The sequence below is a fragment of the Haliaeetus leucocephalus genome, unplaced genomic scaffold (genome assembly GCF_000737465.1).
Source record: "Haliaeetus leucocephalus isolate CR32 unplaced genomic scaffold, Haliaeetus_leucocephalus-4.0 Scaffold702, whole genome shotgun sequence".
Classification (NCBI taxonomy): Eukaryota; Metazoa; Chordata; class Aves; order Accipitriformes; family Accipitridae; genus Haliaeetus; species Haliaeetus leucocephalus.
Window position 1 is genome coordinate 1,687,058 of NW_010973138.1, and position 58,586 is coordinate 1,745,643.

The 58,586-nt window shown below is 44.5% G+C and overlaps 2 protein-coding genes across 2 annotated transcripts; one reads left to right on the plus strand and one right to left on the minus strand.

The window, feature by feature from the left end:
* Nucleotides 1-10,920: 10,920 nt before the first annotated feature.
* Nucleotides 10,921-31,740, minus strand: UBASH3A (ubiquitin associated and SH3 domain containing A). The gene is made up of 14 exons (XM_010580287.1): nucleotides 31,628-31,740; nucleotides 28,139-28,192; nucleotides 26,473-26,659; nucleotides 23,972-24,170; nucleotides 23,096-23,265; nucleotides 21,994-22,202; nucleotides 21,016-21,142; nucleotides 18,934-19,033; nucleotides 17,403-17,525; nucleotides 16,505-16,597; nucleotides 15,316-15,460; nucleotides 12,767-12,873; nucleotides 12,139-12,245; nucleotides 10,921-11,260 (listed from the first exon to the last, which is right to left on the minus strand). Exons 1-14 carry the CDS (start codon nucleotides 31,738-31,740, stop codon nucleotides 11,123-11,125), a joined length of 1,872 nt encoding a protein of 623 aa, XP_010578589.1. The 3' UTR covers nucleotides 10,921-11,122.
* Nucleotides 31,741-33,843: 2,103 nt separating this feature from the next.
* TMPRSS3 (transmembrane protease, serine 3) lies at nucleotides 33,844-51,585 on the plus strand. The gene is made up of 13 exons (XM_010580288.1): nucleotides 33,844-33,861; nucleotides 35,283-35,427; nucleotides 37,436-37,546; nucleotides 38,560-38,676; nucleotides 40,505-40,628; nucleotides 41,680-41,805; nucleotides 42,537-42,580; nucleotides 43,346-43,511; nucleotides 43,760-43,929; nucleotides 45,565-45,660; nucleotides 46,828-46,970; nucleotides 48,463-48,615; nucleotides 51,565-51,585. Exons 1-13 carry the CDS (start codon nucleotides 33,844-33,846, stop codon nucleotides 51,583-51,585), a joined length of 1,434 nt encoding a protein of 477 aa, XP_010578590.1.
* Nucleotides 51,586-58,586: the final 7,001 nt, after the last annotated feature.

The window sequence follows — 58,586 nt, forward strand, 5'->3', positions numbered from 1 at the left end:
TGGAATATATATCTCTGAAACTTTTATGATCTCAGAGTACGCTCTGAGATGTTGTGTGTTGTCTCACAACAACTAACTTTATTGCATGTAGCAGGTAGTCAGTTGTTGAATTCAGTGCAGGATTATTCTGGATGCAGTTGTATACATGTACTTAAGGTAGGGTCCCTTTAAACTTCTTTTATCTTTCCCAAGGGGTATCTTGCTCCCATCACCCTGCCCCATTTACTTACCACCCCTGCAGCGACTGAATCAAGCGCTCAAGCTCTCTGTGCAAGATTCCCTTTATTTCACAAAAGAATCCAACTTATATATGTTTCAACAAAGATGCAGAAAGTACTAGCGGCATACAGCCAATACTACTAACACAGGAGCGCATATCTGGCTCAGCTGGGATGTTTGCCAGTCCTCAGAACAGTTAAAGATAAAAACATTCCATACACATACTCATGACTGTCTTCAGCCACATCTTCCCAGGCCTACACAAGGCCATCCTCCAACCTGACCTTGTAAAACTAGTTCTTCAAAGGCTTGGCAAACATGCAGCACAACAAATTCTAACGGTCACTCTGGAAAACAAATGCCAGGTGTTCTGAGCTGCTCCCACAACCCCTGAACTCCATTTCTTAGTGTAAGCAGTTATCAGCATGCTCTAAGGTATCAGGTTTAAGTCTCTCCTCACCAGATTTGCAAACCTGTTGGCAAAGATACTCTCACCCCACTTTGTTAGCCCTCCTTGGTCCTCCGAGAGAGACCCATGGTGAGGAAAGCCAAAGCACTAACTATGGCAACAGCCACGTGGCCAGTTTTTACTTCTCAGGATTGTCCCCTCTCCTACCTGACCTCTTCCCATAGAGGATCAAGGGGACATCCTGTGGGTTTCCATGTCCTTTGCCACCCAGAATCCTGCAGTTACTCTTGTTTTGCTCCAGATGTCCCTCAGCAGTATCACTGATGGTCGCACTGATGAGCAATGAGGGATCACAGTCAGGGGACGAGATGAGCCTTGACCATCTCTCTACAACACCCAGTATCTGGGCATCTGCCAAACAGGAGACATCCCATGACAGCACGTCTGGTCAGCAGACAGGTTCCTTTATTCCCTACAGAAGGGGATCTGCAACTGCTACCACTTGCTGCAGGTGCTCAAGCTGGGCACAGCTGGCTCTGAAGCTTTCCTTAGCAGCATCTGTTCCCTTCCCGTGGCTCAATATTATTCGGGCTCAGTACCAACTCTCTGCATTCAGGTCTGAGCAAGGAGGAGGAACATTTCTCCTACTGCCAGAAGTCATGAACTTCAGCAACTTCCCTCAAGGGAGTCCCCATCCACCACTCCATGCAGCACAGCTCCTAGACATCCCTCCACCTCAGGCTCAGGCTCTCACCTCTGTGGAGACTCTGCCGATAGCCCATTTACTCTCCTTAATAGTGAACAGTCTGCACACCACCTTCTGCAAGTCTTTGGACACGCAGCACCTGGACCACTACACACCTCCCACAGGGGAGGAACCCATCACCCACAGCCCCGTGAGACATTCAGACACAACATCCCTCCGCCCAAGCCCTGTCTAGGCTGTCACCACTGATGTGCCAAGGGTACTTTCTTCGCTGGTGCTGGAGATCAGGCCCAGTAGCTCATCAACATTGGTGTTGCACAGTCCCACACTTTGGAGGAGAGTTTCTGCCTTTCCCCAGCACCGGCACAAATTACCAAAAGCTCTGCTTGCTGTATTCCCATCTCCCAGGTGAATAAGCATCCCTACACAGCAGACAAAAACCAGTCCAGCACCCCCTAATCAGCAGGCAGTTAACTACTGAACATGCAGCTCCTTTTAACTCAAGAACTTGTCAATCAGGAAGCAGCCAGCCCGAGAGAGCAGCTGCAGAAGCCCCCTAGAAGCTACCGGAATCAAATGGCATTATATAAATAGTAAGTTAAAAGTACAGAGCAAGGCAGAGCTGCACAAAGTATTGTACAAGCACTAAATGCCACAGACAGATCTTTTCTCCTCTTCTGCAAGGGAATAAAGCTGCTCTGAAACATTTTTTCCTGATAATATGTAAGCAATACCTTAATTATTAACATATGTATCTGTCTGACTGTAATTGACAGTGTCATACTGTAGGAATATTGGTATGAACATTGATGGGCCTGGAGCCTGAGGTAGAGAGTTGCCAGCCAGTAGCAGTTGCTTTTGAAGTAAAATAACTGGGTTTGGCCCAGTTGGGATAAGAGATGTTTTACTGGTATTGCTGAAACAGGATTTAGATTTTCTTATTCTTCATCGCAGAGCAGGAAATCTATACTAAAATTTTAGTATAGGGGAAAGAGGGAAAACATTTTAACAAGTTCCTTTTCTCTACAACTCACAATTTCAGCAAAGATATGTCCAGAATTTTGAAAGTTAGTGATAAAAATGGATTAAAAAAAGTGGAGATAAGGAAACGAGTCATATGAAATAAATAGAGTTTATTACTTCTCCCTTGCAATTTTTTCCTATCAGATATCTCATAGAAAATTCCCGTGCAATCTTTCCCGTCCTATCTTACATGTCATTTTGTTTGCAATTTCTTGTCACACTGACGTGACTTCAGTGAGCATTTTTAGAGGCGGTTATCTTTTCTTCCCTTTGCTTTCTTTGGCAAAGAGAAATGCTGCATTTCCGTCATTAGTGTAGCGAGATCAAAGCAAACTTGGCTTACTAATGTTGGGTTTTTTTTATCTTTTTATAAAAAACTAAAAATCATTAGTTTACTTAGTAAATTTGAGAAATATCTGTACAACATATTTCCCAACTCACTTCCATTCTAAGGTAATCTTCAGGTCAAGCCGAGTTCATTCTTGGATAATTTGTATTACCTTTTCCCCTGCAGCCCTGTACTGTTCATTAGTACATGAGTGACCTCCAGTGGTATACCTGCAAAAAAAATGCATCTTGTCTGGAATACAATCAAGGAAAATTAAGAACAACTGGATTTCTCTAATGTGTTACAAAGTGCTCCTGAGAAGATGGCTTGCTCCTTTTGGAGACCACCAATGCTTTTTTTGGAGGAGACATTTCATTTCACTGTATTTTCCAGAAACACCTTAAGGATAATTTGGAAACTAGTTAATAGTAGTTCTTTCATTCCTATCTTGCAGAGGCAGGAACCCCTGCTGAAACTTGTTGCATGAAGGTGTGTTAAGCCTCTGTCATCCTTCTGCCCCCTAACTTTTCAGTAATGAAGAAAGACCATTTTAGAGAGTACTAGAGCAGACATTTTTCAGACATCTTCCTGAACAGATTAAAAAAAAAAGATGTGCTGAATGCAAGGATATGATGCTGAACTTAAGGCTTTGGAGCTGTCCCTCCAGCTTTTCATTCTTAGATTATCACTCTGGTGTTCAGATTACTTACTCCAAAGGTAGTAAAGTGTTCTTTAAAAATATTAGACCATTTTAACCTATGCATCTAATTTTGGTTTAGGTGCCCAGCTTTTTGCCTTTAAATGATAGAATGATTTGCGTTGGAAGGGAGTTTTAAAGATCATCTCATCCAACCCGCCTGTCATAGGCAGGGACGTCTTTCACTAGATCAGGTTGCTCAAAGTCCTGTCCAACATTACCTTGGTATATCAATGACATGTAAGACATTATGAGTTTGAGGTTAAAAGTCAGTAATTTTCTCCCACATATAAAGCTGTGTATAAAAAAATGGTGCTGAGAGTATCTATGCTCCACATGTCTTAGAAAAACATCAGGAAACCGTATCATGTGTGACCTGCAGAGCTGCTTCTTCCCCAGAGATGGCACTTTTTCCACAGTTGACATGGAAGCTGGTCACAACAGTTCATTGCAGCTAAATGAGGCACTTGGGGTTCTCAAGTTCTTCTCACACCAAGAAGGTCTTGGAGTGCACCTGAACATGTAAATGTTTTAAACCCCTTCAGAGAGAGGTCCATTTTACATTCACAGATGATAAGGGAACAAAGACCTGATTGAGCTGTTGCGTAAAGCAGGCTTTCTCCTCTTTCATCAACTTCATGCTAAGGAGATTTAAGCCGTTTTCTAAGCACTTATGCATGCAAGATGTAGGAAACATCCCTTCTGTCAAATTTTATGAGTCCTTACTTTCTGCAAGTTTCAGGGGCTGCAGGAAGGAAACCTTGCAGTATTGGGGCCTTTTCTCTCCTAAAAAGACTTCACATAGAGTAAAACATGAGTGAACATCATTCCTCTTCTCTAGGAGGATCGTGCTGGAAGGGTTCCAGCAGGCTGTCTTCCCCCCCCTTTCAAAGGCCAATAAATTTGTTACATAGTGTAAGGTAGGTTTTTTTAAACGGGCCATGTACTTTTCAAACATGTTCAGCTTGGGGACTTTTACCGAGTTAGAAATAATATCAGAAATCAAATGTTAGGGGAAGAAAACAGGTTAAGGAGACATGAAATTGTTTTTATAATTGATTCAACAACTTCCCCACATGTGTACCTGTTGTGGTTTAACCCCAGTAGGTGGCTAAGCCCCACACAGTGGGATGGGAAAGAGAATTGGAGAGATCCTCCTTCTTCCTTCAGCTTTTATTGCTGAGCACAACGTCGTATAGTCTGGGCTATCCCTTTGGTCAGTTGGGGTCAGCTGTCCCAGCTGTGTCCCCTCCCAACTTCTCCCCCCCCCCCCCGCCCCGACTACTCACTGGCAGGGCAGCGTGAAAAGCAGAAAAGGCCTTGACACTGTGTGATCACTGTTCAGCAACAGCTAAAACATCCCTGTGTTAAGAACACTGTTTTGGTCACAGATCCAAAACATAGCACCATACAAGACACTATGAAGAAAGTTAACTCCATCCCAGCCAAAACCAGTACAGTATCCCAAAAGGGGTCTTTGGTAACCTGCCTTGTTCAGCCTATAGGCCCAGCAAGGAGGTTATCTATAATCTGCTCCTCTAAGAGACATAAGAAGACATGACTAGATTCTGTAAAGATATGCAGCGCTCACGTCCCTGTGCTAACTCTTACATTCACCCAGCACAGCGCAGTGCTTTACAGGCTTAGGGTCCCAAAGTTGTAGCCACACTGGCACAATGCTGTGCCTGAGCTAATAGACACCATTAATAATTAAGGTAAAAAACATCAGCGTTGCTCTGTGCTGAGAGCATCTCTCCAGGTGTGGCACTGACTCAAAGATCTGTGCACGAAGCGCTGCTGAGCCGTGTGGGCAAGCGAAGCAAGAAGCTACAGCGCAGATGCAGGTGTCTGTGCATTTCAGCCCTGCAGAAGAGCTCAGAGGACTGCAGAGTCTGAAGTTTTATTTTGTATGTAAAGTGGGAAACAAAGTTGTAAAAGAGATTTACATGTGTGTTCCTTATTCTTCTGCTGGGAATACACAGCTTGGCTCCATTCTTGAAGGCGAGAGATTGTTTGTGATTCATTTGCCAACCCACACAATCACAGAGGTTTTCACTGGCAGAGGTATCTCCACAAATGACTCTTGAGAGTTTTTTAAATAGCACAGTTACTCTCATGTGCTAGAGCAGTTTCTGAACCATCCTCAAGTACAGTGATGTACCAGATGATTTTAAACTGAACACCACAGCGTGGAGTAAATTAACAATTTCCTGATGCAAGTTCTGTGGGACCACAAACCCCCATTTCTTAAATACATCTAGCTTGCTGGTTTTTGTAAAGACTGATGCTTGGGCAAGATTCCTTTGAATAAGTTGGAACTAGATAGTAGGTTATATTGCACGTAGGGTTTTTCCATTCTGTGTATTATTTATTCAGATTTCTAGCCCACAGGTGGGAAGAGAAACCTGGCAGAACACCTGAGAAATAATATCTTAGTATCAGACGAATTTGGGGACAACTGAGCTTTAAAAGACAGAAATAAGGTCATTGTGTTTTAAATATATTCTGTCAAAACTGGATCAATGAATTTCCATAAACAGATTTGCAACAGAAATTCCTGCTGTGAATTAGAAAGCATATGTATATTAGTAGCATCTCTCTATTTTCTCCCCACCCCTGCCCCCAGCAGTATCTGAACACCAAAATGCTACAAATTTAGACCCTGGTTTTCAAAACACTTAATTACACAAGTAGTTCCATTAAGGAGGCACTTTCAGGTGAATCAGGTTAAATGCTTTTAACAATATGGTTTTGTTTTTATTCTTGCATCTGTAGAGGTAGGAGATGCTGCCTCCTGGGTATCCTCACCAAGAGCCCAGGAAGCTTGGGGAGATCCCATTTGGTGGTTTTGCACAGATTTTCTCCAAGTTTTTCTTCTAACTGTGTTAGAATCAAGACCCCCAAAGTGCTCTCCAGACTCTTTGTGATCTCTACAAAAAACTGGACTATAAAATTCAGTGATTCACTAACTCCTTCCTATTCCCCGTACATTCTTCTGAACTCACAATAAATAGCTGCATACAGTCTTCCAAAAAATTTTCCTTTTGTTTCAGAGCATTTGTATAACAAAGCTCTCAGGAGACAGTAAAAAATCTACTCAACTGCTTTACTCCCTGCCTGATGATTTAAAATTGTGCAAAGTGAATAGAAATAACTACTGTTTTGAGTCAGCAGAATTGCACATTAGCCTTGCACCAGTATCAATGCTGGCACAAGAAAAAAGCTTTGGAAAAATCAGGAAAAAAACATTCGTAGCATTTTTTTACCTTGCTTTTCAGAAGAACAGGACTCAAGTGTCTCTCCAAACAGTTCTGCCTAAAAGTAGTCCCAAACATTATTATAAATTTCTGTGTTACTATCCTTTCAAAGTGTATGGAAGGAGCATTCTTGTTTGAAAAATTGCTGCTCCTCCTCCCCATCCCTCAATTGCACCAGATCTTATTTAGTCATGTAAATCTGACGTGATGTTTTCCCACAAGGTGTCACCATAGATTAACTTCACTGTAGGTCTTTATCAAAAGAATTTATATTTTCAGTTTTTAAGATACAAGCAAAACATTCAGATTCTCTAGGTAGTACTAAAAGCACCTATTAAAGTACATAACTCTGTAATGAAATGGATCCAATTAAAGAAAATTGCAATGGAGTAAAGCAACACCTATTTTTTGAAGTTGCATAAAAAATCAAGAAACTAGAAAAGAATTTCCTGTTTCTTTTGCTTACTACAAAAACAACTTCAAAGCTTCCAAGGACATTTTCTTCATTTCACCTGTGTTCAGCAATTAGTTTCATATTATTAACACACCACATTAGGAATTCTTTTTCTCTCCTAAGCACTAGATTTTACAGCTAAGAACCCTCATGCATTAAAGATATAATTTCAGCTCTGATCCTAAAAAGTGTTCTTTCGCGGTGAACCTGTGCTCACATGGGGTCCCAGGAAAGGCAAAAGTGGGGTCATTGTAAGTAGAAGAGCTTGTCCTTGCCCTTTCGTTATTAAGGCTGAGACGCGGTTTCAATGGCTTGCTATTTCTGCTGCCTGTTCTTTCTGTTCAAGTGATTTGGATGGTGGAAATAGAGACGTCTTTATAAGTTAAAGACAGTATTTTGCACCTAAGAATTTGTCCTCACTTGCTTAGCACTGCAGTGTCTGGATTAGAAACCACCACAAGAGAAATATTTAAGTCCCCAAACCCTCTTTCCCATGTGCTCTGAAGTTTATTTCATTGCATTCACTGAAGTAAAATTAATTGGAGTGCATCTGTATTGAAAAAAAAAGCACAGTGGGATTTTTGATTCAAGTGTCTTAGCAATCTGCCTGTTAAGTATACTTAGTTTGCAAATGCTGTTCTTCATGCCTTGAGGGCATTTGATTAGATGCCAAGATTGGGTGAACTGGTTGAATCCCCCATGCCCCCACCTGTAAGAAAGGTCCTACCAGTCAGAGGGGCACTTCCCCCAGCCGTGTCCTTCTCCCCTCTCGACACCTGCATGCACTCGTTTCAGGCAGGAACTTGATGGACAATGACTGGATTAGAGTGCTGTAAACTGGCTTTTAGTAACATTATTTCTGGAGTGAAAAGCAAAGAGAAGTATCTCATTGCTAAGTTGTACACAGCGGCAGCAGCGTAGGAAAGCTGTTCAAAGAAAGGAGGTGATGCTGTTCTTACAGGTTACTTTTCACAACCGACTCACACTGACAATGCTTCTTATGCCATTTGGTGAAGGGAGAGATGCCATTTGGTATCTTATTTTGGTGTTTGAAAAGAAGACCCAGATTCTTAACCCAAATTGGTATTTGCAGAACACTCTAGGATTAATATATAAGATCATTCCGGAAAAAAGCCCCACATTATTTCTAAAAAGAGAGGAAAGCGTCTCATGAAAGCACTTGAAATTTTATGTCACTAATTCTTCAAAAATGGCCAGTCTTTTAAGTGGCTTTGAAGACTCCTGTTCCTGAAGGAAGTTTTCTTTTTCTCTTTCCCATCAGTTAGTGCCAACTCCATACCCCACAGGCAGATGAGTCGCGTAAGGAAGAGAGCACAGGTCTTACCCGTCTCTGGCTCCATCCCCAGGTGGACAGTGAGCCATCATGTCCCGCTATCACCGGGTGTCGTTTGAGCAGCAGGTGTTTTCCTTTCCCACATGAACCTGGAGCACCACTGTCACTCCCATCCATGCTTAGCCTCACCTGGGCTTTTTTTTTTTCCATTCCAGGCAGCCTCCATAGAGAAGAGGGATCAGTCCCAAGGCCAGAGCAACTCAAAAGACTGAAAGACGATAGGCTGAAACCTGGGACACAGACTCCAAAATCTGTCTCAAAAGGCAGCTTTTCAGAGGCTAGGGACAACAGTAGCATGGACCGTAACAAGCACAGCCGCCACTACCATGTGTTAAAACAGAGCCAGGTCCCTATATCCAGGGTAGGACCTGGATAGGGATAGCCTAGCACAACCTCGACCCAGAAACACACGCCAACGCCCACACATCCTGGTACCATGTGCCCCCAAGTCCTGGTCAGAGCTGGGGCCATCTCTCACATGGGGGGTTCAGTCTGGGGTGACAGCTTCTCAGCTGACACCTGTCCTATGGCTTGAAATCACTTGATGAAATCAGAGCAAATCACACCAAAAGCAACAGTTTTCATACAAAGGAAAGCCCCACGGGAGCACTGTGAGGTGGGAGCTGACTCCTCTGTGGGCAATGAACTTGAACTTCCCGGGACCGACCGGAGATGTGCCATGCCCAGCACCAGTTCCTTGCCCCACACCACCCCCATTGCCCCGCTGTCCCCATTTGCCCCTCCCTTCCCACTTGGACAGGTTCCTTGGTGAGGAAACAGGGTGCCCAAAGGGGCTGCTTTTCACCAACAGATGGTTGGGCTCGCACCCGTGGCCGGGGCTGAGCCCAGCCGGAGGGAGCAGGTGCTGTGGTGGGTGGGAGACCCTGGCTGGTTGCTGTTGGCATGGCTGAGCGCAAGGCGGAGGTGTTGCTCCCTCCCTCATCACCCTGCTCTTCCCCTACGTGCTGGTTTTCTTGGCCCTTTCTCAGCAAGACCTCTGACTCACAGCCCTCCCTGAAGACGGCAGAGGAGCCTCGCCGCTGCCTTCGGGGCTCAGTGCAAAATCGTCCCTCACCACGCCTGCCCCTCTCAGCTGACAGCGAGCGCGTGGCGGGGCGAGATGTGGAGAAGTAACCAAGCCATGGTCTTCTCGGCGCTGCAGTGGCATCCTGCTCCCCCGGAGCAAGAAGAGGCCATGATGGCACTTGAGGTTTTTACCTTTTTCCCCGGGGCTGCATCCGTAGCCACCCATCTCAAGCATTCGAGCTGCAACCAGTGATGCAGTCCTGTGCCCTTCTTTGCATCACTTGCTAGCTAAAGAGCTCCTGTCTTGGCCCTGGGGCTTTTGGTTTTCACTTTAAAATTACAGCGCTGTCAGAAAAGCAAGAGCTCAAGCAATTTCACCAGAGCTGGAAAGTCAAAATGACTCATTTCAGGTGCAGGACCGAGATACGAAATCTCCACGCCCACAGATAAGGGTGCTTGTCAGACACCTCTCAGCCCCAAAGCCTGAATGTTGGATAGGCTCTACTGCATGCCCTGACAGCTAACGGCATGCATACAGAGATATGTCAAGAAGGAGCAGGGAGATGAAGAGTGAAAATGAAAACATTTTTAGTCATGCTAAGAGAGAGAAAAACCTCCATTTTTTCCTTTTGTTGAAAGAAACACTTGTGCTTTCCCAGAGGTAGTTATCTGAGAGGATAACTGGAAAGGAAAATTAGAAAGGAAAACAGACTGTGGAAAGGCATGTTCCTGTTTGTGCGTAAAATTTCGGGGCTACATTCCATTAATTAAACAAATCACCAAGAGAAGAGCTACAGAGACAATTTGGGTAACCCATCTGGTAGGTGTGTCACCATTTATACAATTTGGCACGGAACAGGACAGAGCAAAGCTGTTGTCCTGCGAGTGCCATCTCAGGCAGTGTTCAGCAGTTAAGAGTTGCTCACGCCACGGTTTTGTCACCAGTAGAGTAGCACAGGGCATCTTTCTTTGTCCCAGCAGCAGTAAAGCAATCAGTTCAGTTTTCTGCAAAAAGGAATCATTTAGTTAGTCCCTTTTGCAATATGGATCACTTGGGAATCGCTGAATGGGGAGCTGTTGTGATAGAAAGTAGAGCCCCTTTGTAGAAGAGCTAAATAAATAGTCAGTGTGGTATTTGCTCTCACAAAACTGATGGAGTGAACAGGAAACCCAGTGGCTTTAGGTAGAGCTGGTCTCCTCTTTGGGTAGGAGATGACTTTTCTGCAGTCCCAGTTTCTCTGCTTGTCTGAAAAGATCCAAGTGCATGAAAAAAAGCAATTCCTACTGTATGTATTTTGGTCTTGGAAAATGCAACATTTTCTATATTAGTGCCTTTAGCAGTGGAATTTACAATCAGGTAGTTCTCTATTTATTAAATGTTGGTACTCAGAAAAGGTTAAAAGGTACTTTCTTCACCACCAGAAGAGTTCTTTCTCCTTTGCACACTAGTTCCTATGTTCCTTCCTCTCAGCCACTGAAATAAAAACAATGTTCAGGCACCAAACTCGGAAGTGTTTTTCTGTGCTTTGACAACTTAGAGATGGTATTTCCCATCCACTGTAAGTCTTCTGGATGAAACACTGGACTGTGCTGAACCATAAACTGTCTTTGGCTTATTTTTGACAACTGCAAAAGGCAGAGCCAGCCTTCTAATCTTCCACAATACCATTTCTCCAGTTAAAGGCTGCATTTGCTCCATGAGTTAACGTCTTCACTGGTGGGTTGACCATCTGCCATTTGTTCTCCTCTTTCAGCTCTTCACAGAAACACATGCCCAGCGATGGGATCTAGGAAGGAAGTTACCAGCAGAGTTACTAGCAGGGTCATTGCTTTGACATGAAAGAGGGGGCTTTGCTACAGAAGAGAGCAGACCCTGAGACTGTTCTGGGAGGAGAGACCAGGACATTTTGCCTCTTCTGAAATGAACTAAAAACAGACTGGAGGCCTGTGGGGTGAAAGATGAACTTGTGACATCTCCCTATGTTCATACTTGGATTTGATGATCAAAATATATTCACTCCTCCTTACGCATTGACAGTGGTAGTAAAAATATATCTAAAGACTGACCTCTCTGGTTGGTCATACCAAGGCAGATGGTAAAGAAAACCTGGGTGAAGAATTCTGCCACTGGTGATAATACACAAATAAAGTAAACAAAAAACCTTGGCGACCAATCTCAAGCACAGGTCCCACTTGTGAAGCTGGCAAGAAAACCCTTCTCCACTTCATTCTGTAGCTGAGCACTGAAGCTGTGAACTTACAGTGACTCGAAAAACACACAGCTTCTTAAAGAGTGACTCACTGAATGTAGCTGCATGTTACACTCACAACACCACAGGGAGGAAAGGGAAGGCTAGGTCCAGATGGAGCGGTTTCCAAACATGCCTCTTGTCTGTTAAATGTTACCTGGCATTGACTTTCCATGGGAGTTGGACAAAAAATTTCTCCAAAGACTTAGCTGCTAGTCGCATACTGTTCACCAGGAGAAAATCGTTCTCTCGACCTCCTGTGCTTTGCTAAAATTACATGAGATTCCCTTTGTAATGAGAAAGCTAATGTTGTTGGTATTGGCATGCAGTTACATGCATGTCTCACCACATAAGCAGGCTCCTTATTAACAGTATAATAAAACAAAACCAAAGCTTCCTGCTGAAAAAAATCTTACCTTTCGTACCACCTGAGCAAAGTTGCTGCTGTCTCTGGCAGGGAGCCCTAACAGAGGTCGGGTGAAAGATGCCAAGGAAGAGCCATGGCCCACAATGAGGATGATACCTGATACACCAGAAAAAGCAAAGAAAAGTAGTAAGGGAGCTGCAGCACTGTCAGGTTACCCGTCAGCAGATGGGTGTGAGGCTCTTTTGGGGCTGTTCATCTTTGCAGACCTCTTTGATAATGTGGCAGGGTATACTGTGCTGGTCAGAAAAAGTCTGGTGTGTTGTAGGCATACCAGCTAGTGAGAAAAAGCATTTGCTAGGAAAAGAGAGAGAAAAAAAAAACTTTCCAGAAAAGTATAGTATCTTATGCTGAGCTACATCGCGATGTAGAAAGATGAAGCAAAGTATACTCTTGCAATTTAGTAATCTACTGTTTCCTGTTTAATTTTGCTTTTTCATTTCTATCACATAAATCGCATTTATTTTAATTTAGCGTAGCCCAGGACAAGGACTAAGAGTTTACCTTAAGCTGTGTGGAATACAAACAACTCACGTTAAATGTGTTTCTGTTGGCAAATCTTTGCCAGTTCCTGTTACTGAAAGTCTCTGACAGAATATACAAAGATCTGAAACCTTTACCTTTGCTGGGGCAGGCAGTGATGATCTGTTTTGTAACCGCAGAGCTTCTGCTTACATATTCTTCATAACTTTCCGATGGCACCAGAGAAGAGAGTGGGAAGTTACCCCTGACAATAAAATCACAAATGTATGTTAATCTAGATGAATACTGGGACATTGTCAGCACTATTGAATGACTACACCAGAGAAAAGGCACTTGGTTAAAAGGATATAGGTTTTTCTACTGACTGGGCTGACATGCCTCAGCTTGCATGCAGCATTAGTGTCCCCCACGGTAATTGCCATTAAATCTTAGAGCCAAATCTCGTAGCTCATAAGGCACCAGATGCAGGGAAAACCATGCTTTAATAAAACTTGTAGTTTACAGTGGAGATTATTCAAAGTAGGATTCATGCCTAAGAAAAGCTTAAGCTTTGAGCAATTCTGTCAGCAGGGACCACTGCCCAGCTATGGACTGCAGACTTGCAGAGCCGCCCAGCTCTAGCGATCCTGACCGAGTTCAAACCAAGGCGAGACACTGACGATGTGAATGCTTTCAAGATCTGGTGCCTCAGTGTTAGTCTCCTTAATAAACAAAGCAAATCAAACTCAGCAACAAATGAGGCATATCTGTATTAGCTGGATAAATGGATAGTAAAGACTTTCACTCCTAGAGTTGAAAAAAGAAAAGTGTTTCCAGCACCAAAATGCACCACTCCTAAGTATCTGAGCTCTTCGACTGAGACCAGGCGTTCTTCTTTCTTTTATACGCCAGGGCTCTTCAGGCACTGAACAAACGTTTCCTAAAAAAGCAGGAGCCAGACCTTCCAACAGCTGCGAATCAAGGCAGCCCCGCAGACCCGGTAGGGCTTGGGCTGATGGGTGCCGCGCACCCTGCACAGACCCGTCCCAAGGCTCCACAGCAGCTTCCAGGACACCAGCTCTGTCCGGCCGCGGGAGGAGGGCTGGGGGCTGCCCCAGTCCGGCGGCAGCGGGGAAGAGCCTGCAGGGCCCCAGAGTGCAGTGGCTGGCGGTGCCAAGGGTCGGGAACACCAAATTCCCGATGTTGGGAGGCCCTGACAGCCTAGTTGAAGGTTGTCATTTGCAATGGGTGAATATGGTAAAACCAGCCCCTGGGACCTGAGGATTTTGAACCCTGCATGCGACGGGAAGAAACTGGCATCATATGTACAAGTTTATTGCTCATCCACCCTATTTTTGCCCGGACCTGAGTGAGGTGTGAGGGGTCTGAAGCCTGTAGTTAGCATTGCTTCAGAGCTTCCCCTCTGAGCGTCTCACTGCTCTGCATTTGCACACTTTCTTTTGAGGCAAGCGTACTGAAAAAACTAGGGAAAACGGTCTGCTGGTGGTAAAACACACCAGAAAGCACTATGATCCAAGAAAATGAAGCATTTTATTCCTTCATGCAATTTCAAACGAAGACGCCTGGCTGTAAGAAATGCATTAAGACATAAGAAGTTTCCTTTCCCCCTTTCTTGTACATGTGGGAAACCCCAGAGACGCTCACCTTTATTAGCTGAGTAATTTCCTGGATCTGGCTCTGCAGTGCAAACACAGAGCAGCCTGGTTTGCGACCAAGATGAGGAGCTAGATTGAATTGGAGGCTTATCATTTCCTGCCCTGCTGTGGTTTGCAAGCACTCAGAAAAGGCATCACCTCCCTCAAGTTGCGAGGGCCCCAAAAAGTCCGCGATACGAGCGACGCAAAACAAAACGCCACCCCTCCTCGACTGAATTTGGCACAAACATCAATTGCAGTGAAACGCCGTTACCCTGCCTGCCCCCAAAACCGCAAGGACGGCAGGCTCGTGTCGGGCTCCCCTCTCTCTCCCCAGACGCTGCATGGATCTGCCCCGGGGTGCACGGGGGGTGGCCCCCCGCTTTCCCTTCCTCTTGTAGCGGTTGCTTCAGTGACACAAAGCAGCGGCGTTTCAGGCGTGGGGCTGGGCTCCCTGCCACCTCCCAGCCTGTGCCCACCCTCTGCCGCGGGGCAGACCTCTCGCTGCTGCCCTGCAGACCCTAAACAAAGGGCTTACTGACCTTTTCTAAAAATCACATTTCTTCATCGCTGAAAACCAGCATGTTATTTACCCAACAGGTTATTCTTCACGTTTCTACAGTGTGCTTTGCTTGAGCCAAAGGTAAAAACAAAACTCCTGGTACCTGACACTAATGCCTATAATGCAGCTATTTTTGCGCGTGACAATCCATGGGCCTGAGCCAGCGAATCTGAAGGCAACACCAGAGGGGGGCTGGTCCCATACACAAGTATCAGATGTTTGTGCATGTGCAGGTGTACCCACGTGCTACGTGCACGCACGTTCCCAAGCGTGCGTGTGTGTCTCTGTGTCAGAGCAGCAAAGTTGACTCTTGGCACAAGACAGCTGACAGCGTATCATATTTGGGGAACACGTCATGCAGACTTGAATTTGATCAGAATCACCCATTTTTTTGCACTGTTCATAATGGGTTTATGACAAATATAAAGACGAAGAGATACCTCAGGGAAAAAAACCCAACTGCTTTAACAGCTGGATATGGAGCAATTACCTGTAACTTGCGTCTATTTTGTAAGAGGCCTCTGACAGTTCTGTCACATCCATGAAGTTAGGAATTACTCTGCTTGCTTCCCACTTGGTCCATTCAAACAGTCCTGGTTCCACCCTGATTTTGACTTTTTGATCTAATTTAAGCCCTGAAAGAACAAAAAATATTTATTAAGAAGAGAAAGGTACACTTGAAGTGTTACATTTGTGCTGTACATTATACCTTGTTGGCTGTAAGGTTTTCATTAATGAAAAAGAATTATTGTCAAACAAAAGAGGATCGTGTTGATTAAATGAAGTCAACATTATATTCTTGTCTGACTAACGTTAAGTCACTACAAATTCTTACATTATTATTATTATTATTTCTGGAGCTCTCTTGTGATGATCTGCAAAGTACAGGAGATAATAAAGACCTTAGTAATGTTGCAATCAATAAACTTTAGACAGGAAATGTTTTTACCATTTTTATATAGTATTTTACTCAGTGGTCCTCAGTGGGGCAATAAATTGTCCTACAGTGTTAGAAATAGAATTCTTTTGTCAAAAGACACTTTATTTTGTTGATAATTCTCAAGAGGTTACTGAGTGGTACTAGTTCCCAGAAGAAATGCACTCCCATCGTAATTCTGATATAAACATGATAATAAACTGTGAACCTCTGACAGACCTGTGGGAGGGGACAGGAGAGGAAAAAAGAAGAGAAGGAGAGGGAGGGGGAGAAGGAGAAGGAAAGAGGTTCTGCAATATGAGGGAATTAAAATAGTTTGGCTTGCAAAGGCAAATGCTTTCAGGAGAAAGTTGTCTTCCCTGATCCACATACATATCCTTCAGAGCACTGGAAACATTTGCTTTTTGGAAGAGGTGGCAGTGGCGATCTGATGAGCAGCTACTAATGTTGAATTCAACCTGATGTGAAACACCACTGTTTCATATAACATTAGATTCCATGTTAACTAGCAAGGACTAGAGTTAATGGGATAGTACTCTCCAGACCATACACATGGCAGCACATTTGTTACTGCCTGTATTACCAAGCTAGACAAACCCACCTCGTCTTCCCTGCTTAAAGGTAACAACAAATAGCCACAAAGTCGTACATCTTCTTAATTACTCATCTCAGAGACTTCACAAAAGTTCGACGAGGACATTTTCACCGTGGCAAAAGCACGTGGCCAGTTTTGCTGCCTTACCCTGCAGTATGTGTTGAGCTGTCTGTATGCAGCGGAGCGCGGGTGACGAGTACACATATCTGACTGTCACTCCCTGGTCCAGCAAAGCTTCTCCTGGATGGGAACAGCAAAGTGAGTTCCTCTTTCACAAACCACGACAGATGAGAAAATACTACAAAATACTTTCTGCAAAAACCAGCTTGGAGCTTTTCAGTTTCATTGACATGGGATACATTGACAGTCCCTTTCTATTAATTTTTTTTCACACTGTTGGCTGCCTGAGCTCACTAAAAAGCTCATTCTGGTTGTAACAGCAAGTTTAAAATGAGTGTTTGAAAAATAATTTTAGAAGATTCACTCAAATTCTGCAAACAGCGGTTAGGTATTTGGGTGTCTCCATATATCTGAATCATCAGAGATAAACATTTGCACCAGACTTGCATTGTCACAGTCAGGTGTGGCTGCTCAGGGAGCAGAAACAGCTTCCTCTGGTGAGTGATCTGAGTCAGACTAACCCACAGCAGCCAGCCGTCAGGCACCTGTGATGAGGTGACCACAGGCTGCTGAACATGAAGCTGCTTCCTCTAGTCATTATCCCATTCGCTCCTCACTGCCCATTCAGTGACAACTGCATAAGACGTCAGTCCCTTGCGGACACGCAGCAGGGCACAGCTAGTGTTGCAGCTTCTTTTTTTTTCTTTGCCAAGAACTGGCAGAATGGGTCTCCAAGACGAGCAACCAGCCCCACCCTCTATTTTACTGTTTAACAAGATCTTGCAGCGGTTGCCCATACAGAAGTGTTACCACAATGAGTGCTACTAAGAAGTTTTTCTACCACAAAGCCAGTATGAGCTTTTGCAGGTGATGAAAGCCTGCTTCCCAAGCCCTTCCAGTTTCAGTAGGATATTATCCAGCTTACCTATAAGCCTTGACTGGAAAACACCACAGGAAGATAAAGGAGGATCGCACTCAAAATTCTTCATGCTGTCTTTCCGCTTCGGCAGGGTGGAAGGGAAGTTCAGATCAGCTCTGTAGTATTTTCCTGAAATGAGGTGGGACATTTTGCCGCCGTACGAGGGAGGCAGCAGCTAACACACAGGCTGCATTTCGTTATAATGGCTTTGTTTCTTCCGAATGGTAGAATGGCTGGTTCTGAAAACTCAGCCTGGAATGACATCTCGACTGGCAAGTGAAACAGGTTGGGGTCTGTTCTCTGGCCATGAGGGCAAGTGAAGAAGCAGGGTGTGCGCCCAAGGAGCCAGTCTCTCTTCCCTCCACCTCAAACACCCGTGCTGTCTGTCCAGTGGGGACCGACCCTGGTCTGTGCTCTCCCTAAACCTCGCCTGGAAACCGTAGGGGTGAGGGGGAGCTGCCATCAGCCAAGACCACGCCAGGGAGACAGCTGAGAACTAAGCAGTTTGGGGGGTCATGGGGCAGTGCCTGAACTCAGATGCCTACAGGATTATTTCAGTACTACAGACATAGTGTCTCACTGGTGTAAAAACCTGGTGACTACTATTACCCTAAAGGTACCATATTCTAAGGTCACAACACTGGCTTGGGAAATCACCTGTCCTAACAAAACAGAACCTCTTATGCAAGTTCAGAAGGAGCAAAATGTGGGAGGAGAGAGACGGCAGGAAATTGTGAGACTTCGGCTTTGTGGGGCTCAAATGAAGCAAAAATCCACTCCCTATTGATATTCTTTTACCATTGCCAATGACAAAAAACAACATTTCCACTGAAGGAAAATGAAACCAATGAATTGATTATGCAGCCAGAAGGTACCATGCTCATTATCTAGCATGAATTTTGGACACTTTAGATAGGAGATCTCCAGCATAACAAAGGAGACTTTCAGCATAAAGCTCTCCCTTCTGAACTCCCACCTTCTTGTTACCCTCCTTTCTCCTGTCACACAGTTCCCTGTTCTGGGTCAGTTTTCTTCACCTCAAAACATACATTTTTGAGAGAGAGGGCGAAGAAATTCAACTTTTCATTTAGGTCAGTGCTGACATCTCCTTTCCACCATGGTTTGCTCTTGCTCTTCTTCCCCAGATTTGACTAGTGACGTACTGTGACTGATCAACAGACCATGATTCTGACTGAAGTGCAGAAAGTTGGAGGGGTGTGACGACCACCACCTTGTGTAACAAGCAGTAGAGATGTTGTGTTTTGTACATCCGTCAGTGAAGCACACATCTGTCAGTATCACAAGAGCTTTGATTGGTCTGCAGAGTTTATCCAACATAAACATGACGGACTTTAGGACATTACAAAATACTGGTTGCATGCAGGTCAAAGCAGTGCTGTACCCGACTTGCAATGTTACTTACTCTTTTGTGTCAGTGTTTACATTTACACGTAGGAGACTGAATCTTTTGTACCTATTACTGGGATTAATTGGTTTTGGTTCTGATTTGCTAAGATCCTTCCATTATCTTACTCACCATCTGCAGTCAAGCACTGTTGAAGCCAAGATTTGCCGAAGACCTGATCAACTCTTTCCCCATGACGCATGACCAGCACACCTCTTCGCAGGGTGGCATTCTGCGACAGCTGTGTAAAAAGGGTTTTTCATTATGATATTCTATATAACCTGCATAAAAAGTCTGGATTCCTGGATGCTGCCTGATGGAGGAAGGAAGAGCAGACCTGCCCTGGGAGGTTTATAACAAACACAGAGAGGGAGAGAAGGAGCTGCTATAATAGGTGCCTATCTTTAGGACAATAGTAAGCCTGACTGGCTCTCCACTGAAGACAAATGAAAGAGATCCCTGACCTTCATGGGCCACAGATTAGGTTTTAATTCTATGTTTACACTAGTGAAAGGTAGTGCTGGTAACAGATCTTTTCATTCCAGCGTGGGAAGGAATTATAATTTTAATATATATCATATGGTTGGTATAAACAAAAGAGGGAAACTAGCTAAGATTTAAGTGGCAATGCTCTTTTCTACACCAGGACTAACACCAAGCTCATCCTTCTTTTCCTGATGAAAACACTACTTTTACACTTTTCATAACTGTGTGGCCAAGTCAATAGTGAGCCCAGCTTTCCTCTGAAGCCACTTTTTACTCAGACTGCATGGAATTACAAATAAATTCTGAGTAGTTTGGGTTTAGTATACAATGCACATTAAATACAGATGAGAAGATAGGGGGAAACAGGTCAAAGGCTTTAAAAGTTTTTCAACCCATCGCAGCATTACTGCTGCAGCACTGAGGTTAGCGATGTGTATCTTCAGCAGCAGAGAAGGGAATTCTTAAGAAGTGGTATGAGATTTATATTCATGTATTCTGCTAAACGTTATTGCATTTCTGCCATAAAACAAAAATCAACCACCGCAAGATCAGAGTTTAAAACTAGGGTTTTGTGGTCTTGCTCTTCTGCTTAGGAGGAACCCAGAGGCTGGGGAAACTCCTAGACTGGAGACGTGCACATCTGCAGAACATGTTCCTCAGGCCAAGTGATGGCTCTGCCACAGATCTGAGCTAGATAAGAGATGCTAAGAGCAATCAAGAGCCGGTGGAAGGACATACATGTGACTTGTGCAGATGTTTCTGTCTTACGGTTGTACACACGGCATCCTGGGACCCCCCAGGATGGAAGTTCCCTCAAGGTGCCCTCAAGTTTCTCTGATGCTAACACAGATGAACCCAGGGTTATCCCCAGCACAGACAGAAGAGAGGCCATGGGGCAAGCAAGCCCAAAGGGGTTTCTGCAGCATGCCAGTGTGCTGGTAAGGACCGTCTTGGCATCCCTGACAGTCAGAGCCAATAAGGCAGTGCAGGTGCAAATGTGCTGTAGGTAAAAAACCAGAGTGCTTATTTGTTTTGCTCTTCCTACCAGAAGACCAGTGGAAAACCTGGGAAAAAACTGATACACGTTGATTTTGAAACTGGGACAAAAATGTAATCCCATCAGTGCTGCTAACCTTTACAGCTGGCTGTTCTCCAGCAGCAGTTCTATGCAGTTATTTACATTAACTCTGTATCTAAAAATACAAAAGAAAATGAAACATTTAAATGTGCCAAGATCTGCGACCAGGTAAACCATCAAGGTGACATCCATAGGATCTGGACATAAAAGTAACAATGAACAATGAACCTAATTCTGCTCTAATTACTCTGCTATGAACCCACATGAAAGTCAGGGGACGTTGTGCCCGTGTTTCACTTGTCAGACTTTTCACCATACCTCTGCACAGCTTGCCCAGTAAGGCTGTGCACAGAGAAACCTGAGCAGAGAACTCATATGTTGTGCTATTATGACAGCAACAAAAATTCTTATGAAAGAAAGCAAGAGTAATATACATGATATAAGTCACAAAATATTTATGAGATATTATACCGTACAGTATAATTGTATTTGTGTGTCTGTGTGTGTGTGTGTGTGTATGTGCATTACAACGTAACATGAAAATGTGAGGGAGAACAAGGAAGATAATATTAAATTTACTAAATGCTTTTAATACATAATATATCTGCACAAGCATGCGGCAAAGATTAGAAATGGAAAAAAACAATTACCTGAAGAGAAAGTACATTGGTTATGCTCCTTGACATACTAGGATTATGGACTTCTCCATTCAGCTTTACATTAGGTTCATTTTCAGTTTGGGCGAATAATCTCGAAGCTGTTACAAAAACATATTCCCTGTAGAAAAAGCAGAAGCAACACACGCTCACACAAACATATGGGCGCACACACAAATAGAAGGGATTTTTAAGTTGTCATTTTGTCTACAGAGATGTGTAAGTCAGGATTCATGCTCCATTCAATATTTTTTGCACACTTCATCACTTTGTTCTTGATTTAGAATCTGCCCCGGAAAAATGAATCTAAAATAATATGAATCGATGGCATATATTGTGTGTAACTCTGCTGAAGTGTGATCTTCAAACAGGAAATACTCCCTGGTTGCCTCCTCTGTCTCTGAGGACTCAACAAGAAGTGCACCTACACCTCCCTGCTTAGAAAAATCAGCTCTAATCTACAAGTGGCATCAGCCGTGCTGTCAGCGGCAGAACAAAGTGCAGGAAGCCAGACAGATGCCTGCTGATACAGGGTAAATCAACAAGACAAGGGCTCAAGGTGGTGGAGCAACCTTTGCGTGGTTTCATTTCAAGTTAACTTTGCAAGCCTTTGAAATGAGAAAAAAAGAAGAAAGGAGAAAGCACTGAGCCAGGCTGAAGACTCAGCCTGCCTGGCAGAACGTGGTCTTTTCAAATTCATTAGGATGTTCAGGTTGTTCAAGTGCAAACAGGGGTCATCCCTTGAGCAGCTGAACTAATGAACTCCGGGTATCTGTGGATGCGTGTCCTATGTCCCTTCTTCCAGAAGTCTCGGCGTCCCACCCAGACCCCCAGGACCCCCCTCTCCTCTGCCCACGCCGCCTCCAGTTCCCGCCTGGCAGCCCACAGCTCACAGCGAGGAGGAACGCTGCCACGGCTGCCCAGCAGGAAAAGTGGCTGACATAAAGCAACACCCACGAAAGCCCAGCTTACCTGTGCTTAACCCACGTGTCTGACTCGCTGGCCCTCTCAGTGTAGTTTTCGGGAATAAAACCCCTGCAGCCGGTCCGATGCGAGGTCCCAATCACCCAGCCTTCGCTCACGTCGGACTGCTGCGTCGGGTCAACGTAGACGAAGTCGCCGGCGTTGATCATGAGTTCGTCGATGTTCTGGGGCTTGTACTGGAAGAGGGCCCTCAGTGTCTGGGGGAACACACAGCAGGGTCAGGCTGCTGCCCAGAGCCCGCTGCTGCACGTGCCACAGCGGTTCAGGAGATGCTTGTTCAACTCTCCACTGGACACAGCGACCGCTACTATTTTCCGCTCTGCAAATGCTCTTTAATGGCATTTTGGCAGAGGAAAAGGAAGACACTACTGCATTTGCAGTATGTGTAAAAATTAGGCACTTGGTTTCCATAAAAATACTTTTTTCCCCTGTAACTAGTACAGACTTATTTGGAAGCAAACATAGCAAAAGCATTGTCAGCTGGTTTTGATTACTTGCAGCTCTCCTGAGTGTGACCAAAATCCAATATAAGACTTGTGACAAAGCAATATACTGATCTGACTAAAAAATGTTGATCATTCCATAACTTAAAATTGGAAATGAGAACTGGAAAAACGTCAACTGGTTTTAACCAGGAGTTTGTCAAGCAGAAAATCATCAGTGACAACTGTGCCCTGCTCACTGATGTTTAATCTGTGCAGTTTTCATCATGGCTGGAACAATCAAGAAAACTGATTTGCTGAATGGAATTTTGCTGCAAAGCTGTGATCTGACAAATCCTAGCAAATATTCAAAGATCATCATTTCCTGTCTCTCTTATTTTTTCATGTCATGGTAAGATTAGTTTTTTCTGCTGGAGTTGGGAATTAGACCTTGCTGACATGCAGGTCAAACAGCCTAACATAAAGGTATCTTCTACCAATTCATGGGTACAGTTTTTCAACCCAAAGAGGTACTTGAAATAACCATGCTTTTTGAAACACTGTACTGTGCATGCACTGATTTTCTTCATGGAAAAAAAAAGGCAAGATGACTGCAGCAAAGAGTCTGACCAGGGGCTCAGGAAATTAAATAAATCTGATGACAGTACCTGGTAATGCACAAAACGCATGTCCCGTGAGTAGAGAGCAGCTATCCACTGGCAGCTCTCCCCTGGGTTAATGCATTTGGCCAATTCTTCCAAAGTCTTCTGATGGTGAGGATAAAACTTGTGAGCCAAGGTAAGGTGGAGCTGCTTTAGGCAGGGCTTCACATGGCAATCTAGGAATAAAACAATCATGTCCCAACATAGAAGTGAAGGTCATTTAAAGCTCTTCTTGTTTAGTCCTACATGTTTGGCATGCTACAAGAAACACCACAGTAATTAGTAGTGGAGTGGATCAGAGTTTTGCTGAATAACTGTTTTGCAGAATGCCATGATTTTAATCATGCCAAAATGATTCATAAATCTGGACTTGATTTGCTCCCTGGCTTCAGCTGGGAGAAAAATGAACAGGGTCTAAATTCCTCTCCCAGTCTGAGATGTATTGAACTTGTTTCTCTGAGACACAGCTCTTCTGGGGTTGTATCCCCACAGTCTCAACTGGTGGTGCAGTTTCCCTTGGATGTCATTGGAGTGGGGATTAGGACCTTCTTCTCAAGGATGCAGTCAGGCCATTAGGCTGGGCCATAGCACCATGGAGATGGAGGTCTGGGGATAGGGAGGATTATATCCCCACCCATCTTGGATATCCTGATCTATCAAATTACACAGCTAACCTTTTCAGCTTCTAGATAAAAGCACTGTGTCTTCAAAGTCTAAACCATGCTTCCCTAGCCATGTTATTTTCAAATCTGTGGGAGGAAAGGGTGTTTGCTGGCATAAAACATCAGCTAAGCTTCCCTGCAGGCACAAGAAATGCTTTCAGTAACATGCCTAAGCATTTGTGCTATGACCCATCCATTTTCCCTCTGATTTTGGTCCTACCTGCCTGGGCTGAAGCCTCTGACGAGAATGCCAGAGCAAACTCTTTGAGGATATTTGCATGGCTGTCACCAATGAAGAAGCCAAGGTAGCTGGTGGATGAATGTAGTGATAGTGAAATAGATGGTGGAAAGCACTGTGAAAAGCTGTCACCGACTCGCTTTAAGGTGTCATACAATAATTCCACTTTCTGGTCTTCACACTGAAAGAAAACAGGAGGAACAGGCTTTACCCACTGGCTCAACAGCCACTATTGTAGCCTGTGTCATACAGTAATAGCAGAAAACAGTGCAGGAATTAGACTTCCTGAGAAAGACAACACACCTACAAACTTGCTTGAAATTCCTGGTATTAAGATCAGTAATACTGGGCAGTTTGATCAGCACAGTGTCCTGGTGCTATAATAGGAGATGGAGCCTTCTACCAGGAGGCTGGATAGGGAAGAGCCAAAAGATTTTACCATCTGACAGGTGTGCAGTAACCTGACTGAAATGAAGCAGGGATCATGATTTCCCTCTTCAATTCTAAGTAAGAATTTGCATTATTGTTATCTGACAGCTGAAATAGCTCCTGCTAAAACTTCAAGATCTCAGATGCTGAGCAACATACCTAGCAAAATTTATGAGGCATCTTTGTCGTTATGACCCTTAATGCTCTAATCACAGCAAATTAAAGGATTGTATGGAGCCATGCTTCCACAAGAAGTGTCAATTAAGCAATTTAAACAGTGAAGAGACAAGGATGAAATTTGTGCTGTCTAATCAGAGACACAAACATTAACAATGCACCATGTCCACACTGCTTTAGTCTCCTCCACAGAGCTGTTTGCTCCATTTAGCCTTTTCACTAGGTCATGCTGTTGAAGGGGAAGAGCAGAAGAGAAGAAAGGAGCTCCTCCTGCTTAGACCGTCTTTCTCTCTTGAGCATTTCTCAAGCCACACACGCACTGCCTGGTGAGGCTCAGGCATGGTGAGGAGAGATGCATTAGGGGCACTGGGCAGACTGGGCTGTGGGGTGAAAGAGGCAGGTGGGATCCTGCACCAGGGCAAGTGCCGTGCAGCAGGATCCGCCGGGGCTGACAAGTCCGGGAGCTGCAAAAGACGTGGGGAGTCAGGGAACAGGAGAGGGCTGTGTCGGGAGAAGGAGGTGGGAGGCAGGTCAGTGAGTCTCGCTTTCTGCCTGTGAGGCATCCAGGCCAGCTCTTGCTGACAGCAGACGAGCAGAGAATAGCACCGGAGGGTGCATTTATCCCTAGAAATATGCTACCTGAAACAGGGTGGAGGTGCCTGAGGTGAGGGTTGCAATTCAGTCATCTCTTCCAGGGGCAGGCCTTTAAACTTGACACCTTTCAACACCATGGCATTCATTATTAATTCATGATTTTTGTTCTGTATAATTGTGATTAATGGCCACAGTGTACCCTGCTATTCAATATTTTGCAACAAAATACTCTTATTTTCACTGTCTATACTTAGCAGCATGGTTTAGCATGAAAGTATGATTAACACAATAATTTTGTCCAGCTACTCTAGCTCATATCTGTTTCAGCGCATCTCAGCTGCAGCTGGTGTTCATGTGCATCACCGTCAGTGTGCGAAAACTGGATACCAGTTGGCTCCAGAGTTTTTCCAGACCTTTGCTGGTCTTTGCTGATACTGGGGTATTCACCTGTGCAGGAGAAGGAGCTCTGCTGGGAAGTTCTTTAGAGGGTTACCGGCCGGCTAGGAGGACAGTAGCATCTCCAGAACCAGAAAAAAGCCCAACAAGAGTCCAGCACAGGAGCCTAACTTCCATGTTAAATTATTGACAAAGTGACTCAATTGCACTGCTGGACTCCCGTCCAGCTCCCCTTGCTCCTTCCATCCCTGTGCATTTTGCTTCTCCCTTTTTCACAACATCCAAGCTTCAGTAGAAAGGGTAAAGATTGGAACATGCCACCATAGCAATGACCTTCTGGCTGGGGCTCTCTGGGCTAGGTAGCGGTTTCCCTGAGGTTCCCATAGGCAAAATACGAAGTTGTCTATATCCTATGATAACGCTGTCACTGCTGCACAGTTGGCTGAAGCCAGCCACTGCTGCCCCAGGCAGGAAGGTTTAACATCCTGGATGGATGCAGCAATGGGCATGGTCTCTCCAGCCTGCTGATAGCTGCGTGTGGGGAGCAGTGCTTCACTGCTGGCAGGTCCATGTGCAGCCTGGACTGCACAGAGTTGCTCTAGATGGATGCTAGACACATGCCACTCAGCTACCCTGAAGCATCCCACTGGCCCCAGCACCCGATTTTTAGGTATGCCAAGGGCTAAGGTGGGTAGCTAGAGCAGGTAGTGGGAAGAAAGCCCCCGGTGCCTACACGGGGGCTGAACACTCAAATATTAAGCAAACATGCCTGGACCTAGGTCACGTTAGTTTGATCACCAAGGAGAATTTCTGGTGTAAGACAACTGTAGGTGGTCCACTTCCACCAGCAGTTTATATTTGACCCTTGCACATCTTTTGCGCCTTACCGTGAAGAAGTCGCAGAGAGTGATGTGTGGAAAAATCTCGTGGGCTCTGTTTTTCCCACACTGGCGCTTGCTCTCCTTCCAAAACTCTTGCAGATGGTCATGCAAACGGCCGGTGGGACACAAGTAAAGAGCATACTCCTGAGGGATTGGGTCTTCCAAAGAGGGATCGTTGCAGTGGGAGTGCAACCTGAAATCAAGAGCATATCACAGAGAGTAAAGTATGTGCACCGCTTACTCTTGTTTCCTGTGGTTGAAGGCATCCATAGTAGAGACCAGAAAAAGGAAATACAAAGTTGTTGTTTTCTTACAAAGGAAAAGCTAAATTAAGAGCTCCTTACAAATTCTCTCTCTGAAATATTAACTAATGGAGAACGGGTTTTTCTTCCGCTTATTTTTTGTGTACTTTACATTTTAGTATGTGCCTTCACTTCTTTCGATGTCTGAAAATGAGACAACAAAAAAGATATTTTTAGATTTTGGGGGGTTATTCTTCCCCCTTTTTCATGACTGGAAACAGAGGGCTGGAGGAGGAAAAAGAAGCAATGGGTAGAAAATATTGAATAATGCCCAAATGAAAAATAACTGAAGATTAAAAAAATACCCCAAAAGAGCTAGCATTTTTATTCAGCCCTAGTAAAAGCAAACAAGACAAATCAGAAAATGCACAAGCAAAGATCAGAAACTCATATCCCATGTGATGACATCCTTCACCTTGCTCTTCACATGCTGTATGTTTGGCTTTGCAGCTGTTGGATTGGTAGTGATTGATGGAAAGTGTGGTGGCATTCCTGACAAAAAATTATTTGGGAAGAATCTGCCATTCTCAAATGTCTCCTCTGGCTTTTTACAAAAAAAAAAAAAGAAAAAAAAAAGAAAGAAACAATCAAACCAAGCCAAAAAAATCCCACAGCAAAACCCAGAAGAGAATGCAAGGAAAGACTGGATTTGATTTGAGAGTGGATTAAAGAAAAAAAATCAATTATCAGCATATGAATACTCTGTGGGACTCTTGCTACAGAAGAAAAACTTTGTAGAGATCAAGACTAACAAGTCATTTTGACTCTAATGATACGTTCCTCTGACTGTCAGCCTTTCAGCCTATTTTATAATGAGCCTTTCTCAAGGGAAGAAGATGGGCTGTTTGCCTTCAGCCATTGCCATTTAACCTCATGTTATTACTGCACCTGTTTGTAACTGCAGCCATGGGTTTACAGCTATTTTCCCTGTTTCCTTCCTCCTTTCCTTCAGGATGGAAAGTCCAGGTTCCCCCCTCAGGCTCCGTGCAGAGGCAGTGAGCAGACTTCGGCGGCCATAGCCGTAAATAAGCAGGAGGCTTCAAACTGAGGAGAAGTGTCTGGTCCCATGAATTGACTAACATCACTGTGGTAAAAGTAGATGCTTCTGCCCAAAGCTGCCCTTTCCTCTCCAGCTTTTTTGATTTACCCTGGACCTTCTGCAAATAACCTCCCTTCCCAGAATAAGTACAAATACAATTATTTCTTTCTCTGCATGAACTAAAATGAAAAAAAAAACCACAAAAAAAGAACTCAGATGCAGGGGGTTTAATGGCAGCTAACTTCACATTCAGTGACAGAATCAGCATGTGAACAAGGATTTTTAGCCAAATTTAATCTGAAAGCACTCCTTAGAAATCCCAAGTACTTGCCATTTTGCAGCATCTTCTATCGTGTTTTGTCCAGTAGCAGCCAAGGCTTTTTGCCTAACAAAAAACCAAAACAGATTCATCAGAATAACAGAAAGAAAAATTCTAAAAAGTAAAGAATGGACATGCTATAGTCACCAAGTCTATTCTCCAGCACAGACAGGACCTTTAACAACTAGGTTATTCCTGGCAAATACCAACGTTCTTGAAGCCCTCCAGATAGTTTTTTCCACTACAAGTCTTTAATTCCTTGAAGATTACTAACCTGTCCTCCTTTGTGTTCTGGAGGTGTTTCCTTAGCAGCCCTACTGACTATATGGAATTCCTTAGGGTTGAGTAAACCACGCACTGGAAGAGCACTGGACACTGGAAGGGTTTGCTCCGTTCATAGGGTTATGTTCTGGTTCAAAATCTCAGGCCCGAGCCCATACATATAAACAAAGCAAGGCATACTGATGTTGGGGTTCGAAAATGTGGGTTGAGGATCTCCCAGAGGCCAGCAAAGAGCCAGATCTAAGCCACCAGTTCAGTCCAAGATGAGGGACAATATCTCACGTTTCTCTCTGTTAATGCAGCTGTCATTCTCTGGGATCGGATTTGATTCCCATTTCCTTTTCTCACTAGAGCTTTCAAAATGCCAACTATGGGCTTCATATGAACAAGTCTTTGTGACTAAATGCTAGGTGATGGGTGAAGGACTCCAGTATTTAAGTAGCACCTGCACCCATGAACCCCATTTCCAGTCCTGTAACCCACCTACAAACTTCTCAGAAGAGACATGAAAGGGAAGTAGAGACAGTGGATGTGGAGGAAAACCTGCTAAATTATTTGGCATCTGCTCATCTCTTTCCTTTTCTCTGGAGGCCATCCTTTCTGGCCAGTGGGTCCTGAGGGCATTCATTCTTTTAGTCTCCTCACATTTTTATCCTCCATCCATCCCTGTGACACCTGAGCACGCACCAGCAGTGCAATGAGTGCATTAAGCAGCAGGACTCAGGTTCATCCTTGGTGCTTCCTCCTAGCCTTCTGTCTTCTCTCTAGTGCAAAAATTACACATGGGCTTGTTAAAAACATTTAAATGTACTTATGCAATCATGCCTGGCTCTTTAGTGGGGGCTCAACATGGATGAGGGCTAAACATGAGTTTTCCCACTCAAGCTTTACCTTCTACTTTTCTTCTCCATAAAGTAAATCAACTACCATGGCCAAATCGATGCAAAACCATGACCTAGCTTGTCTAAAACTAGCCTGTGTCCTCTGTGACTGAATACTGCACATTTTCTTTCCACACCTCTGCTGGCTCTCCCTTGTCCATCACATCAAACACAACCAACCTATGTTTTTGCCATTCTCCCCATACAGCCCTTCCTGCCGTATTCTGTTGAAATGTCAGTGCCTGCCTCTGCTCAGCCAATGATGCCAGACTTTGTCAACCACTTGTTACACCTCAAAGTCAGTGTTTTACTGCTTCATGTCATGCTGCTCCTCCTACTTGGAGAGAAGCTCTGTGCAAGCTGCCCTGAAGGCAAATCGAGCATGACTTCATCTTTTCTTTACCATAGGGCCTGCAAAATCGTAAATGTAATAAGACAAGTGAGACCTGAGACCATGGACTGTCATGCTGCTCAGTACTATCTCCTTGCTCCCTTGTGCTCCTCTCTGTGCCTGTTCCCACCTTTTGTCTCATCATATATGTTGGCTGTAGGATGCTTTCCAGCAGGGTTTGTAGAGCCCTTAGCACCAGGAGAGCATTAGGCTGTGATAGACATCCTATACTTCCAAGATGAGCAGTGAAGATTGAAAGATAATGCATAGAATAAATTCTGTATATACCAATTTCTCTCAGATGATAGAGAGTAGGAATAAACCTTTGAAAATCTGTATTAAAAGTAGTGTCTTTACAGTGAGAACAAACTGAGTCTTCCGTAAAGCAGAAACAGTTGACACTCTTCAGTTCTGTGTAAAGCACTAGGGAAGGCCCATTTAGTTGATCTGAAGCTAGGGTTGATCCTCACATATTTGGTTTTTGTTCTTTGGGGAAATGTTGCTTTGGCATGCTGCTTCTACTTTATGAAAGATTTAGTAATATTTCCACCCAGCCTCGTTTTTGTCAGGCCAGGACATCTCAAAAGAACAACTTTTCAGTACTTTCATTTACGGTTCAACCCAGGAACTGCAGAGACAGCTAAAAGGTTTTATAAAAACACAATCAAAATTTTGAAGGTCTTAAAGTCAATAAAAGCAAATAAATTAAAAAATAAAGTGCTTTTGGACATTTTGTCATTTTATGTTGATTTGCATAGTGTTTCTGCCACTGCTTCTTGATTTTGACCTGGGAAGCACAAAGCCATCTCTGTAACAGCAGAAACTGTTTTGAAGAGGATTTGAAGAATATCACATACAGGACAAAAAAATTCAAAAACTAGCTGTTACTTTGGGGTGACAAAACTTATAGTATTACTAGAGAAATGATCATCCAGGTTTTCAGCTGCACAGCTAATTCCACTATGTGTAACTGGGAACAAGGGACCCACAGTTTCCTTGCAAGCTGTGCCCATCATGTCTAAAGTTGATCTGCTAAACACAGCTGTTCCTAAGAAAGCAACATGGCACTTCTTAATGGAGCCTTTTCAACTTGCTTAATTTTCAGTCAAAAGGGAGAGATATTGCTCTCCTTTCTAAAATATTTTTATGAGGGGTTCTTCAACATTTAAATAAAAAGATTTATTTTTTTAACAGTTTGAACCAAAGTGTCCATATTTGCCCTTCAGAAGTTGAAAAATCCTCCCTCAAACTTCCTTGTGCAACCAGAGTGATGTTTGGGGGAGGAGTGGCCACCACGTTTCTTTTTTATTAACTTGGTTAGCTGCCACCAGTTAATCTCTCATCCATTCGGGTTGCCAAGAGTAGCGCCTCATTCTTTACTATTACATTTTCCAGGTAAGACACGCTTTTGGAACAAGATCCTGATTCAAGACAGGAAGAAAAATTGACAGACTTAGGTGGCATCTTGTTAAGGAAAGCTTACTCTTTTAAAACAGTTTCCAGTAACAAAATCCAGCAAGAGGTCTTTGCCAGGCCTGAAAAAAACTTTGGATAGAAGTTACATCCACATTTAACTCCCTTATAATAACAGTGGTAAGCAGAAAAAAAATGACAGAATATATATCCCAGGAGCAAACATCAACTTCTTAACTTATTGTGAGGCCTCTCAACCTGAAGACATGGAAGGGTGTTGTGTCTTCAGATATGCACAGTATTTATTAAAATGGGTACAGAGCAGGTTGTTTTTGCAGTATGAGCAATACACACAGCTCTACAAGAAATTCAAAGCAAGACAGGTCTGATCCCTGTATAGAGACATCACTCTCAGGAAACAGCATGGTCTCTTGATGAAAAAAGCAAGCTGCCTGCTGTCAGGATCTTATGAGAAATACCTCTTATATCTTAAATACATCTTACCGTGCAAAAGCAGCTGAACACATTACTCACGCGATATGAGCCGGGAATCCTTTGGCGAGGAGAGAGTCAAGGAGAACAGAGGTGCTTTTTCTCCTGTGCTTGTTGGCCACCTTTGCGTACAGCTGTGTCTCCGCCACCGCCATCTCTTCTGCTCTTCCCCTGACCGTGTGCTGAGTGCTGACAGAAATTGGGAGGTGGGAGGAGGGTGAGAGGGAGGGAGGGAGTAAGAAAATGAAAGAGAGAGAAAGAGAAAGAGGCAGCTAAAAAAAAAAAAAACACCTCAAACCTCTTGTGATCTTTTCTGACAAAAGCTGACATCCTGTTTTCGTAGCATCTGCGTCTCCGATTTTTTGGTTTAGGGTGGCTAAAAAAGCAAAAGCTACCTGCAGGCTTTCCCCATCCGCCCCAGCAGAACAAGACTAGTAGTCCAAAGGTAAACACCACAGCCAGGGTGGACTTGCTGAAGGGTCTGAGATGGGATCTTTTAGCTTTTCATTTTAAATTCCTTTCTGAAAGCCAAGAAATCCACCTGAACTACTACTGCAGCATGGGGGAGGCAAGCAGGGATGTCCTTCAGCATGTAAGAAGTTAGTCTGCAGGCCAAATTCTTTCCTTTTGGGCTCAATTTTCATGTCCTCCCATCCCTATCATCCATGGCTCCTGCTCTGGTCTCCTCAGCCAAAGGCGATGGGGCGGCCAACTGTGCAAGGTCAAACCCAATGTCACATCTAGACATCAGACCCCGAGGCTGGGCTTGGAGCAGCTCAGGGTGGCAGCTGGGAGAAGCCTGTCCTTTCCAGTGGTGCCAGTCCCATCATGGGAGACTTTGCAGAGCCATGCTGGCTGGTCCCCAGGGTTTCCAGTGTGGCCAGAACAGGTGAAATGGTTGGAGACAATTTTCTCTGGCCTGGGCTGTCCTCATTGAAGGTACCGCTGCTCCCGGGAGAGGACAGGACATCTCACTGTGTGGACTGAAAGGGTCACTTGAGCTGCTGGTCTCCTGAAATGAGCCCTCACTTTCTCCCCCTTGGCTGAAGTTCCCCTTGGGGCACTTGGCCAGTGTGGGCCGCTTTTCCAACTGCTTGTCTCTAAAGCCTGGCGGGGAGACCATCAGAGCACTGAGAGCAACTCAAGAAGTGCAGCTTTCTTTATACATCCTTCTCTGCTTTCTTTTTTTTTTCTCTTTTTCTTATGTCCCCCTGTGTTTCCCATTTCCAGGGAAGGCTGCTGAAAGAGTGGCATAAAAGATGATGAAGAACTCTTGACATCATGGTCTAGATGTGAACAGTGACGTGGCGACCTCTCCTTTGGAAGTGCCAGTTTCCATTGCGCACAGCAAAGGGGCTGAACAGCTTCCCTCATTGTAGCCATGTTCCAAGGACATGGGTTTTGCCATGGAAAAACTTCATTTCTTCCCTTGTCTCTCAGGAGCCTTGTTTCACTTACACTGCCATGGCTTTTTGCTTCATCTCTCCTCCTCCTTCTTCCTTCCACCATCCCCTCTGTCATCAATCTCTCCTCTTACTAAAAAAACCCCAAGCCAAATTATTACTATTCTTGAGCATTTTATGAAGCTAAGCATACATTTTCATTTTCTAGATCCCAGAGTACAAATGAGCTGATACTTCAGAAACATGAGATACTGCTTGCAAAGTACTTCCAGAATATTGTGCAATATTTAATTATAAAAGTTATCCATAAGCAAAGCATGGGTCTTTTTCATAAAACCCTCTTCAAGTGTGCGCTTTGCTGCAAGCACACAGCAAGGGCTAAAGCAAGGGAAGGAAGAGCAAGGGGAACCTATGGGCCTTGTGTGCCGAAGAGATGAAGCACCTGGGGCTTCTGCCTTCTGCCACCCACAGCTGTCAGCAGACTTCTCAGCTGCACGAGTTTTGATAAAAGATGAGCAAGCGGGAGCCTGGGCAGTTTGAGGTGCTCCTTTGCTGAGGGGTTACAGAAAGGTTTGCAAATACTACAATATTACCTGACGCTCTTAGGCTAATTAAAAAGCATGCTGAATTTTTATCTTCCCCTTTCCGTAGCCATGCCATCCGGGGCTACCTGATACCCCTCACCAGGTTGAATTACACAGGCTGCTGCCATAATGCCGTATGCAGCAGATAACTGAACGGGCAGCTGTGGGCAGCTCAGTGAAAACCTTTCCAGAGCAGACTGGCCTAGCAACCTCAGAATTTCCTTTTGGTTTCTTTTGATAATGAAGAAAGAAAACAGTTTTGCTTTTAACTATGACTTCTCAGGAAGAGGTGAGTGAAGCTTTAGGAGCATGTGATACCCTCTAAACAAATGCCACATCAGTGTTTAGCTTTTGTGTAGTATACTTCACAATGCTGTTTTGTTTCCTGATGGACAATTCACGTACGAGTTAGAAGGCTTTTTTTTTTTTTTAATATTTAAAAATCATGCACAGCAAGCTGTCCTTTTCTCTGCCTTAAAGCTAGCAGATTCTATATAAAATTTAATTTATGTTCATTGAAATGTACATGAAATTTTATCAAATGAAAGAATAGAAATATTATTTTAGTTGTTTGCTGAAAGGTGAAAAGATATTCCAGGTGACTTAAAGATATAGTGTTCACAGACAAAACACGTATTCTTTGCCTATAATGTGTCATTGTAAGCATTTTCTGGGACTGACTCTGCAAACACACTGCTTTTACAGCATACCAGCTCCACTATCTTTAACAAACCTAGACGTATTTCACATCACTGTGAGCTCAAAAATCTGATTCCTTTTGCCAGTGACATTGTGCAGAGCCAGACTCAGAAATTAGCATTTCAAATCTATTTACCCTGAATTCTATTGTAGCCTGTTTTGTTTTTCACTGTGTATAAAGCGATCAAAGGTTTTCTGGAGTAAAACTCAGTGGGGCCCTGCATGAGTATCCTGTCAGGTGCTGCGCAGGTGTCATATGCTTTTTAGTCTTTCTCTTGTTTCCTATTGCAATTAAAGAGCAGGGGATGGATTCACACCCCCAGTGTGAGTTATTAAAGGTATCTGTGGTGCTTAGAGAAATCTGAACAAAAATTAACTTCAGTAGTTTGCTGGTAAATTAATTATAAGAGCTCCTCTCATGAAGGTTAAGTACATAACAAGGTACTGCATCCAGCTCTGGAGCCCTCAGCACAGGAAAGACACAGACCTGCTGGAGCGGGTCCAGAGGAGGGCCACAAAAAAGATCAGAGGGATGGGACACCTCTCCTGTGAGGACAGGCAGAGAGAGTTGGGGTTGTTCAGCCTGGAGAAGAGAAGGCTCCGGGGACACCTTATTGAGGCCTTTCAGTACTTAAAAGGGGCTTATAAGAAAGATGGGGACAAACTTTTTAGCCCGGCCTGTCATGATAGGACAAGGACTAATGGCGTTAAACTAAAAAAGGGCAGATTTAGACTAGATACAAGGAAGAAAGTTTTTACAACGAGGGTGGTGAAACACTGGCAGAGGTTGCCCAGAGAGGTGGTAGATGCTCCATTCCTGGAAACATTAAAGGCCAGGTTGGACGGGGCTCTGAGCAACCTGATCTAGTTGAAGATGTCCCTGCTCATTGCAGGGGGGTTGGACTAGATGACCTGTAAAGGCCACTTCCAACCCAAACCATTCTATGATTCTATGATAACATTTTACAAGGTGATCATCTTCTTTTTTTCTTTTTTCTCCCGTTGAGTCAGGTACAAGAGACAAATCCCACTACTGGAAGTCTTGAAATCATCTCTATTACAGAAGATGAACCACCAGTACCAGAAATTCAGTTTTCCTTCAAAAGATTTTTCTGCATACCACAAGCAAAAGTGGACCCCACTGCAAATGGATCTGGTAGGGATACGGCACAGCTTTTTGACTTTTGTAATCTAAATGGCTAATGTAGGTCTTTAGGCTTGCAAAACTATGCTAGCCCACTCAGTCAGAGAAAACAATCCCTTAGAGGAAGAAGAAACACAACCTCACTCCCCCAGCCGTGAGGTTTGCCAGGGTATTAACAGATGATGACTTCTTGTGTCGGCTTGCATGCGCAAGCATTTTTCACAGCCAGATTATTCACACACTTCAGCCACATAGCAAATATTTGCCCACGCTTTTCAGACACATTTTTGAATGGCTTATTTGAAATTTTACCAACCTGGAAACTGGTCTATTAAAAAAACTGAATATACAATTACAGCAGCATTGGAGGAATAGCATGCATGTTTGCTACTTCCCATAGGTTTAGTGGCAAAAATAATCATTAACTCCAACAGGGGCAGGCTGAGCATCAAGGATGAAAATAGAGCAATTTAATTTTCTAGTCCATTAGCTACTACAGCTGTCTAAGATTTTTGGCATACCAGACACCAACTCCATTGCCAACATCAGTTATTCAGCTGCTGCTGAGAGAGTCTGTGTAGGCTGGGATTTACTTGTCAGTCTATACGCACTGGGAGACACTCCTCATCCTTGACCAATTTTAAGTGTCTGCCAATCTCAAACTCAAAGCTTGAAGAATGAGGCGGTTAAGAGCTGCATGAATTATAATTGAAGACAAGGTTCTGCCAGTTCCTATGTGTGCCCATGACCGAGCTGTGTATCCCATTTTCCCACAGTTTGCTGTTTGTATGTATGAATACACTTGAAACAAGTGAATCATTCATTATTTTCAGTGGAATCTGTTGCTGTCTTCCAGATTGACAATATCACTAAGTTGAGGTCAGCCATGGAGGTGGTTGGTGAACAGGACTCGTCCAGCTCATGAAATGTATTCAGCAATTACTACTGATATAGATTTTAACTTTGTATGCGTCTTTTTTCCTTGAAAACTCAAAACTCAGGCTTGAACCATTGCTCAGGTGTCTCCTTGTCTTTATAGCAAAACTTTGAATGGAACGCCTTTCCTCACATTTTTCAAGACTAGTTTGGGGGTCCCTTTTTTTGCAAATTTAGCTTTCTATCATTTTCAGTTAACCTTGCTTCCAAGTCCAAAAAGGACCAGTGACTTTCCTCCTTCTTGTCTTGAACACCTATTTACTAGCTAGTCCTGTCTTTTTCCAATATCCTTGCTCCTGTTCGAATCTTTAGGCTCCTCTTACTTGTTTCTGCGCCTCTGTTACTCCAGCTCTGAAGGAATGCATCATGCACAGGACTTAGCTCCCTGGTGCACAAGCCAGAGCTCTGTGGCCTCTGTCCTTGTCCCAGGATTTCTGTTGTCCCAGACACAGTGCTCAGAGCAGTGTCCAGCTGGGGCTACAGCTGGAGGGAGCACTGGGACCACAGGCTTGGTACCAGCAAGAGTCAGAAGGCATCACAGACAGGAACAGTCATAAGGAGGAGACTCAACCTAGTTTGTTCTTTGCTACTTCCACTGAAAGAATTTATTAGTCCACTTGAGCTTTCTGAAGTCTTCAGAGAGTATACCTGTACCCTGCACACAAGTTTGATTACACAAACAAAACAGATCTGAACTTCATTTTTATTCTGGGACTCATGTTTTCAGGAGAGGTGCTTGTATACTTCTAAAGCTCGCAGTGTGATGTAGCCCAGGAAAACAAAAATTTAGAGCTCATATTCTCGATTGCATTGAGGACAGGCCAGGTGCTCTGTAAGGGTACGATTCAGACCCCTTGCAAGGCAAATGCTGAAGCGCTGTCTGAGAGCACCAGCCACATCCAAAGCACTCGGAGCCTTCTCAGCCCCTGAGCCAGGGGATCCGAACCACTCCAGGTCAGGTCAGCTCACAAAGTGTATGCAGGTGTTAGTACTGCCATCTAGTTTAATGTTAGATAAATCTTTTTCATTGCAAACTCAAGCTGGTTTAACTTCACAGAAGCTGTTCTCTCTGTTTGGCTTCTAGGAGATATCGAACCACCTTCAATGTGCCATGTTTTTATCTCCCTAAAATACTTTCCATATATCTGTGGTTTATTCCTTGCAGTAATCCTAGCAGTTGCCATTGGCCTGGGAGGTGAGTACAATTAGTTATTCATTAAGTTCTCGCTTAACCATTCAAATGCTTAATTTTTCATGAGCCTTTTACTTAGGATGGAATTAAACTGCTACTGTGGCTTGTTTGCTGAAGCAAAAAATCTTGTTGATGTGATGGCTTTAAATTTTATTTACATGTAGGGACAAAATAGATCTGGCACTCATGAGAGGATTGGTGTAATATTCACAACACTGAGGAACCCACAGCTCCAGGAAACCTTTGTCTAGTAAAACTTCATTGATTCCCCTTGGGTGGTGAGCTAAGAGTTTAGAAATTGGGGGATGCTTCAGGTAGCACACATCATATTTTTGTCCTGTAATTCAGTTCTCTAAGTTTGTTCTCAAAGAATTAAAGAACTTTCCCCTATCACAAACAACTCCTACAAAGGAAAAGAAAATGCAGAATGAGTTTAGTTGCAACTGGAAAGTGTGACCTGCCCAGGTTTAGGTGCCAAATGTGTTGATGTTACAGCAGTGCCTTCACACCTGCAATGGGAATAAGCTTGCGGGAGGTTGAGGCATCCCCTCAGGAAGAGAGTGCACTGGCCATGTTTTGCAAGGGAGACCCTTGCAAGGACTGTTGTGGTTTAACCCCAGCCAGCAACTAAGCACCACGCAGCCACTCACTGTACCAGCTACTAGGAAGACAATTAACTCCATCCCAGCTGAAACCAGGACAGTCTCCTTGCTTTGCTGCTGAGGGGCTGAGGCACCAGGCAAAAACTCGCCCTGGAGTGAAACATGAACTGGGTAGAGGGAGCTGGGAAGGAGTAAGCACAGACAACAAGGCTGACTCATCCTACGAGTCATTACTAATGGATAAGTTTAGCAGCAGCATGTGGCAACCTCCAGGTTGTATTTCAAAAGTTCCTAGAGTACAGGAGTTGTCTTTTCCTTAGCAAGACAGAAATCTGGCCAGATAATGGAAGTCAGAAGTGTTAAATTAATATCCAAGTGTGTTTTCATCACCCTGTTTTCTTTCATTCTTGTTAGTCCAATACAACTGCATTGGGAAGTTTCGCTGCCGATCATCCTTTAAGTGTATCCAGAAATCAGCCAGGTGCAATGGTGTCTTCAACTGTAAAGAAGGGGAGGATGAGTACGGATGTGGTAATTTAAATTTGATTATAAATCCCTCCTACCTCCTCCTGTAGCATCTGGCACGTTATCAAGAAATGCATGTTGTAAAGAGTTTGGGTGAGACAAGAAAGGTAGAGACTGATGGATTATCTAAATCACCACTTCAGAAGAACAACCTCTCTGAGGTATTGATTTACAGTTTCTGAGAAATCAGACTGCTCTTAAGGTAAATGTGATGATTGCTGAATACTGCTACTGCCATATTGGGCATGTTTCCCCATTAGAAGTCTAGATACTTTTTAACTGCTAACATTTCCTCTGCCTGCAAGGTATACCAACACTGCATTATGGTGTGCATATACAGCACTCTCTGTATTCACTGGCACACAGTTGTGTTGTGTCATTTTTGAAGATTGCAAAAGCCTGTTATTATCTTAGGGGACGTGGGAAGGGGAGTGGTCAGCACTGCCTGTTGTGCGTTGAGTACTGTGGAGTTTGCTGCTTCATGCGTGAAATGTATGCTCCCATGCCAGAGTTTCTCTCTGTAATGGTTTAGGGAATCACAGGGCCATTTTAAATGGTCCCTCCCTGTCCTGTGCTATGGAAGATGACTGTGGTGTTTGCAGCCACTGGGGGGAAAAGGACTCTAATATTAGTAAACAGAATAACTTATTTTTAGATCAGTGCACTTGTCATTCTGACTCCTGCACCTACAGGCAAGGAGGCAGCACAGCTTTCTGTCTGTGCAGCACGAGGAATGACAAGAACCATGAGCATTTGGCTGCAGCTAACCCCGCACAATCCTTTCAACCTTTGGCGTGTTTTCCCCAGGGAGGCTTCAGGCCTCAGTGGAGCCTGTGGGCAATACGTCTGCTTTTCTTGTCTGCCTTTGCAGTGCCATAACGCTGGCCTGTGGGTGCCTGCGGGGAACCCCCTGTCCGGCAGTGACCATGTGCATGGCCTCCCTTCTCCCTGGGAAGACCAGGTAGACATGGACTCTCCCAGGTCCAGGTGCCTCCTCCTCATCCAGGGCCCTGCGCCCCAGCAGCGGCGGTGGTGCGGGGTGCAGGTGTGAGGAAGACATGGCAACATGCAGGACAAAGGGACTGTGGGTGATGGCTCTGTACCTGGGCCCCCGGCAGTATTTCCCCATCGGTCTCTTGGCCGGAGGCAGCACAGCTGGCAGCAGTGCCGGCTCCATGGGCCAGGCTGGTGTGAAGAGCTGCCCGTGGGGAAGGGCTGTGCTGAGCAGAACCGGGCTGGCACGGGGAGGGAGTCCCTGGGAGACGAGCTCCCAACCTGCGTGTCTCTCCTCTCCCCAGCCTTTACACGCTCATCAGCCCAGACACGCCAGCCCCATTTGAGCAGAGGGAAACAGGTAGGAAACTCCATGGGAGGCCAGGGACGGCAGGGTGCAAACACATCCACCTCTCTGACTGTGCTGTGCAGCGCGGGAGGTGTCAACCACCTCTCATCATGTGTCTTGATCGTAGGTTTCCTTGGTGCCAAGCACTTGCAGCTCCAACTCACTGCAATCAGCAAGACTTGCTTAGGCTCACTGGAGGGCAAGGCAGCGCTCTCCGTCTGTATTAGAGCTAGCATCCCCTACCCATTCCCATGAGCCTAGAATTTTTCCTCCTGGCTGTTCTAGCTCAGCGTGCCTTGGTTCCCTTCCTTAAGGGGGAAGAAAAAAGGCACAGAAAAATTCTGTCGAAGGATCCAAGCGATGAAAAAGACAAATAGCAAAAACTCAGTGATCCAAGAAATGCGGACGCCACAGTGGTGCATTGATGCTGTTGTGTACCCGGCGGTTCTTCTTCACAACTCACTCAGGCTTTTCTTCTCCTGAATCTCAAAGTCAGGTTGAGTGGCAAGAAAGCAGTGCTGCAAGTGTTCACTTCTGGATCTTGGCGAACAGTCTGCTCTGACGACTGGAAAGCAGAGTATGGAAATACTACCTGCAAACACCTGGGTTTCTCGAGGTATGAACACGAAATGGAAGAAACCCTGTTTGGCATTTTGAACAAACTCTGAGGTTTTCAATCTTTCTAATGAAATCTTGTATTAGTCTGTGCTTAGAAAGAAAAATGGATTCAACAATCCACCTTTGTGAACGATATGGTTGAGGAGATTTGGGATGATGTGGGAAATAGTCCTGAATACTTGTGCACCGCAAATACCATTTATTACTGCTATAAATCCTGGATGATGGCTAAATACAATGGTTTGGTTAAATCTTCCCTATGGGGTGCAGGTGCCTGAATCCTACTTGTCTCTCGAGTAGCTTACAGCCTGTCAGAGAGGCACTAAAAAACATATGAGCATTTTCCATCTCTCTTACTTCCTCTGTAGAAAAATCATATGTACAATTCAAGTCATGACATCTGTTAGGAATTAAGGTCCACCTCACAATTAGAGAAGAACCTGTCAAGGCGATTATTACTGCGTTGATACCATTCCTGAAAAATGCCATTTCTTTCACAAACTTTCACAACTGAGAAAGAGTTTGAAGTTGTGACTTGCAGTGATGCTTTGTCATTTCTTACAATGGCGTCATTCTGATTTCTGCGCATTATAGTTAACAGTATAAAGCTTCTTTTAATAAATTCTTGCTGCCTTTAGAATAAAATACATCTCAATTGTTCAACAAAAAGGACAGGAAAAAAATTACAAATTATTCATCCTCCCTGCTGCAAAACATAACTCTAGAAAAATGAGACAATGAGCTTGTTAGTGTTTCAGGAAATGTGCCAACCAGTTACAATAAAAGCTTTATTACAATGTTAGAATTAAAATTTACTTTCTCTGCTGGTTAAATGCCTCTCAGCATGTGTGACTTCCACATGTGATTATGGCAAAAATACATGTACATCGTAAGAGGTATTTCTTGGGGAGGATAGGATTACTTCATGAAGTGTCAGAATCCAATTATTGCGGTTGCTACACTGGGTTTTCATTAGCTGAACCGCTGAATTATTTCAACAGATTACTGAAATGCTGTCTGAGAAAGCTGTGTTTATGGTTTATTTGCAGTTACGTGAGTTCAGGTTACCTGCCTGTGGCTGCAGTTGAAAAACAGTTTCAAAGACATTTCGTGTCCCTCAGCCACTGGTTATCAGCTGATCAAGTGACATCCCTGCACAACGCAACAAACCTCAGGTATGCCTCAGCTTGTTTATTCTGACAGAAAGAGAGCAATCAGTAAGGGAGAATTACTAATAGTTTGAGATTGTTGCCTATTTTTTCAGGCATGTAGTACTTCATAGGCGGTTGGGGATGTTATGCATCATAGACCAGGGTTCAGTACCAGCCTTGCTGTAATACGAATTAAGAGTCTGATCCAAGGCCCATTAAAATCAACAAAGGCTTTAAAATGAGCTATTTGAAAAGCCTTTTTGTCCCATGATCCCTTTTTTTGCAAATGAATAGACACCAGGCTCTTATCTTTTTCCATTGTGATGCAGTTTGTTTCAGTTTACAGATCCCTAGATATTTCCCAGTGGGCTTATGAACCTTTTATGGTCCATTTCTTCCTCCTGACAATTGCTTGTTTTTCTTAGTTACCTTTCACTGAGAAGCAAGCTATGGATCCAAGGAGACTACAGATCACATGTTGGAAATTGCTAATGAGCCTCCCCTCGTGTAAGAGTGAAGCAGTCTTCAGCAGGGCAGCATATGGTCTGCAGGCTCCTGATGGTGTCTAAGCTCCTAACTTAAGTATTTCGGCTAAATGCCCTAAGTAGATTGGATGAGTACATGGCTTTGTACTTCTTTCAATATATGAGTTACTTATATTGATGTGCACATAGCTGTACAGGAAGATGACACAATATTGAAAAAAAACAGTATTTGTGAATTGGAACTAATACTGCACTGTCTTTTCATCTTAGAGAGGAATGCACTTCTGGCAATGTGATCATCTTAAAATGTTTGGGTAAGAATCAGGAAAAGGGAAAATAAAATCAGAAACTGTCCTTCATCCACTGCATGGCAAGAATTGGAAGGAATTGTGTACTGAGGGCATACTATACTGTCAGTTTATCACACCAAAGAAAAATTGTATTTCTTATACAAAATTTAAAAGAATTTCAGAAGTAAGAATAGGCTGGGAGGGTAGTTTGGGAGCATCAGGTAGCAGGAGGATTTTGGTGAGAATCACAGTAGGAAGTAGACGTTTTAAGGTTTGTGAGTTGAGTCCACGGACTGATGCTGTAAAGCCAACTCTTTGCCGTCTCAACGGGGAAAGGGAAGTTCAGTCTTAACATTTGAACTTTCATCCCACACCTCTCCATGTCAGCTAGTTTTCAGATTGGGATATGAAAAGTCAAAAAAACAACGGCAAAATAATCACCAGGGGAGGGGAGATGCTTCAGCCTGCCTATGGGGGCCCCTGGGACCCTGTGCATTTAAGGAGGGCAGAACAGTGGGGTTTACAGCTCAGCTGAGTGCTACGACCGCAGGGGAGAAGATGTGAGCCCCACAGCCCCCATACCAGCTGCCCGACATGATGCTGTAGGGATGGCAGGGAGGAGGAGAAACCTCTGGGGGCAGCCACAGCCCGAGATGTGGGCCACGGTGATGGGGACGGTCCTGCTGCAGAGACCTCCCAACCTCAGCAAGGCTGGGAGTAGAGGGGCTGAAGGGGACCAAAACCATGCCTGCGTTTCCTCCGTGGACCATAACCTTTGCTTTCTGGCAGCGTGTGGGACACGGGCCAGCTACGGGCCACGGATCGTGGGGGGCAACGTGTCCTCCCCCCGTCAGTGGCCCTGGCAGGTCAGCCTGCAGTTCCACGGGCACCACCTCTGCGGAGGGTCCGTCATCACCCCGCGCTGGATCATCACAGCCGCCCACTGCGTCTACGAGTAAGTCCATAAATCACCTTGTTGGGGGTGTCCCACTGACCCCACTTGCAGCAGGTCTGTGTGGGGGCCCGCTGCAGAGGAGGGCAAATGCACTGTGCTTTCTCTTAAAAATAAACTGCAGGAGAGATTGGGTTATCTTTACTTCACGGGCTTGCTCCGTAACATTTAAACCATATCTCTCTCTCTTCTTGCAAGAGTGCAAGTCTTTACTGAAAAAAGTCTCTCTCTCTCTTACCTCTTTGTTTCAGCCTGTACTTGCCGAGCTCGTGGAGTGTGCAGGTTGGTTTTGTGACTCAGCAAGACACCCAGGTTCACCCATATTCAGTGGAAAAAATTATATACCATCGCAATTATAAACCCAAGACGATGGGAAATGATATAGCACTGATGAAACTGACAGCACCGCTTACTCTCAATGGTAATTCTTTCTGTTAGCTTTCACTTGACTTTCCCAACTTTCTAGCTAAAAGCAAGAAGGGTCTTTCCTGCCACAGACAGGGAAATTTCTGTTGGCACCCTATGCGCGGCCCAGGACAGTCGAGTGGATCCCCACCACCTCTGAAAGCAGTGAGATGTGCAGCGTAGATGTAGCCAGCCTGCGGCTGTGATGGCAAGGCAGCGATCCCTGTTCAGACTGCGCTGGCAGAAACCCTCCAGCCTCAGTATCAGGAATTCCTCTGTGCTCGATATTCAGGCACAGAGAGCAACAATGTGGTCACAGGGCTCTGCAAAATGTTCCCAGTCCATTCTGGTATTGGCTTACTGAAGGCATTTAATAACAGGCAAGCATTAACTTCATTCTTTCTAAATATTTTTCCTATCTAAAATAAATGCCCTACCTCATTTTACTTGTAGGTCACAGAGGTTTTTATCACATCCTTTCTGTAAGTATAGGGAGATCCAGCAGTGTCCAAAGCTGAAAATCAAGCTTAAATTTCAAAGAGAAGAAAAGGCAATTCAAATATAATGAAGCTTTTAAATTAAAACTACTTTTATTTTCTCAGCAGGATGCTACCTACAGCTGACAGTTAGTGAATTGAAATAACGTATAATAATATTGTATGAATTTAAATGATCACCTGCCAATACCTCCTAATCCCTGTGAGCTCTCTGCAATGGGTAGCTGGCTCTCTGTGATGCATCTAGACTGTCAGTTCCTAAATCAATTCCCTTGAAATACTTTAAACTTCCAGTTCGAATGAAAATTAAGCTGGATTTTGTTCTGGTTTATATCTCAGCTAGTGCTGTTTTCTTTTGCTCGGGAATAAGTCTGGGATGCTGTCAAGAACAGTAATGGTTCCACACCTGAGTGAGACACCCACTATGCCCTGGGCGACAGGGGGCAGCCTGGGGGGGGCTTGGAGGTTCCACGCTGGGGGCTTGATGCTTTGAGCTGGGATCGTTGCACTGTGGAAAGCTGAACCACTAGGAATTGCCCAGTAATACCTCGTATCTTCCGTCCCTTCGCTCAGTGCCAGCTCATCTCGACACATCACAGTTGGCCCTGCAAGCATCAAACACTACTTGAGGCCCGGCATTCAGTGCCCCGGAGTGCAGAGGCACTGAAACTCTATGAGCCGATGGGGTGGGAAGCAAACAGCACCCCGGACATCTTGTTGTCCCTTCAGAAGAGTGCAGAGATGTGCACAGACGGCTCTTTGTACGTGCCACCGCACAAAACGTGTTAGGAGGTGCCGTGTAGTCGCGGCGCGGTTAGCCAAGGCCAGAAATGCCATGGGGTCTTTGATCTGCCCATCAGCTGTGTACGCCGTGCATTTCTTGTTTGCTCATTCTTCAGTTTATTGACCTGCCAACACCTCCTTCTGTTGCTTTATTCTTGAAACTACTTAGGCCTGGTGTGGGTACTGTTCCAGACCTATGGTATTGGCTGCAAGACAAAAGACCTGCCAAACTGCCAGGCTATTTGTGTGGGGAGTGGGTGGTGTTCATAACAAGGTCACAGCAAGCCGAATCCTCAAGTTTTACTGGGTCATACAGTTTTTTGCTGAATTTTAAAAGCGATTCTCTCTTATCTCTCTCTTTTTTAAAATAGGTCACATAGAGCCAATTTGTCTGCCTAATTTTGGTGAACAGTTCCCAGAAGGGAAAATGTGTTGGGTATCAGGATGGGGAGCAACTGTGGAAGGAGGTATTTGAAATGGTCTGCTGTTGATTACACTACATGAAAACATCTCACATACAGTAAATACAGGATTTTGCTGGAGCATTGTTCAACATTAGATTTTCTCGAATATCTTGGGGCGCGGGGAAGAAGACATATTGCTAAATCTCATGCTTACCCTGAATTGCAAAAGTGCTGTACAAACCCTTATCACAAGGAATAGATGGGTACACTCTGTGAAAAGGTTGAAAATGACATGTAGACAGCAGCACTGCCCACAATCTTGCACTCAGCCTCAGTCAAACAGGCTGTGTCCTTTACAACTTCAAGCACAGAAAGCTCAGCATGAATGCAAGAATCGACCATCCATGTTTTCAGAGAAAGCATGTACAAATTTTCAAGCAGGTTGGATGATGCAGAAATTGAATCTGTGAACAATGTCACAAAGAAAAACAAATTTTTTATTTTTTTTTTCCATGACTCACAGGCCATGTTAATCAGTAATACATACCAAATCACTTTCATGTGAAAATGCTTGAGTTCTCAGGTCATTGTTTTTTATCATTCTTCATTCATCTCGTTTAACGTGTTCGCATTGTTCAGAGAACAAGAACAGCATATTACCTCACATACAGACAATAGCAAAAGGTGGGAAAAAAATGAAAGCAAGGTTTACCACATAAAAAGTCAGCTATAAATTGACAATAGACAGTGTGCAAATACTCCCATTTATAGAAATGATCCATTCAGACTCTGAATAAAATAAAAAAAAAAGAAAAATAAAATAAAAAAAAAAGAAAAATAAAATAAATCAGATGTTTGCAGATGATTTGTTGACTAAGAGAACAGGCAATAGATTCAAAATAAGTTTTGGCACTAGTATTGAAGACAGGGTCCAATTAGCTTTTAAGTTCATTACTGTCATTGATTGTCTAGTTTGAAGCAGAAACATAGGAGGTACAGCTTTATATTATATACCATGATAATCCACAGCTCTATAGAGTTGTTGGTTACTGGATTCTGTAAGTGATGAGACACCTAGTTGCCTTACTTGTATGTTGTCATATTAACCATATTTCTTTCACCCTTGCTTGCCAATTCTTCATATACTAAAATATTTTCTGTTTATAAATAGAGATTAACTTCAAAGATAGACAGTTTTTTTCTTTTTTTTTTTTGTTGTTTTTTCAACAGGTGATACATCTGACACCATGAATTATGCAGGTGTTCCTCTGATTTCTAATGCAATTTGCAATCACAGGGATGTCTACGGTGGGATCATAACTCCTTCAATGCTTTGTGCCGGTTTCCTAAAGGGAGGGGTAGACACCTGCCAGGTATGGAAGTTTCCAAACTGCAACTGTGCTCATTAACAGCTTCAACGGAAAAACATGAGTGATAAGTTATCAGAAGGCACTCCCAGGCTTTTCTTGGGCAAACATTTGGGGTTTTGCCATTTAATCTGTTTACCATGAATATCGGTCACTGTGCATGCATTCATATACTACAATTCCCTTCTTATACTTCTGTGGACCATATCTGCTACTTCTGAAGCCAAATTTACTTAAGACATTTCTTAACTTCTTGCATGTGCTACAGCATGGTGCCATCCTTTCTTTGCCCTGGCTGTGGCCTCTGCACTGCACTGAATCGCCATGCAGTGCACTGCACTGCACTGTGAGCAGCTCCGGAGACCTGCAAGGGGTAGAAACCCTGTGGTGAAAAGCAGCCAAAGTATATCTCAGTAGAGAAGCAGAAACATGTGATTTTGGAAAGAGTAGAGTGAGGCAGGGGAAGGAAGAAAGGGAAAGGTGTTTGAGTAACTCAGACGACTCGTAATGACTCTGGGGGAGAGGGGTTCATAGCAGTGATGGATCAGAGGATCCTTCACAACACAGGGTGGCGATGATTCAAAAATCACTGTCAGAGTCATGACGGTGCCCACCTTGTGCCAGGTCTCATCCCCATACACACTAATGTGGACTCACCCAGCTAGTCATGGCTAAAGAGCAAGGGCTGGGGAGGAAATTCATGTTTCCAGATTTGCTCAGTCCCAATTACACATGGGACAAGACAAAGCAAAGGCATTAGGTGCATGGATCTTCATTTAAGCACTGGTTTGCACAATGGTCCCAGCAAGGTACCTGGCACCAGCATGTCACTATGCCTGGGAGAGCTGCCCAAAGGGAGCATGTTTAGCATATGGCTCCAAGTGACAAAATGAGCCCTGCTCCCTTTTTCTCTGTTGTTGTGCTGGCTTTGCTGCTCATAGGGCAGGAAACTGCCCCAGCAAAATAAATTGGGAGTCTTCAGTACTTAGATGTGAGTCCATTGAGTCAAATCTGCTTAGCAATGTGTCCGGGAAGGGCCAGAAAAGCAGCGCGCAGGACTGCACACGGGAGCAGGCAGGGAAGGACGTGGGGTACTAACTTCTTGTTGCAACCCTGGGCTCGGCTCAGCTCAATAGCTAGGAGCTTTTTGAGAGAAGCAGCTGTGAGGGACCAAGACCATGGCACGGAGACTGCAGATTAGCGATGCCCTGCCCGCAGGACAGGCATGCTCCCCAGCACCTAAACGTTGTTTAATAGCAGGCTTCAACATTACTTCTGTTGTACTGTACTGCTAACTGGGGAAAGAAAAATAAGATCTAATACACATCTCTAAGAAGTCTCCAACTTCTGCTTAACATACGCTTTTCCCAGGACCCAGAACAGAGCGGAAACAGGAGACTTTGAATTACTGGACTATGCGTCTCCCCCTGCTCCCCCAAATACACATTCCCCTCCTTTTCTGGGGCACTGACGTTTGTTTTAATTCTTTGTCCTCCAGGGAGATAGTGGGGGCCCTTTAGCATGTGAAGATATGAGTATCTGGAAGTTGGTGGGGACCACCAGCTTCGGAGTGGGCTGTGCAGAAAAGAACAAGCCGGGCGTCTACAGCCGAACCACCTCCTTCCTGGACTGGATACACGAACAGATGGAGGTCTGGTTTTGCCCCGTCTCTCCATCTCCGGTTGTCGCTTTGCTCCGCCTGTGCCACACAGGGTTTAGCTCATATTTGTAACCCGGCTCAGTTGTGTCGTACGGGCACGTGCGGCCCCAGGGCGTGTTTGGGGGTGGGGGCAGGTCCGTGGGCAGAGCGGGCAGACCAGGGTGTGAGGGTCTTAGCGAGATGTGGGGGGCACAGGGGCAGGGGTAGAGAGGGGAGAGGAGCATGGGAGTGACTGGGGAGGGGGCCTGGAGGTGCAGAGCAGGGAGGTGTGACAGGGCTGAGTAAGGAGATGGGGGCCAAGGGAAGAGATGCTAGGGGACTTTACCTGAAGCCGTGAGGCTGCTACAAAAAAAGCCTGGGGAGTAGAAGCTGAGTGGGCCAAAGAAATGGGATGGGGGGAGACGGTGTTGGCTGGAAGGAAAGGAGAGCAGAGGCAAGGAAGTGGGAGGACGCTGCAGCCACCTTCACCTGACCCGAGGGTCTCCCACTCTCCGGAGACCACGTCCTCTGCTGTCAGCTCCCCTCCAGCGCTGCCAGAGAGGTGCTGGGTTCAGTCAGCTCAGCAGGGAGAGTCGTTGTGCTTCAGGTGGACTCCCAGGCAGGCATCTGTTGCCTAAGGAGAGGCATCTAGAGCCATTTTAGAGACCCCAGGCTGTCCTACCTGGCTCACAGGTACCTGCAGAAGGGCAAGGATCTGCAGCTAGCCCTTGTATCCACCATCCCCATGGGGGTGTCTCAGATGCCCTGCGATGGCTCAGGTAGATATGATAGAGGATCTATGGGAGACCTGAGGCCTTCCGGACCGACTGCTAGAGGTCAGGCAAAGTGCACTAAGACACCTCAAGTGGCACTAGATAGTGCGTGTGCAAGGCAAGTGAACCGTCCTCCACTGCCCTGGCAGGAGCCTAGACACACAGCTCACGGGCAGACACCTATGCACAGGCTCTTAATTGTCATTTTCTTAGCTTCAGGGGAAAGCCCCCCTAAGCACCAAAGCGTACGTCCCGTCCTGCTCTAGCCTGGTCCTCACAGACAGTGAAGCCAATGCTGCTATTCCAGCACCCAGTTTGCTGGAATGAATGAATGAATGAATGAATAGCAATGATGTTATTCCAGCACCAGCAATACAGCCCCCAGCCCAGACAGCTGTCTGTGCCACCGTGACAGTATGTGACAAAACCACTCCTGCCCCCGTCTCGTTTGTGAAATATGTGAGACTTCCTCCTCAAACCAAAGTGCCAATATCAAGCATTCACAGACAAGGAAATGCCTGAAATAAGGTTTTGTGTGCAATTTCAGCTCAGCCCCCCCATCTGTATATCATAGGACACACGCTGTTTTCACAACCTGTATTACAGATGGAGATTTATGCTATCACATGCCTATTTGTCACTCAACAAAGCTAAAGAAGACAGGATAACATTTCTAAATCTTTAAGACCTCTAATATTACTTTTTTTTTTCTTCCTCCCCAAATATATACATCATTGTGATTCATTTGCAGATACAGAAGCCCAGATGTTTCAGATGAAGAGTTCATATCCAATGAAAGCACAGATCTCCGTTATAAAGAAGTGATCAAGGGGAAAAAAGTACAGCTAAATCTTTGGTTAGCTAAATGCTGACATGTTATAATTTTTCACAGGGACATCCTTCAGATGTAAACATTAATTCATCAATTTATTCCCTTAGAAAGGATTTTCAGCTGCAGCGTAGAAACATGGACCTTTTTAATGGACTCTGAAACAAACCAAAAGAAAGTAGAACTAGTGTGCCTTTGAAAACGGGGCAAAGGGAATGGCTTGCACCTGGCAGATCTGTATTGTGGCATAATGGTCCTGATCTGCTCTTACCTGCTATTGCTCACCATGGACTGGGGTTCATTTCGTGTGTCCAGAAGTTTCTGTGCTTTCTTCAAACAAAATTAATTGTCATAGCTAAGGCTTACCAAAGGAGTTAGGAGAGAGATCCATTTTGATCTAAGAGATGCAAAATTGCAAGATAAGGAATTCGGCCAACAGCATGCCCTTAGAAGCTTTCTTTCTGGAAATTAGCTTTATAACAGCTCACCTTTCAGGGCTAATCATCTAATGCAAGGCATGATCAAAGAGGAGGCATTTGTGTTTTCTGATCTCCCATTTCCAGTTTTGAAACCTGAATAAAGCACTTCTGTCTCTCAGATTTTCAGGAGGGTACGAACACTTTGCTAAAGGCTCTCTCCTACGAGTGCAAAGGAAATGTTTTTTTATTGCTTTCCACTAAGTGGTGAAAATTAGTTGATGTCATTTAGCAAGATGTTTCTCCAACACTGTGAACAGAATTTCTGCTGCCTCCATTTTGAACAGCTCTCCCACTAGGGAGGAAGCAAAAAGTTTATAGCACTAAGGGGAGTGCCAGTGACCTACATGCATTACTGTCTGAGAAATATTATGCTTCTACTGTTAAATCTGAACAGACATGAAAGGTTCCCACCCCAGCAAAAAAAAGAAAAAAAAAGAAACCAGCAATGGAACAACTAAGAGGAAATAAAACAAACCCCTTCAAAGCCTACTTAGCTCCCCGTAAGCATGTGTCCCATGCATGCAGTATCTACCACTATTACTAATATATTCCTCCATCCCCCATAACCATATTTCTTTATGAGCCTTATGTTCCTGTCTCAGCTCATGCAAGGCTGAGAACCGGCGAACTAAAGCGGTGAGAGAAGCTGGTGGCATTTGCTCAGGTTCACAGTGTACGCAATGGGAATTGGACCACACCTCTTCTGTCGAGGTGGTGTGTTTATCTGAAGAACTTCAGCTGGCAGAAGTGGCTCCAGCAGCCCTGGGGTTCCTTTGGTGACCCTAGTATAGCAGGGGAAAAAAACAGTCATTCCCTTTCAGAGCTCAATAGGTGGCAACATGAGCATTTAAATAGATGCATAACTGGTTTTGCTTCCCAGAGAGAAGAACTGCAGACCTGAGGAGAGCGGCGGTGCGTTGGGCTTCTGAAAACCCACATCAGGCTCCAGCCCCACAGAAGGACCCACCACACTTTTCTGGACACTTGCTCTGAGCTTTGTACTTTTACAGACTACTTTTTACCATTTCTTTTTGGTACTGGTAACTGTACTTAATGAAAACTGTTGCACATTCAGCCTCTTTTGGATGGTAGAGGCAGCTGGATGCTCGATGATGGGTATGTGTATTTACTGTCAGCTACAGATTTCATATGTAGAGAAAGTGCTAAGACTGAAACCCCACTATGCTATCACAATAAAGTTTTGCAGGCATCATGAGTAAAAGACTAGAGCAACTTCAGATCAGGTTGCTAGCTATTATTTTAGTACTTAACTTCCAAAAACCAGACTACAAAAAGACTTTTCCTGAAAGCATTCATATATAAGATCCATGCTCTGTTGCACAGGGAGCAGCAGCTTTCTTTGAAGCCATAAAGCAAGCAGGAAGCAAGCAGTTGGCAATTTTGGCAAGCATTTGGCAAGTATGTTCAGCTCTTGTTAGGAAAAAAATCTCTGGATTCACATCTTTTATCATGTGGCTGTGAACAAAGTCCCTAAAAATTGAGTTCTTAGGTGTTTTCTTGTAGCAAATAGCTCTGAGATGAGCAACACATAGGCTGTAACTTTACTGAAAAAATCTGAGATTACTGAATAGTCTTAAAGGGAAGAGGGGCTTCTTTACTGCCTTTCAACAGGCTAGAGAGCCAAAATCGTTGCTCTATGATGCACCATGCAGTGCAATAGCCATTGAATACTCCCAAGCTCACGTCATGTAGTACAGTTCACCAAGGAACTCATACTCAGTCGCTTTCCCTGTTTTCCCTCCTTTTCTCTGTAGGCAGGACAATGTAGATCCCACACTCTTTGTACCTGTTAGTGGCATCAGTGGTGCAGATGAACTGATGCCAGCCAGGCAAGGGACAAAATATCTGAAGTGCTGCTGTGGTTTCCTGTTTTACCAGCCATTTTAATATAACAGCCTTGTGTTGTTAGGTTGGCAAATGCCTGATCTTTTTGCACTTGCCCCTTGTAAAAATTCTGGGATGAAAGTTGTCAATTTGAAGAATTGATTGCCAGGGACTAGGTAGGCTGAATAATGGATAATATTGTCAGAGCTTTTCAATATCAGCCAAAATTGATCTTATCATTTGATCAAGTGCTGCTGATCTGCTTAAAATGTGGTTTTGGATGCAGCCTGTATGCTTCTAAATCAGTATCTGCATCATCACTGCTGCAAAAAAGTGCCAGCAGAACTGGAACTGCATTCACGCTGCAACACGTCAGGTCAAAACCAAGAGACAACAGCAAACCTGCATGAACTGTCAACCTCCACATTGCTCCGTGGATACAGACTTTGATCGAGGACACTGCATCAATACATTTCGCCCTGGTTAAAGAAACTACAATGAAATGGAAACAGCACTTCCAAAAACGGCACGTTGTTAAAAAGAAGAGGGACACAAAACCTGAAATGAAATGGGAAATTTCAACTTGACAGAACCATGACAGAATTAAAACAAAGTATGTTGAAACCTTGTGTAACTAAGACATCTTCAGAGGAGTTTTAATGTTCACTGTTTGTTATCATAACATTTTCACAGCCCCAACATGGCTCATGTTTGAGTATTATCAGCAGTCTGGAAATGAGGGCACTGCTCTCTGAGCTCATGCAGTTGTTATTTCATATTCCTGAACGGACCCTTGAAAATTCCTTTTTAATTCCTTCTATTTCCATAAAAAGACTGTACAATAAGTATCCATTGTGGTCTGCCTTTATATTAAAGAGCAAGCCAATGTAAAATGTAGAATGCTAGTGAACTCTTCCCAACAAGAAGCCACATTGACCCCCAGATCAATGACAGTCACTTATGGGTAGACCTAGCTCAGGGAGCCTGCAAATCTTTCTTCTGATTTCTGTTATGCCCCTTGCTGTGGTTTCTTAGGTATAGGCAGAATACAAAAGACTCACTCTGTAAAAGTGGATTTTCCTCCCCCAACTTATGCCATTAACATACATGCTAAAGGTTTTAAAATAAATATAATCACAACATTAGCATATTTCTTTGTGTTAACCCAGGTGAAGATACATGGGGGTTTAGGACATTTGCTGTGGGAAGGGTTTTGTACAGAGATGGGCATTGTACCCTGTTCAAAGAGAGGTGTGATTGATGAGCCGGTCTCTTCTGGTAGTCAGTATTACAGCTGGAATGAACTGGTAGACAGTAAAGTAACTTTTCAAAGAGGTTATATGACAGGTTACTGAGCCTTTCCTTTTCCTTGGATTTTCTTCTCTCTATTCAATGAAAATAACTGGCTACACCACGTGTGCACGTACAGAGGCTTGCCAGACCAGGTGGGGTTGAAGGCAGCTCTAGTTTAACTGATCCTGATTAGGAATTTCATGGTAAACACCTTGGAAGGTTTTAAGATCTTTATACTAGAGGAGTGTATATCTGCTCTGCTACATTATTAAAGAGGCTGACAAAAGAGCTTCTAGCTTGTGAACTCAGATCACTGGTTAAAATGGTTGCTTTAACATAGGATTATGTTACAGCTGTAGTATCTCTTAGAAATACAACCTGCTTATATGCACAGCATGTGGAGAAAACTTGCATCGACATGTAATAAAGAGACTCTCAGAAAATTAATCCAATGTATAATTTTGCAAGAGATGTCCAGCACGTGAAGAAAAATTCCTTTGCCATTCATCACTTCTTCCTGTCATCATTATAGTTAAGTCTGGAAACTGAGACAAAGCTGGTAAGTTTGGATGAACCAGATGAGACTTTTATTCAATATGTGGTTTTCCCAGACACTCTGAAAAACATCAGATGGATAAACTCTCCTTTGACAAATCCAAAATTCTTTTTTTTTTTTTTCACTTGAGATGTACAAATAAAAAGGCAATTTCTGTAATGATACAGAGATAAGCATAAAAACAAATACCTAAGTTTGGTGTCTGAGAAAGCCAAAGTGTTTTCTGAGGGGGTGACATGCTTTTAACTTGCTAAGACATCCTGCACAAGGAAGCAATCACTGCACAGGGGCGAGGATGCCGCACAGCTCTGCTCAGAGGGGCTGTCTCACTGACAAGTTTCATATAAGTCTGTAAATGCAAATTCAAGAACTGTACATTAAACTTAAAAAAAAATAGATCTGGCTTGTCCAATTTTTTGACTGCCTTCAACATCCAAAGCAAGCAGGTTGAAATCTTAGAATATAAATGTTGCATTGGAAATCTTGCTGGTTTTGGTGACAAACCTAGTTGTATCCCTGAAAGGTCTACACTCTCCAGTATCTCTGCAAGCGTAGTACCATTTTAAGATGTGCAGATCAACTTTATTTTCTTCAGCAAGTAGCCCTGTGAGAAGCAGTATCACACTTGCAAGCAGCAGGCGCCTGAGATTACATAAAGCACAGTAAGAAATGAGTTTACTTCAGCTGTTTAACTTTAGGGAAGGTACAAGGAAGTGTTTCTTATCTGAAGTGAAAAAGTACACTCGATCATTGCCTTTAATCTCTGGTTTTATGTATTTTACATGAGCAGAGGCTTCTGAGTTTGTTTTATTGCTTTTGTCACACGTTTTCTTGCTGGTGGAGCTGCTGCTCCAGTAGAAGACAGCAGGTTGTGCCCCCAGCATTGACACCAGTTAGAAGGGTAGGATTTTGAACAGTTTGCTTCAAAATTTGGCAGCAGAGAGGTAAAAATGCAGCCTTGTGGATGGCACAAAATGATCAGACCAGTTTTTCCTGATTAAAAGAAAATTGACTCCATAACTGATTGTTTTCCTGAAGAGCACCTTGGTAGCTGCCAGTCTGAGCAATACGAATGTGCGAAGTGCAATGGGCAAGAGTGAAAAAATTACTGCTCCCCCATCTCCTAATGCTGGAGTGGGTTTACGCAAGGTAAATGCAGGCACACGACTGACAGCTGAATGAGGAGCCCAGCCTTGCCTCGGGCACCCGTGTTAGACCTCTGCTCCGAGGTTGCCAGCACACGTCTGTGTCCCCATAGCCAGGGCTGGGTACAGCCGCATGGTGAAAAGAAGCTTGGCAAAATGTCGCCTTAGAAGATAAGGCCAAAGCAACTGCTTTAATCCTTTAGCAGAGGACTAAATAAATGGAAATTAGCTGCAGCAAGTGGGATGCTACCCTGTGCACCCATTTTTTCAAGGACTGTTCCCTGCTGAGCCTGGTGCAGGGCAGGCTGGTGGGGCTCCGGTGCCTGGGTGACTGCCTGTGGCTTTCCTGAGAAAGGATTTGCTTAATTCTTGCTAAATTAAATCAAAGTGGCTCCCAAGGGCAGTAGTGGGAACGAGGCTGCCTTCTCTGATATGTGATCGTAAAATAAATATGGTCCCCCTGAAGCTTTCAGGTGAGAGAGGGTGGGCAGTGAGGGAGCAAAAAACGAGAAGGGAAGAGTAAAGAATAAGGCTGTCAGCATAAAGCACTTGAGGGGGGAAATAATTTGCACTTAAAAATAAAATCACCATTAAATTATAATTTCTTTCTACAGATTTCCGACTTTTTGAAGTATGTTTTGCATAGAGGGTCAAAGGGAAGGGCGTTTTAGATCCTTTTTTCACAACTAGTATGACTGCCATGTATCATTTATTTGGGCACCCTTACCCTCAGCAGCATTACCTCTATGAGAAACTAATTTGAAATGCTTATGTTAATATTAAGCCCACAGCAGATGGCAGCATACTTCAAAATTTTGCCTACATACTCTATTTAAAAAAAACAACAACTAACTACCGAAACGGTTCATGCCTCAACCACCAAAAGTGGGTAATGCGAACACAGTTATGGTTCCCATCGCACTCTTGGCTATTTGAGGAGAGGTTACTGGGGAGATGCAGCTTCCCCAGCAGCGGAGGGGACTCTCAGGCACCCAGGAGCGTGGTCAGAGCATCCGCACGCCTGCCCAGGTCTCTGGTGGGTCCCCAAACTGCATAGCTGTGCTGTGTGTTAGTGCTGCTGGCTCCTCGTGGTAGGGGATGCCCTGGAAGTCACAGCCTCAGGCTTTCTCATGCTTTGATATATTTAAAAGTGATACATTTGATATAATTAATACACTGAAGAATTACAGCGGAATAGCAGTAAGATGTCACTGCAGAGCTGTTTTTGATCCAGAGAGATCTGTTGAGCAGTATATTATCCACATTTCCAGCTACCTGGCTAGACTATTCCCTTTTGAGACTGAAGCTATAATTGGACAATAACAGTAAAAAAGAACCTTTTCCCTACAAATTATTTTGTGTCATTCACCAATGGCAGAAAGAAAAAAAGTTTATTTAGAGATTTAGCAGCCTTCCTTTTTACTAGCACTTTTACTAGGACTAGGATGGTGTCACAACTTACAGACATCAGGGTAAAAATGTAACTGTCACGTAGAAATATTTCTGCACAGGTACCCAGTGCTAGACACCTACAGCCATGTGCAGATACCCATTAGATAGCTTAATTTTAAGAAACCCTTAAAACCGGTAGGAAAATGGAAGCTAAGCTTCTCCGGAAACAAAGTACGTCATCACACTGTGGCTGCAGCCAGAGTGAAGGGAAAGATGATCACCTATTCAAGGTTTCCTTCACCTCCTCCTCCTGCTTCTCCCTGCGGCAGGAGTAAGGCACGGCCGTGCCAGCGGCAGGTTGCAGTCAGGCTCTGCGTCCCTGCCCCTCCGTGGATCTGTGTCCCCGCATCCACCCACACCACGATAATCCCTGCTTTTTATAGTGCCTCCTCTGCAATACCCCTAGATCCTCTCCACCTCTCAAGACCTCTTTCTTGCCTCACAAGCCCTTTGCTTTCTCCACCCCTCTGTATCCCTAAATACCCATCTCCCCTCCCCTGGCTGCCCCTCACATCCCCTGCCCGTGGCATTTGGCTGGGCAGGAGGCAGGACAAGCACCAGCCAGCCAGTCAGCCCAGCGGCCGATCTGCTGATGCCAAACCAAAGCCTGAAACCTCCCTGCTTTTCCTCCAGTGGGAACTGCCATTCAGATCTCTTTTTTCCTCCCAGCTGCAAATTTGCACAAAACTTGCCAGAAGTTGGTATGACTGTTTCAATAGTTTCTCCTCCAGTTTCTTTCTCAAATTCTTTAAAATGTCCAACAGGGGATTGGGAAGCCAGGCAGGAGGAGGGGAAACATGCTGTCTGCTTGCAAAAATACAGGCAAAACCCCACAGGCATCCCCAAGGCATGGGATAGCTTCGAGCCTTCATTCCTTTCCAAAGGTAGCAGCCTCTCCTCCTCAACTCCTCACCCTCCCAGGGCGAAGCCTCTGGTCACACTGTGCCTGCAGCCCTGTGACAGCCCCGTTGGTCCTTGAGCATCCTCGTGCTTTTCCCCTGTTCCAGTGAGGGGGGCCGCACGCAGCCCCCCGTGGTGGCCGTGATGTCTGGGCACCAGGCACCCCTCCTTCCGAGGGCAACCGCAGCGCTGCTGGCCCCTCGTCCTTTGGCCTTGGGGAATTTGAACCTTTGAGGGTTTTTCTTCTTGGATGAAGCGGAGAAAAGAATGAAGCCTCGAAAAAGACAGGTAGGCTTGAAAATAAACATAAGCCAACAAACCAAGCAAAAAAAAAACCCCAAAACAAAACCTTGGAAAAGCTGAAGAGCTTTATGGTTGTGGTTCATTTCCAGCATCCCTCCAGGACCTCACCACTCCCCCCCAGTTCACAGCCACCCTCAGCCCAGGAGCAACCCCCAAAGGGTGTGTTTGGTGGAGATTGGACTCCACAGAGAAAATCAAGCCCAGGTCAGCAGCTACAGAGGCAGAGCACATCTCACTGCCTCAGGTGGCTGCAAGGACCCCCGTGGTGGAGACCCTGCCTCCATCAGAGGGACTCCGAGCTGTTGCCCTCCCTGCCAGCAGCAGGCAGAGCAAACTGGGAGCATCCTAGTTTATGCATCATCAAATGCAAGGTCTTTTTTGCTGGCAGCCCTGCCTGCTGTGTAATGC

Excerpts from the sequence above, each read along its gene's own strand:
- UBASH3A (XM_010580287.1), bottom strand. The coding sequence starts at position 31,740 with ATGGCGGTGGCGGAGACACAGCTGTACGCAAAGGTGGCCAACAAGCAC. Across the intron at positions 17,526-18,933 it reads ACAGTGCTTGACTGCAGATG|GAAAATACTACAGAGCTGAT; the intron begins GTGAGTAAGATA and ends ACCTCATTTCAG. Across the intron at positions 15,461-16,504 it reads AGCTCAACACATACTGCAGG|GGCTTAAATTAGATCAAAAA; the intron begins GTAAGGCAGCAA and ends TTGTTCTTTCAG.
- TMPRSS3 (XM_010580288.1), top strand. Across the intron at positions 35,428-37,435 it reads CCCCACTGCAAATGGATCTG|GAGATATCGAACCACCTTCA; the intron begins GTAGGGATACGG and ends TTTGGCTTCTAG. Across the intron at positions 45,661-46,827 it reads GGGAGCAACTGTGGAAGGAG|GTGATACATCTGACACCATG; the intron begins GTATTTGAAATG and ends TTTTTTCAACAG.